This window comes from Phyllostomus discolor, chromosome 5 (genome assembly GCF_004126475.2).
Source record: "Phyllostomus discolor isolate MPI-MPIP mPhyDis1 chromosome 5, mPhyDis1.pri.v3, whole genome shotgun sequence".
NCBI lineage: Eukaryota > Metazoa > Chordata > Mammalia > Chiroptera > Phyllostomidae > Phyllostomus > Phyllostomus discolor.
In genome coordinates this window covers 127,596,334-127,655,291 of record NC_040907.2, presented here as the reverse complement: position 1 = coordinate 127,655,291, position 58,958 = coordinate 127,596,334, and the positions used below count along the sequence as shown (strand labels likewise).

The 58,958-nt window shown below is 36.4% G+C and overlaps 1 protein-coding gene and 2 non-coding genes across 3 annotated transcripts; 2 read left to right on the top strand and 1 right to left on the bottom strand.

Annotated features, from left to right (window-relative positions):
* The first annotated feature begins 8,059 nt into the window (after window positions 1-8,059).
* Window positions 8,060-57,186, top strand: CCAR1 (cell division cycle and apoptosis regulator 1). The gene is given in 41 exon segments (XM_036027512.1): window positions 8,060-8,260; window positions 9,300-9,422; window positions 20,268-20,440; window positions 21,099-21,143; window positions 24,306-24,338; window positions 26,217-26,410; window positions 28,042-28,156; window positions 28,252-28,444; window positions 31,736-31,865; window positions 32,987-33,008; window positions 33,010-33,149; window positions 35,697-35,926; window positions 36,508-36,531; window positions 36,534-36,619; window positions 37,047-37,078; window positions 37,162-37,193; window positions 37,196-37,216; window positions 37,219-37,324; window positions 38,047-38,144; window positions 38,147-38,222; window positions 38,629-38,781; window positions 39,076-39,092; window positions 39,095-39,150; window positions 40,995-41,180; window positions 45,596-45,787; window positions 49,115-49,368; window positions 49,732-49,766; window positions 49,769-49,796; window positions 49,798-49,838; window positions 53,497-53,516; window positions 53,518-53,579; window positions 53,914-53,974; window positions 53,977-54,063; window positions 54,681-54,788; window positions 54,790-54,802; window positions 54,895-54,927; window positions 54,930-54,999; window positions 55,001-55,086; window positions 55,515-55,602; window positions 55,604-55,707; window positions 56,832-57,186. Coding segments are annotated over 40 exon segments (3,579 nt in total). The 5' UTR covers window positions 8,060-8,260; window positions 9,300-9,349; the 3' UTR covers window positions 56,894-57,186.
* Window positions 36,968-37,032, top strand: LOC114498344. Its single transcript, XR_003684768.1, has one exon. It is a non-coding gene; the product is annotated as a small nucleolar RNA SNORD98 (small nucleolar RNA).
* LOC114498271 lies at window positions 42,011-42,115 on the bottom strand. Its single transcript, XR_003684709.1, has one exon. It is a non-coding gene; the product is annotated as a U6 spliceosomal RNA (small nuclear RNA).
* Window positions 57,187-58,958: the final 1,772 nt, after the last annotated feature.

Genomic DNA, 58,958 nt, shown 5'->3' with positions numbered 1-58,958 from the left:
TACCAGCCTACTGGCTCTGTGGGAAACAGGGGAGGGAACCTCAGAAGGGGAACAATGGCCTCTGCTAGAACTTTTTCCTCCGCTAGAACAATGGCCTCTGCCAGAAGCCAGGCAGTCTGGCACAAAAGCTGCCCTCCACCAACAGCACTCATCCTGATACCTGACATTTCTTTTTTCCCTGTATGTTCTTGCTTCCTTTCAAGCTGCTGCCCCAGCACTGGAGCTCAGAGGAAGTGAGTCCAGGTATGTCGATGTACAAGTCCTTTAAAAAGAATGAGTGACACTTGAGCAACCCTCTGTCTCACTTACCCACAATCCTTGCCGGCTTTTACAATGGGAACCCTGGGTTGGGAGCCTGGTGTAGGGCTGGGACCCCTTACTCCTCAGGGTGGACATCCACAGCCCTTCTGATTTGTATCCACCACATGTGACTGTGGGACCATCCTGTTCAGCATCTCTGCCCCTCCTAGCAGCCTCAATGTGACTTCTTCATCTTTTTATATTATTTTTTAAAGTTTATTGAGTTGAGAGAGAGACAGAGACAGATTTGTTGTTCCATATATATATATGCATTCATTGGTTGACACTTGTGTGTGCCCTGACCAAACCTACAAACTTCATGGGGACAATGCTGTAACCAACTGAACTGCCTGACTAGGGCAACGTGGCTTCTTTAAATCCCTAGTTGTAGGATTTCCATTCAGCTAGATTTCAGCTGGACCTGACTGATAGTTGTTTTGTAGTTTAGTTGTAATTTGGATGTGGTTGTGGGAGGGTTCAAATATCACATTTACCTACACCACCATCTTTCCCAGGAGTCCTAGAGACAACTTATTGATTGCATATGTTAATAGAAGAAAGCACAGTCATATGACATATGGCCAAGAAGACTTTTTATTTACTAAAGTTGGTTATACAAAGATTCCCTGGCTAGCTGACAAAATCCCAACTCCCATAGTCACATAGTCACAATTAACAGTTTCAACAGAGCCTGCACTTCCGGTCAAGGTGGAGGTGTAGGTGGACATAGTTCGCCACATCACACAACCACAGAAAGAATTAGAACCACATATCAAGACAAATAACTCCCCAAACCATCAGAAAATTGAGCTGTATGGAAGTCCAACAACCAAGGATTTAAAGAAACCACATTCGTGCAGACAGGTTGGATGTGCAGAGACGTGGAGATCGGCAGACAGGCATGGGGATGTGGTGTGACTGGAAGAGGCAACAGCAACAGAAAGGGCATTCTCACATTCACATGTGGAGGATAAAAACAAGGGGGGATACCTTGGGAACAAGCACTCCCAGCCTCAAGCCAAACTGCACAGTCTAGGTTTCTAGCGCAAGGAAGACAAATCCCCATAAATTCTGGCTGTAAAATCCAGTGGTTCAGGGTGGCACAAGAAACTGCAGGATTTTCAGGAGACTCTGCTTAAAGGGCCTCCTTGGACTTAGAACAAGTACAGACCCATCACTTCTGGGATTCAGCACCAGGGCATCAGCTAGAAAGGCACCAGTTACATATGGGGAGTAGGTGAAGCAACTGAAAACAGGGCAAGTGTGGGAGAAACCTCCAGAAGCCAGGCAGCTGCATTGCCCCCTCTCTGAGCTATGCCCCGACACAGACCCAGAAAACAGTAAAGTGGGTTGCCCTGCCCTGGCGATTCCCTAAGATTCTACTCCACACAAATTACAAGTGCAATTTTGTACGGTAGGCCATGCTACTAAAACAAGGAGTCAAAGCAGCTCTACCTAATGCACAGAAACAAACACAGGGAGGCTGTCAAACTGAGGAGACAAAGAAACATGGCCCAGATGAAAAAACAGAACTAAGCCCTAGAAAAAGGACTCAATGAAATGGAGATAAGCAACTTATCAGAGGCAGAGTTCAAAACACTGGTTATTAGGGCCCCCAAAAAACTCATTTAATACAGCAACGATATAGAAAAGACCCAGGGAGGCTACACTAAGTGAAATAAAGAAAAATCTACAGGGGCCCTGGCTGGTATGGCTCAGTATATTGAGGGCTGGCCTGCTAACCAAAGGGTCACTGGTTCAATTCCCAATCTAGGGCACATGCCTGGCTTGTGGGCCAGGTCCCCAGTAGGGGGCATGGGAGAGGCAACCACACATCAATGTTTCTCTCCCTTGCTTCCACCCTCCCTTCCCCTCTCTAAAAGTAAATAAATAAAATCTTTAAAAAAAAAATCTATAGGGAACCAACAATGGAGAGGATGAAGCCGGGATTCAAATCAACAATTTGGAACATAAGGAAGAAATAAATAATCAACTAGAACAGAAAGAAGAAATAAGAATTTTTTTAAAAATGAGGATTGTATAAGAAGACTCTGGGACATCTGCAAAACGTGCCAACATCTGAATCATAGGGATGCTAGAAGGAAAAGAGGAAAAGCAAGAAACTGAAAACTTATTTGAAAAAATTAAAGAAAATCTCCCTAATTTGGTGAAGAAAATAGACATACAAGTCCAGGAAGCACAGCGAGTCCCAAACAAGATGGTTGCAAAAAAGCCTACTCCAAGATACATCATCATTGAAATGCCAAAGGTTAAAGATAGAGAGAGAATCATAAAAGCAACTAGAGAAAACCAGAGTTACCTACAAAGTAGTACCCTAAAATTATCAGCTGACTTCTCAAAAGAAACTCTGCAGGCAAGAAGGGACTGGCAAGAAGTACTCAAAGTGATGAAAAGGAAGAACCTACAACCTAGATTACTCTATCCAGCAAAGGTATCATTTAGAATGGAAAGACAGATAAAGTAATTCTCACACAAGGTAAAACCAAAGGAGTTCATCATTACCAAGCCATTATTACACGAAATGTTAAAGGGACTTATTTAAGAAAAAGAAGATTAGCCCTGGCTGGCGTAGCTCAGTGGATTGAACTCGGGCTGCGAACTAAAGTGTCGCAGGTTCGATTCCCAGTCAGGGCACATGCCTGGGTTGCAGGCCACAGCCCCCAGCAATGGCACATTGATGTCTCTCTCTCTCTCTTTCTCCCCCTCCCTTCCCTCTCTAAAAATAAATAAATAAAATCTTAAAAAAAAGAGAAAAAGATTAAAACTATGAACTTTAAAAAGCAACAAATTCACAACTATCAACAATTGAATCTAAAACTAAACAAACTAAGCAAGCCCTGGCTGGTATAGCTCAGTGGACTGAGCACAGGCTGGGAACCAAAGTGTCCCAGGTTCGATTCCCAGCCAGGATACATGTCTGGGTTGCAGGCCATAACCCCCAGCAACCACACATTGATGTTTCTCTCTCTCTCTATCTATCTCCCTCCCTTCCCTCTCTAAAAATAAATAAAATATAAAAAAAAAACAAACTAAGCAAACAATCAAATCAGGAACAGAATCATAGCTGTGGAGATCATTTGGAGGGTGTCAGCTGGGAGGGGGAAGGGCGAGAAGAGGGAAAAGGTGCAGGGATTGGTAGGTACAAAACAGACAGGGAGATGTTAAGAATACCATAGGAAATGAAAACAGCAAAGGAGTTATAAGCACAACCTATGGACATGAACTAAGCCGGGGGGGGGGGGGAGATTGTTGGCGTGAACAGGGGTACCAGATGGAGGGAGGCAAAAGGGGAAAAATTGGGACAACTGTAATTGCATAATCAATAAAATATATTTTAGAAAAACAAAGCCTACAACATTGTTCGTCTAATCCATTCAGTCTGTGTGTACCTTTGACCGTACTTGTTCTCAAATGCTGACTGCCTTTTCTTTTCAGAGAAGTAGAAACCACAGACTGAAAATCCTCTCCTTTTCCCATCTGTACCTCATAAATCTACCTCAACCTGTACCCATCTTCTGCTTCCCATTAGTACAATGAAAAAAATGTCCTTCCTGCAATCAAAGGCAAATCCCCCCATGTGTACTCTCTGGTTTCTGTACCATCTCTTCTCCTCAGGAGCTTCATATCTTCAGGAAAAACTTATTCCTCTTTCTCTTTTAACTTCAGTCTCAACACTAGATCCTCCCCATCAGTATTTTAAGGAAGTCTGAACTCTGGTATCATAAAACAAACAAGAAACTGCCCTTCAATCCACATCCCTCCCTTAGGGCTACCGTTTCTCTCTCCTTCTAGTCACAGTCATGAAAATGGTTATTTAAATAAGCTCCTTCCATTTTCTTACATTGGGGCCACATCTAAGTACTCATAATTTATGAGGTTCCCAAGTATGTATGGAAATATTAAAATCTGAATAGAGCTATAACAAGTAAAATTTTGTATTTGTAATAAAAATACTATTAAGTAAGAAAAAATAAAAGTCTGTTACAAGGTAGCTAGCTTCCCTGTTTAATTTCATCAAATATTTAAACAAACTTTTTTGCCCTGGCTGGCATAGCTCAGTGGATTGAGCTTGGGCCGCAAACCAAAGCATCGCAGGTTCGATTCCCAGTCAGGGCACATGCCCAGGTTGCAGGCCATGGCCCCAGCAACCGCACATTGATGTTTTTCTCTATCTGTTTCTCCTTCCCCTCTCTAAAAATAAATACATAAAATCTTTAAAAAAAATTAACACCAATTCTTTTCAAACACTTATTGTTTTTAAAGATTTTATTTATTTTTATTTTTAGACAGAGGGGAAGGGAAAGAGAAAGAAAGGGAAAGAAATATCAATGTGTGGTTGCCTCTCATACTGGGGCCCTGCAACCCAGGCATGTGCCCTGACTGGGAATTGAACCAGACTTCCTTTGGTTCGCAGGTCCGAGTTCAATCCACTGAGCCACACCAAACAGCCAGGGTCAAACAGTTTTAAAAGGGGTGGAAGGAAAACTTCCTAACTTACTCTATGAGCCTGGCATTTACCAGATACCAAAGCTGGTCATAAACATCACAAGAAAATATGGACCATATATATATATACAAATACAAAAATTCTAAACAAAATACTATCAAACCAAACTCAGCTGCATATTAAAAAGATTATATTCCATAACTAAGTAGGATGTATCCCAGGAATGCAAGGATGAATAAACATGCAAAGCTCAAGCAATGTAATATACAATTTTAATACATATAAAGGAAAAATGCATATGATAATCTCAATTGATGAGGAAAAATCATTTGACAATAATCAAACCCTTAATGGTGAAAACAGTCAATAAACTAGGAATGGCAGAGAACCTTCTTAATCTGATAAGGGCATCTCTGAAAAACCCACAACTAAAGTCAGACTAATGGTGAAAAACTGAAGTTTTCCTTTTAAATTCAGGAACAAGACAAGCATATCTCATCTCACCACTTCTCGGCATTGGTTTAGCCCTGGCTGGTGTGGGTCAGTGGACTGAGTGCCAACCTGCAAACCAAAGGGTTGCTGCTTCAATTCCCAGTCAGGGCACATGTCTGCATTGCCCACCAGGTCCCCAGCTGGGGGCACATGGGAGGCAAACACAAATTGATGTTTCTCTCCCTCTGTTTCTCCCTCTCTTCCCCTCTCTCTAAAAAATAAGGAAATAGCCCTGGCTGGCGTAGCTCAGTGGATTGAGCATGGGCTACGAACCAAAGCATCGCAGGTTCGATTCCCTGTCAGGGCACATGCCTGAGTTGCAGGTCATGGCCCCCAGCAACCACACATTGATCTCTCTCTCTCTCTCTCTCTCCCTCCCTCCCCTCTCTAAAAAATAAATAAATAAAATCTCTTAAAAAATTGTAAAAAAAATCTAAAAAAAGAAAAGCAAATAAAATCTTAACACACACGCACACACACACACACGCACAACACCACATTGGATTAGAAGTTCTAGCCAGGGCTATTAGGCAGGAAAAAAAAAGTAAAAGTGTTCCAAGTTGAAAGAAGAAGGAAATCTATGTCAATGAACAGATGACATGTGAGATAATATTAAATAATGAAAATTTTAAAAAATACACAGATGCACACAGGCACCCAAACTATTAGAGCTAATAAACTAACTCAACAAGGTTGTAAAACGATCAACAGACTAATATCAATCCTATTCCTTTACATTAGTAATAAATAATCTAAAAATGGTATTATGAAAACAATTCCATTTATAATACCATCCAAAAAATAAGTAGTTGGAATTTTATGTACAAAAATTGAACTCTGAAATTTATAAAACATGTTGAAAGAAATAAAAGAAGACTTAAATAAATGTAAAAACATCAACATTCATGGAATCGATACTTAATATTGTAAAGATGGTAATACTCCACAAATTGATCTACAGATTCAAAGAACTCCCCATTTGAAAATTCAACTGCCATTTTTGCAGAACTGGACAACCTGATCCAAAAATTCGCATGGAATTGCAGGAAACCCTGAAAAAAACCAAAGCAATCTTGAAAAAGTACAACAAACTTGGAAGACTCTCACTTCTCAAGACTTTCTACAACGCTATAGAAATTATAAAGAGTTTGCTACTGGCATAAGGACGGCCAGAGATCAATGGAATAGAATTTAGAGGCCGGAAATAAACCTATTTATGTATGAGCAATTGATTTTTGACAAAGATGCTGAGACCATTAATGGGGAAAGAATATACTTTTCAACAAATGGTTCTGGGAGAACTGGATATCCACATGCAAAAGGATGAACTGGACTCAACTCACATCATGTACAAAAATTAATTTAAACTGGATTAATTATTCAAAGTAAAGCAAAACTATAATTTTTAGAAGAAAACATAGGGATAAATCTTTATGACCTTGGATTTGGCAGTAGGTTTAATTCCTAGTTAGGGCACATGCTTAAGTTGTGGGCCAGTACCCTGGTTAGGGATGTGGGAGAAGCTAACCAGTCAATATTTCTCTCACATTGATGTTTCTCTTCTTCTCTTTCTCTCTCCCTTCCCTTCTCTCTAAAAATAAATAATATGAACTGTTTAAAAAAAGAGGAATATCAGTAGATTTTGTGAATGAAAATACACTGTTGTGAAAGGGAAAAACAACCCATAAAATGAAAGAAAATATATGCAAATCATATCTCTGATACAAGGAACTAATACGCAGAAGCAAACTTTCACCACTCAAAAATAGACAAACCCAATCTAAAATCAGGCAAAGGTATGATTGTACAATGCTGTAAATGTAGCTAATGCCACCGAAATGCACATTTTTAAAATGGTTTAAATGATACACTTTATGTTATATAAATTTTAGCATAAAAATTTGCCAAAAAAGTGGGATAGGGGAAATCAAAGGGCTTGGATAGACATCTCACCAAGGAAGATACTAAAGTGATCCAAAAGCTTCTTAACATTATTAGAATTTATGAAACTGCTAATCAAAACCATTTCATACCCACTAAAATAACTATAATTTTTTAAAAATGACAATAATAAGAATTGAGGAAGATGTGGTACATTGTTCAGGGGAATGTAAACTGGTGTGACTTCAGAGGATTAAAAACTGGGCTCTATTGAAAGATACCTCACCTGGTGATCTGATCATAAATTCTTATCTGGGCAGGGTTATGATGAGTAGTCATGGCTGAGGCTTGTAACTCCTTTAGTGATAAATTTTAAGCCAGCTCCGCCAATTGTTCTCGTGCACCTTTGAAAAACCAGATGTAAAACCCCTAGAAGGCGGTATTAACCCTCAAGAGAGCACATAATCTTAAATATCCCATAGTCCAATCCCCACTTTGCTTTCTCACACCACCATATATATATTCCCTCCTTAATTTCAAATACTATATAAAATGTTTAAAAGTGAATTACATGTTAAATTTTTAAAAAGAGGGAGCCCACAGCATACATCCATTCTATCAAGCACTAGCACTAGAAAAAAAGGGGAGGGAGGCACAAAATGGCGGCGGGCTTATGAGATCACGTGCCCGAAGGTTTTTTTGTTGTTTTTTTTTTTTCCTTCTGGTCCGTTGGAAAGCCTTTCCCACAAAGCTTGCGCATAGATACAGACTCGCATCATTGTTAGGGCGAAGTCAACGTAACCCTTCGTAGGCACGTACTAGCTCCAGCCGTATTGAACGCCACTTGGGAGCGCGCACGTACAACGTAAACCCGCATGCGCCGCTCCTCGGAGAGGTGGGTAGCTAGGGAGAGGCGGAGAGGAAGAGGGGGAAGTTGGCGCATGCGCTTCAGGCTGATGGGTTTGAAATGGCTTCGGTGTTAGCCGGGACCCAATTCAGGTGAAGGTCTAGTTCTCTCCGTTCAAGCGGCGGCGGAGGTGGCGGAGCTGAAGTCCAATTGATCCGCGGAAGGCCTGGGAACGACCCTTTCGGTAGCACGGCGCCTGCTGGCTGACGACGGTGGGATCCTCGTGGGACTGAGACGGGAGGGACACGGTCCCTTTTGTGCGGGTCGGAGCAGGCCCCGCGCGCCCGGCCCCTCCCCCACCCCGCGCTGTTCCCCGCAGTCCCGATGGTGTGCCTCCAACGCCCCTCAGCTTCACTTTGGCTAGCTCAGGGGGACTTTCGACGGCCGTCCCTAGTTCCCGAGCCAGTGCGGTTTTGGCCCCTTGGTCTTTGGGTCGTTGGGGCCACTCGGAGTGCCGTGGGTTGGGGGAGAGACGGAGGCTGTCTGGTCCGGCCCAGGGTTTCGGAGGATTAGGGTTCTCAGTATTCCTCTGTTGGCCCTTCGCCCAGGCTCGTGGGACGGAGGATTCCGTCTCCCCTGGTCTGAGACCCGTGAGGAGCTGGGGCTGGAGGAAGATGGATGGCAGAGCTCCGGCCCCTTCGAGTCGCGGGGGATGGAGGGAGTACGCCGGCTGAGATCTTCGCCTTTTCTGACTTCTATTTTGGAGGGGAGAGATCTTCGCGATGCCTCCTTAAAGGGCATCCGTTATTTCAACTGTCTTTCCCCTAGAAGGAGAGAAGAGAAAAAAGGGACCCCCTCCCCGTTTCTGCTCTGTTTGAGAAAGTATGGAGACGTTAACGAAATACTCTTAAATACTTTACTCGGTTTCTTCCAGTTTCCGTAATTGGTTTGACCATTTTGAATCCCCAAGTCATTGCCAAAAGAAACATGCAGGCTATATTTCCTTTGAACATAAAACTGTACACTTACGTTAAGAATTGGGTAGATAACAACAGATGGTCTTCTGTTTAAATGCGACAGTTTGTAGTCGCAGAAAGAATTGCCTTTTTTGTAAGTATACCCCTAATGTTTATTGAAGTTGGATACTTTTGATGAGCTACCTAGTGTAAAAATTTTTGCTGCCTGTCGTACATTCATATACCCTTTTTAATTTATACTTAGGTCTATGAATATGTCCTTGACAAATTAAACATTTCATTTGTGATATTTCTAGTTTGGTTGGACTTTAAAATCTGGATCCTTCCTTAATAGGTCACTGCTATAGAAGACAAACACGTGAAGGTCTTCCCCCAGCTTCTAGCATGGCTCAGTTTGGAGGACAGAAGAATCCACCATGGGCTACTCAGTTTACAGCCACTGCAGTATCTCAACCAGGTCAGACTACTGAACACATGCACTGTGGGGGCGGGGCGTTGCGGAAGCAGCGGCATGAGATTGAGAATTGTGAATTAGGCTATGCATAATACTGTGTAAAATGTTCCCAAATTCTGTATCTTTTAGTTTTGTTTGGCAGGCCCCTTTAAACATTCATGAGTCAACTAGCAAAAAAACAACAAAACTGTTTTTATACATCAATTTGGAAGTTTTATAGTTTTTCAAACTTTAAATTGATTGACTTTTAATTGATTTAATTATGTTAGAGGTTAGCAGTCATTCACTCATTAATTAGAGTTTACCAAAATCATTTGAGGTGTTAAGGTGTCAGTATTCAAAAGTTACACAGTTTACCCTTGGACAAGGGGAATGTTGGGGGTATAGAATCCTCCCACCCCCAGTGGAAAATCCCTATACTACTTTTGACTCCTCCCAAACTTAAAACTTTACTAATAGCCAGCTGTTGACTGGAAGCCATACTGATAACACAAACAGTTGACACATTTTGTATGTTACATGTATTACATATAGTATTCCTACATTAAAGTAAGCTAGAGAAAAGAAAATGTTGAAAGCAAAAGAAGAGGAAATACACTTAGAGTACTGTACGTATTTATTGGGAAAAAATACATGTATAAGACTGCAGTTCAAACTTGTGTTTAAGGCTCAACTGTATTTAAAAATAAATCTCAAAAATTTATACTTTATGAAAGATTATGCATGACTGTGGTTTTCAGTTTGAAATTAAAGTGGAAAACAACTCTAAAGAATTTACCAAGCAAAAGAAAAAGATACAAAAGGAGCAAGTGAATATTTACATTTTCAAAAGTCAACAAAATTGTCAGAAGATGTTTCACAATAAGGTTTTTCCCATTGCTCTTAGGAAGTTTTTTTGTTTTTTTTGTTTTTGTTTTTGTTTTACTATTTCTTGACTTAAGGTTTGAATCTTAAATAAGATTGTATATAATGGAAATTTGAGTTATTTTGAATACCCAGATAAGTGACAGCTTATTGTTAATTTGAATGTTTTTATTTATGAACTATCTGGTTCTAGTTCTTTGCTGCATTTTACTTAAAAGACTTATTTTGTAATTTGAGGTCAACTGCAGAGACAGTGATGTTCTTACTTGGGTGTTCTAAAATTTGATGGATATGATTAATTATGTAGGTGACCTTTTTCTGGATAATTTAAGGTTTTGTTTTAGTTCTTGGGGGGTGGTAAATGATCAGAAGTTACTTCTGCATGCAACTGAAAATAATATGAAATATAGTTACAGATTACATTTCAGATTCAAGTGTTTCTCCTTTATGTTAAAGATTTTATTTTATTCTTTTAGAGAGGGGTAGAGAAACATCAGTGAGTGGTGCATCTCATGCACCCTCTATGGGGATCTGGCTTGTTTACCCAGGCATGTGCCCTGACTGGGAATTGAACCAGTGACATTTTGCTATGCAGCCTGTGGTCAATCTAACGAGTTATACCAGCCAGGGCTACTGTCTATAATTCTTAATATTTGTATTGTAATTACTTAAATATTACACTCTTTTGTATTTATTTTAAGACTAAGCAAAGGAGACACCAAAGGTTTATAAAACTTGTCAAAGTCAGTAGTAAATGTAGATCTCTCTTTTTATATTTGGCAATAGAGGGTCCAAATTTAAATAATGGTATTTGTGTAAACAGGGCTTATGTTTGTGCTGTAGGAAATTATTTATGGGTTTTCATGGAACTGTCATTAATCAGTTTTTCAAATTCTAAAATTTGATTGATGGATTATTACTTCAGTAATTGTTAGCATCTATGCTCAGCTTTTCTGTAAAACTCCAGGAATAGTTTCTAAATGGCACTCTCTAGTAACTTTGTTTTTATTAAAATATTTTATTTCTAGGTGCTGCATTTTGGGCTGATTGTTATATTTATATACATATATACACACACATATTTTAGAGAAACATGGATTTGTTGTTTCACTTATTTATGTGTTCATTGATTGATTCTTGCATGCACCCTTACTGAGGATTGAACCTGAACGTTGGCATGTCAGGACAATGCTCTAACGAACTAAGCTTCCCAGCCAGGGTTGGGTTAATGCTTTCTTGCCTTCATAAAGCTTTGTGACTAATCACATTTTACTTTATTCGATCTGATTCTCAGAGCCAAGCAAATTTATGCTTAAGTTAAATTTTTTCAGTTTTGAGGCAATTAAAATGTCTTATTTCCACTTTATCTCAGAGAACTTAAGTATAAACATTTGAGAAAAAATTTTAATAAATGACATAAAAATGACTTAATTAAGGTAATAGGTTAGGTGCTAGTTCTACTGTACTAAACAACATATACCTATTGAAATATGCCAGATATGTAAGTATCAGAGACCACTGTTACAAATCAAATATGCAACAGAAAAATGTTAACTGAATAATTCAAATCCAGTGAAATATTTTAATATTTGTTGCCTATATTCCTGACTCATTTTTTCTTCAGAGTAAAATCTAAAAATTATCATGATTTCCTTTCTTACATATCACTTAACATGGTTTTGTTCAATTACTGACTTTTCTATTCAGTTTTCTACTAAGATTATTTTGCATTTTTGCTAAAAACTCTCAGATAACAGTGATTTGAAAATTTCAGTGCATTCAGACAATTGATGTATTTAAAGTAATATTAAAAATGTTAGTAAAAGTACATATACTAGCAGTTTATTGCTGAGACCTATTGTAAAATTGAGAATTGGTATTTGAATTGTTCTTGATTAATTTTAATACTGAGCCTATTCAGTTAAAGAGTCAGTAATTCCTGGGTGTCGTGATCTGTTGCCTTTAATTTTCTTTTAACTGCCATATTTAATCATATCAAAGCTTGACCCTTTCCCCTTTGAAAAATACCTTCAGTATACTCCTCCATTTTACATTTAGGCCCTCTGCACTTCACATTTGGGTATCTGCATCAGTAGCAGCTTTCTTTTGCTTATATGCCAAAGTCTCATTTAAGGCCCTTCCATACCTTTCCCAAATCATTGTATCTTATTAATCTATAGTGCTTGGCACAGATCCTTCACTTAAGTCAGGAAGCTCTTTTCCCATCTCTTACTTGGTGGTGATTCTCCATAAATCACAGAATTTTCCAAAACTGGAGGGGCCTGAGCGATAGATCTTTCTAAACTTTCTTTAACAGAAGAAGGAAGGTGAAGAAGTTTTGTTTAGGTCTTACCAGTCACAGGAGAATCAATGTTAGGATCTCAGAATGTGATTCATTTTATCGCCTGTTGTCTAAATTCAACTGCAGAAATATCTTCAAGGATTTTTGAATACACGTCAAACTCCTTGGGATGGTATTCAAGGACTTCTGACTTTCTAGGGCTAATTTGACACTGAAATACTTGTTCTTAGTATTTATCCTATGTTTCCATCTTCTAGCCGAAGTGTTTTATGGTGCAGATTCACTAACAGTCATATTTGGGATGAGAACTTGTAGGTTTGAAAGTTTTAAGTTTTTCTGTTGTATAAAGAGACATGGAAAGAGCTAGCCGAGGATCACTGAATTTAGAATAGCCCTTAGATAAAGTGTATTGATTCGGGATCGTGTGTGTGTGTGTGTGTGTGTGTACATGTGTACATGCGCTGTTTAAAAAGATTATTTATTTCTTTCTAGAGAGGGAGAAAGAGGGAGAGAAACATCAATGTCTGGTTGCCTCTCATGTGCCCCCACGGGGGATCTGGCCTACAACCCGGGCATGTGCCATGACTGGGAATTAAACCTGTAACCCTTTGGTTTGCAGGCTGGCACTGAGTCCACTGAGCCACACCAGCTAGGGCAGGATATCTTGAGTATATTTGACTCAGAACATTTTCATGTGTATATGCATAATTGGAACAATATTATTACAGTGTGGGGATGGCTCAGTGGGTTTGGTGTTGGCCTGCAAAGGTTAAGGTTGCCAATTTGGTTCCTGGTCAGGGCACATGCCTGGGTTGCAGGTGGGGACCCATTTGGGGGCATGCGAGAGGCAACCAGTCAATGTTTCTCTCCCTCCCTCCCTGCCTCCCTCTTTCTAAAAATAAATAAAATCCTTTTAAGAAAATAAGTAATATCAGCCCTGGCTGGTGTAGCTCAGTGGATTGAGCATGGGCTGCAAACCAGGCGTCGCAGGTTTGATTCCCAGTCAGGGCACATGCCTAGGTTGCAGGCCACGGCCCCCAGCAACCGCACATTGATGTTTCTCTCTCTCCTCTCTCTCTCTCTCTCTCTCTCTCTCTCTCCCTTCCCTCTCTAAAAATAAATAAATAAAATCTTTAAAAAAAAAAGAAAAGAAAATAAGTAATATATCAATGTGTGTTTGGTATTAAAGTGTGGGGATGGATTCAGACCTATTTTCTCACCTGTTTCTTTTGACCGTTTGTAAGTTGACTGCATTGTGGCTATAGAGAAAAATGGATAGTTCAGGAGTTAGTTTATGTGGTGCTTTTAATTTAACACAGGTGACTCAAGATATTACCAGTGTAGTGATTCAATTATGACTACATTTTTTCTATCTCTTCCTTCTGACCTGATGGTCATCTTTTTTAAAACCTAATCTTTTGCCCTTACCGGTGTGGCTTAGTGGACTGAGTGAGTCTTGTTCTGCAAACCAGAAAGTTACCAATTTGATTCCCAGTCAGGGAACATACCTGGGTGGCGTGTAAGAGGCAACCAATTGGTGTTTCTTTTCCTCTCTTTTCCCCTCTTTTCCCTTCTGTCTAAAAATAAATAAAACCTTTAAAAAAAAGTCTCTTGAATCAGCAGCTCAGATTCTTAAATCGGAAGATTCATGGTCTTTTCAAAGAAATAATAGCTGATGTACCATGTGTACTTCACTTACATTAGTTATCAATTGATAGATTTGGATGTTTCCAGCTCAGTTGGTAGATAAGGATTGCTATTGATATGGGTATTTAACCCATTATTAGTGCTGTGTAATAGCTGATTGTCTAAAACATTTTTCTAAGAGTGAGAGAAAACATGCCCATAAAGTCTGTAAAGGCTCATTGTGAATACAGATTTTTTCTTCTTTCTCTGAGTATGTCTTTAACTTTGCTCTCATTCCATGAGAGCTGCATTAACATACCAAACTGCAAGCCAGTTAGTGCCCCATCTCTGTATCTTGAGTTGAGTGTGCAACTCGTGTGTATGCAATTGTGGCTTCTCTTGCATTCTAATGTTTCATGATGTGGGACATGATTTCTATATATTATAGCTGAAAATGTATCAGAAATAACATTGAAAGTGTGAGTATTAACACTGGGTAATACAAGAATCCTTGAAAGAGATGGGGTCGAAAAGTAGATAAATACCAGATGCAATTAAGGATGGAGGAAATCATGACGTTGGGTATCTTCAGCTGCCTGGAAGGGTTGACCAACAGTTATTTGAATAGTAGCTAGAAGAGACTATGGCCAGAAGCACTAGTCATCATTTTGGTGCATCTTCAAGAGAGGAGAAGAGCTACTGCCTGTTAGTATAGTAATCTTTATAGAGGCTTTAAGAACACCATACAACTGATTTAGTTAGGGTTTTTTTTTTCCCACTTAGAACAACTTTCTGTCATGATAGATATAGTCTGTGTCTTCATTGTTTAATATGTAGCCACATGTGGCTGTTGAGCACTTGAAATGTAGTTAGTATGACTGAGGAACTGAATTTCTAATTTAATTTAATTTTCACAAATTGAAATAGAAATAGCCACACAAGGCGGCTGGCTGGTGTATTGAACAGTGCAGTTATAGGATATTTCAACACTTGGAATATGTTATATTTAAAATACTATTTTGTGCCTTTCTTTTTTTTTTTAAATATTCCATGACTATTTTATAAGTGGAAGTTTATACCTTTTGTCCCTTTTAATTCTTAATCCCTTAATTTCTTACTCTTAAAAGGTATAGAGTATTTCCAGTCATTGGGTACATGGTGGGCTTGAAATAGAACCTTGAAAGCCATGCAGTGGATTGACCATTGAGTTGTCTGATTGTAAGAGTTACCTGTGCATGAGGACATCAGAGGTTTTGTATTTGAGCCCATTTGGGTGGCTCTGATGATTAGAGTGGCCTGCTGATAAGCCAAAGGTTGTGGGCTTGATCCCCATCAGGAGGCACATAAGAGCTACCAATGAATGCATGAATGGGTGGAGCAACAAATCAGTGTTTCTCTCTCTCTCTCCTTTCCTCTCTTTCTCTAAACTCAATATATTAAAAAAGAAGATTTTGGCTTTGGCTGACATGACTCAGTTGGTTGCAGCATCCCTGTGTAACCAAAAGGTTGCTGGTTTGATTCCCGGTAAGGGCACATGTCCAGGTCACGGGCTTGATCTCCCATTGGGGACATATGCAGAAGGTGGCTGATTGGTATTTCTCTCTCACATCAGTGTTTCATTTTCTCCCTTCCCTTCTCTCTTGAAGGAGAATAAAATAAACTTTAAAAAGGTTTTGTATTTGTGTGAAATCTAATCTTTAAAGCTCACTTCTTAGGAAGAATATTGAATAGAATATGACATTTAGAAGACTTGTTCACTTGATTCAAAACCTGGGTTAAAAATATTTTAGTAAATCTACAAATTATAAAGAGAATCCTCCATATCTTCATGTTTTTCTCTCTGATTAACATAAGATTGCTTTTAGGACATATATTGATACATGTACATTTCAAAGGATAAAGCATTGCTCAACAGTCCTTTAAATAATTCCACTAAAGGTAAAAAAATGAAGTTTCTCAGGTCAGTTTGGAATTTTCAGCTGTATTTGTTATCTCAAAAGTTGACTTATTTTAGTAAAGATAAAGCCCTGAGGTATAAAGGTAAGAAGGAATTTAAAATTTAACAGTAAGTTTCATAAGACCAAAGGACAACAGACAAGGGGCAGGTTCCTTTTTTAATATTTTATTATTTTATTTTTTAAGGATTTTATTTAATTTTACAGAGATAGGGGAAGGGAGGGAGAAAGAGAGGGAGAGAAACATCACTGTGTGGTTGCCTCTTGTGCACCCTCTACTGGGGACCTGGTCTGCAACCCAGGCCTGTGCCCTGACTAAGAATCAAACCAGTTACCCTTTGGTTCCCACCCTGGTGCTTAATCCCTTGAGCCATACCAGCCAGGGCTATTTACTTATTTTAGAGAGAGGGGAAGGGAGGGAGAAAGAGAGGGACAGAAACATAGATATGCAAGAGAAACAGATCGGTTACCTCTCACATACCCACAACCCAGTCATGTGTCCCAACCAAGAACCAAACTGGTGACCTCTTGATTTATAAGGCCATGCCCAACCCACTGAGCCACACCAGTCAGGGTCTGATTTTACATTTTAGAAAATAATATAACATTTGTTCTTGAAGATTTAACAAAACTTAGCCCTTAAATTTATGGATTTACCTGGTAGCCTGTGGCCACGTAGAGCTTGTTTCATGGGTTCGTCTGTGAAAGTGTTGATACATTGTGATAAGCATATGTTGGATGAGTCAGGAGACCTTCAGCAATCATATTTGAATTAGATAAATGAACAGACTGTGCCAATATGGATCATTGGAAAAGATCTACGGCTGACAAGTGTTCGGCTACTTATATAGAAAGATTAAATCAGATGTTAATAACTTTGTACTTTACAAGTTACAGAATTATGTTGCAGAATTTTATAACTACAAGAAGAGTGAAAAGTGCTATATACAAATATGCAAGGTTAGCTGTTCAGATATTCACAGAAAGGAGCATTAATAAATATTAATGAAATACATACTTTATTGAGATTAAAATCTCAAATGTCAGTAAATTTCAAAAGAGCTATATTACAGATGTATAAAAGCCATAACATGCTCAGTGATTTCACACAATTTGAAATTAGTGTCAGACGAATACTAGAATGTTAATTTCCTTCCCATAAATTTCTCCTGGCACTAGAATTCTTCATTACCAATTAATGTGTTTTGTAGTTTCTAATTCATCACTGACTGGCAGCAGTCGAAAAGAGAAGTGCTTGGTATCTACTATCCCACTTGTGCTTAATGTTGGGCTGTTGTATGCCGCCAGACTCCAGAACACCTAGAAAAGCAGTAGGAAAAAAATAGACTCTCTGAGAAATTGGCTCTGATTCCTTCTACTGTGGCAGTTACCAATACTTTCCAAAGTTCTTGAAATTGTTACCAGGGGAGTGAAACATCAGAGCTAAGGTCAAAGCTCAGGTGGGTAAAGGAGGTGCTTAGAACTTAAAATACTAATAATTTTTTCTAGTCTTTCCATGTTTGGTGATTACATGAGAATTTTGCTTCTGTTATGCTAACAGTGGTTCTTAACCTTTGTTGAAAGTTCTGGAATTTCTGGTCTGAAATTTTGCATATAATTTCAGAAGATTAGCAGGACCCACTAGTTAGAATCTGTGCCCCAGATTTCAGTCCTTTTTTTTCTATTCTCGTTGCAGTTAACCTCATTTTGAACGTACATTGGTGTTAAGATATTTCCCACTTCTATTTACATTCATTTAGTTAGTCCTGTTTTTCCTTTCTGCTTATCTGTGGCGTCTAACTTACCTTAAAAACAACAGAGAAAACATTAATGTGGTAGGGATTTTGTACTATATAGGATATTTAGGAGGGTTTTTCCCCCACCTTAGGTTCTCTCTCTCTTTTTTTCCCTCCTTTTCAAATTGTGTATAGTGTTTTTGCAGGGAGTAATTAGTAATTTACAGTAATCCCAAACATGATTTCTGGGATTTGTTTTTGTTTTTACCTTATTTTGTTGTTGGTTTGTTTATTTTTAAGTAAAATTAATTTGTACTCTTAACTGATTGGTGATGAATTTCACATTTCTAAAAATTTTTCTGGGGTATTTCAGACTAAGATGCTTTGTTTAGTTTATTATTCTCTTTTCTGAAAGCATAATACTGTTCTTTCTCTAGGGTAATTAACAGCTATAGAGGAGCTTCCCCCCCCCCCCCCAAATTATCTTAGATAACAGCAAGATGTATTGGAAAAGGGAGTGTTTTGTGAGCAAATACTGCTTTTACAGTAACCTCTTTGAGATTCATAATTCTTTGGGGCACATTAATGGTTTTGGAAAATCCTGAAGTTAAAGTATGTGCTTATTTAATTCATTTTTTCCTAGACTTTGGACCCCTTCTTTCAAACTTTAATGTCCTGGGGAGCTAGTCATTATTCCAGTTTATACAATTTGAAGTTTATCCACTTTATACATTTTGAAGTGCAATTCTAGACTGCAGGTTTTATTCTATTGCTCTTTTGCATTTAATGGAATTGCGTAAAAGCAAGTAAAATCTTTCTTGTGTTTTCTTAAGTTTTTAGCCCCATGTAAGCATATGAGGGTGTGCCCCTTGTAGTACAGATATCCTCTGCTAGGTGAGTGGTCTAGAAACCCGTCTGTATCAGTGTACCAGCTGGCGTTGTTGTGAGACACTGTAATTGGCATCAGTGAGGGGTTTGTTTGTTTGTTTCTTTGTTTTAAACTCAAGGCTTTTGCCCATTTCTCAATGGGCGATTTACAAGCTGTACCTGCTCATACAGAGCTGAGCATTCAGCACTTTTTGACCAAAAAAATGGCATGATCCTCTCACTCTGCCCCACTCTCCCTATTCACTTGATCTCGCCTGAGCAACTTTCTTTTTGTTTCCCTGGTTGAAAAAAGTCCTCAAAGGGAAACAGTTTGCCAATGTGGAATAGGTGGAACAAAAAAACAACAACAACAACAACAACAACAAACAGCAGAAGCACTAAAAGGCATCAAAACAGATGAGTTCAAAAACTGTTTTGAGCATTGGAAAGTCTTGATTTATTGGTTCAAATGGAGAGTACTTGGTGACTAAAGTTTAAACATAAGAATAAATACACAATTTTTAATAAATGCTAGGCTTTTTGGGTCTCCCCCATACATTAAACATTAAGTACTTAAACCTGTTATTCAGAGACCTCTCCATTTTTTTCATTATGCAAATCATTGTAAGTTATTATGGGATTAATTTTATCTCTCATTTCTCAGTATAGTACACTAAAATAAACTTTTTGTACATTTAAAGTGTTGCTTTTGTCTGCTTCCTGGTTTTACATTTTTTAAAATTTAATTTAATTTTATTTTTAGAGAGAGAGGAAAGAAGGAAGAGAGAAACATGTGGTTGCCTCTCGGGTGACCCCCCCCCCCTCCCCACCCCACCGGGGACTTGGCCTGCAATCCAGGCATGTGCCCCGAATGGGAATTGAACTGGTGACACTTTGGTTTTCTGGCCAGCATTCAATCCACTGAGCCACACTAGCGGGGCCTAGTTTTACATTTTTTAATGCAGAGTATAAGTACGGGAAGAGTTTGTCCAATAGGAAGGTTTAAGGGTAGGTAACTTTCAGCAACACTCCCTTAATATGTGATTCTTACCTGCATGAAAATAAAACAGTAATTTTATAGTAAAATAATTTATTGTTTGCTCTTCCTAAAAATACTACCCTCTGCCCCCAACCAAGCTGTATGGTTGTGTGGGGTTTTTTTTGTTTGTTTTTGCTTTTGTTTTTGTTTTTTTCCAAAAAATAACTTATTCACAGTAATTTAGCCTTGTGGTTTAAGTGAAATTGAATAGGTTCATTCTATAGTTTAGTTTTGTGGATTAATGTTTTCTTATATCTATCATGACATGAACATTTAATACAAAGCCATTGGGATCTGGGGTAGGACATTAATAAATTCAGTGAGCATTACTGAACATTTTCTCTGGGTTTTTACTAAATCATGGCAGACCATAATGTATAACTAAGCTCTTGTGAAATATTTCTGGAAGGGATCCAAATAATCTTGATTTCTCCCCCCCGCCCTTCAATCTCATTTTAGCTGCATTGGGTGTTCAGCAGCCATCACTCCTCGGAGCATCTCCTACCATTTATACACAGCAAACTGCATTGGCGGCAGCAGGCCTTACCACGCAAACCCCAGCAAACTATCAATTAACTCAAACTGCAGCATTGCAACAACAAGCCGCAGCTGCAGCAGCTGCATTGCAACAGGTGAATCTTTAATAGGTTTTGCTATGTGACATAAAAAACTGTCAGGTCTGTGTAGCAAGGATTGGCACCTTCACTTTTTAAAGAATGAATGATTGAGGGATTTTTTCTTTTGTTTTGTTTTTGTTTTGTTTAAAAGATTTTATTTATTTATTCTGAGATAGAGGGAAAGGGAAGGAGAAAGAGAGGGAGAGAAATACCAGTGTGTGGTTGCCTCCTGCACACTCCCTACTGGGGACCTGGCCTGCAACCCAGGCATGTGCCCCAGTTGGGAATCAAACTGGTGACCCTTTGGTTCCCAGCCTGCGCTCAATCCACTGAGCCGCACCAACCAGGGCTAGTTGTGGGTTTTTAATATGCTTGTTTTTTTCTGGAGAAAAAAAAATATTACGTATGCCCAGGATATAAAGAGGAAGGTAGTTTCATAGTCAAACTCTTACATTGGGCAGTTCTTATACTTTAATTATTTGAACAAAATTCAGTTCTTGATGGATCCGAGTTATAATCACGATTTTGTTTATTTTAGATTTCATTGAGTTGTTCCATAAAATTTCTTCTTAGCATAATTCTGGTTATAATTTGTATGTTTGTATTTATATTGTTTTTTGAGAATATATAAAACTAATGTATATATTTTTCTTTGAAAAAATTTTTTTCCCAGCAATATTCACAACCTCAGCAGGCCTTGTATAGTGTGCAGCAACAGGTTAGTTTATGTCTTCCGTGTTAAAATCTGGTTTTTAAAATCATTATGTTTCAAATTTAATCATATATAATTTATTTTCCTATTAACTACTTCGGCGTGTCATTTGAATTTCAGGGGGTTTGGGGAATTGAGGTAGGTAGAAAAGGAATGTCTTCAAGGAAAAGGAAGAGAGGAGACAGGTTCTGAAAATCCACATCTTCAATTAGCAGCCAGTGTTTGCCATGTGTTTCTAAGGAAACATGCAGTGGACAGTCTCTGTTTCTGAGTCTTTGGCTGAATTCTTGTCTGGAACCTGTAGTCCTACTGTGCTGTACTGGACTACATGTGGAAGTGAAAAGCTTTATTGATTTTTCTTTCAGCCTTTATTTTTTAAACAATACAACCCTCCCCCTTTTTTCTTAATGTTATTATATATTGAAGCCCAATATACAAAATACTAAAATAGAATTGTTAAAAATAAGAGGAACCTACCCTTATAGTTTCCACCCTATTCCCAATTTGGAAATCCTGTCTTAAGACTAAAAGTAAGTTTCTTTGGTCCCTTTTCCCTAGGCTCATACTCTTATCATGTGCCTCAAGGTCTTATATCTGTGATTGATAGGAAGAGAAAAGAAAAACTGAACCTTAGGAGGAGTTTGTCAAGGAAAAGCATTTTGCTTGCAGAAATCTGGATAGGTTCTATCCTTAGCACCCATTCTAGGCTCTTCCAAGGTTAAGAGGTAGTTTCATTCCTTCTCAGTGCATTTAAGAAGCTTCAGGAAAGTAAAGCAGCCAGAAAAGGAAAAAGGGAGACAAGTAAAGGGGGACCAACACTTGGATCTGAAGACACCACAGAGAAATAGGCTTCTCCACCTGGAAGTTCTCATCCCTAGATCCATGCCACAGTTTTATCCTTGACTTAAGTACCTTGGGGTTTCAGAAGCACTGTATTTTCCCTGAAGATTACAACATCTCACCAATCATTGCTTTAAACTTTTAAAAATTGACAAGACATTGATGTTAAAGTTGGCTATCTTGTTTTTAGAATACCCATAGACTTATTTTAGTGCTGTTACGAAATAACATTATTAAAGATTATGTGTTAGGTGGAACCATATGAAAACGTAAATACTCAAAATGATAGTGCCTTTAAAAAGACGTTACTTATTCTTTTCTCTTTTTTTTGAAGATTTTATTTATTTATATTTGGAAAGAGGGGAAGGGAGGGAGAAAGAGGGAAACACCAATGTGTGGTTGCCTCTTGTGTGCCCCCAACTGGGGACCTGGCCTGCAACCCAGGCATGTACCCTGAACAGGAATTGAACTGGCAAACCTTTGGTTTGCAGGCTGACGCTCAAAATCCACAGAGGCACACCAGGGCCCCCCCCCCCCCCCCACTTTTTCTTTCCTTTTCTTTTCTTTTTTTTTTTTTAAGATTTTATTTATTTATTTTTAGAGCGGGAAGGGAGGGAGAAAGAGAGAGAAAGAGAAACATCAATGTGCGGTTGCTGGGGGTCATGGCCTGCAACTCAGGCATGTACCCTGACTGGGAATCAAACCTGCGACTCTTTGGTTCGCAGCCTGCACTCAGTCCACTGAGCTATGCCAGCCAAGGCTTTTCTTTTTCCCCCATAAAAAAGAAAACTTTTATTCTATCCAGATGAATGATTTAAAAACAAATTTTATTGACTTAGAAGCCTGTAGTGAGATCTCTGGACCTCTAACAAAATCAGCAAAGTTACTGTTTTACTCTGATGCTTTCTGGAAAGCTCTTGCAGTCAGGTGAAATGCTTCATCTTCAATACCAAACTGTGTTTTAGAGACTCGTGGAAAGGATTATGACAGTCATCGGAGTACACACTTTGAATCACATTGCTTACATAACTTCAAGATTATACCACTGGACTGAGTAAAGATTTCTAGAACTAATAGAGAAGCTGGTGGGTTAATAAAAGCAACCCAAGATCAAACAAAACAAGAATTAATTATGTGAGACTGAATGAATTGATGAAAAACAAAATTATTATAGCCTTTCTGTTTAGAATCTCTCCAATCTTTTAAAATTCTTTTTTATACAGATAAGGACATTTTTTTCTGTTGAACTATCTTTACAACGGTTTAATAGATTATGAGTAGATTATGTCTTTGTAAATAAAAATGAAATGTTATCTTTTCTCCCTGTCTGATCCCAAAAGAATTAAAAAGCTGTCCCTACCATCCACCACCACCACTGCCATCGCTACCAATATAAAAAAAATTAAAAAGCTGTTATTGAGTATTCTTTAAAAAAACACACACACAAAATTTTCTTAATGAAGAAAAGCAGTATCATCATTTTTTATTTACAGAAAAATGATAATTTTATTTATTTATTTTAATCCTCACCCCAGCATATGTATATTGATTTTAGAGAGAGAGGAAGGAAGTGAGAGAAAGGGAGAAACATCGATCCATTGCCTCCCATACATGCCCAGACCAGGGATTGGACCCTCAACAACCGTTTGGTACATGGGACGATGCTCTAACCAACTGAGCCACCTGGTCAGGGCAGTAATTTGATAGATTTAACCTCTAGAATTTCATATAGGTTCTTTTAGCCCAGCTTAAGTCAAGTTTCTATTCCAGAGTTTTAAAAGTTCCTGTTTTATACCAATTGCTTTTACTTTCTGGTAATGTTACACTTAGTTCTTGCTGGAAAAATTATATGTCAGAGTGTGTGGTCTTTATTATCATCTGCTTGCATTGGCAAATCACATTATCAGGAGTGCTCATTTTAGGGGCATACATATGAATTGGATAGCCAGTAATGTTTTTGGTACAAGTAGCATATTGATGATACTGAATCATTTTTGTGCCATGGTAATTAATGTGTGGCAGAACCAGAAGTCTTCCCCATTAGGAATTTGACTTGGGTTTTTTTGTGGTTGTTATTTGTATAAAATAACAAAAAAGATCAATTTCTTCATTGTTATTGAAACAGTTGATTATGTATCAGGTCTAGAGTTGTTAGAAATAGCTGTAGAAAACCTTATACTTAATGACCTATTACTTTTTCCATGTTTCTTAATTAGAAGTACCCATCTAATAGGAATTTTGTCTTACATGAAGAAAGCATATATGAAACAATTCTCATTGATTCTTTTCTCTTTTTTTCCTGTTTTTGTTTGTTTTTTCTATTTTCAGTTACAGCAACCTCAGCAGACCCTTTTAACACAGGTTAGTTTGTTTCTTTTGGATGTCTGAATGAAGAGCAGACCAAAGTTTTTCTTTCAGGGTTTAAAGATGAATGTTTTTTTGATTCACATATTAGTCTAGCAGTATGTTAAATAAAAATGGAAAGCATGTTTTTGTTTTATACAGTTTTTGATTGCACATTTACCTGTGTCTAGTTTGAATAAATATGAGGTCTTATTTTAAACTTAATCCTGATTTTGGCCTTCCATTTTCTTTGGACTAATATTTAGGAAAATTTTTTGTACATGTTATATATCTTTTGAAGGTTGATTTTAGGTGAAGTAACTGTGTTACATTGTCAGCTTAATTTTTAGCAACATTAAGTTTTTGAACTTTTGAATGTAGTGCTATTTTACTTTAGGCTCTCTGGGCCACTCAGTCTCTGTTGCTTTTTTTTTTTTTTTTTTCTTTTTTTCTTTCTTTTTTACAATCCCTAAAGAAGGTAAAAACTATCCTTGGGTTATATGCTGTACCCAAGGATCTCTAATAAATATAAGCAGGGTCTCTAATATGTATTGCTCCCGTAGTTAGGGAACGGAGTAGCTGAGGAACAAGAATAGGAGAGAAGGTTTTTACTGGATAACTTTGCATACCTTTTTAGTCTTGAATCTGTTGTTTTTTGTTTTTTTTTAATGTACCCTTCAAATGAGAAATCTACCTCACTTGCCATTTCCTATTGACTAAAATCAGCTAACATCTATGTCATATTTTCAATCTCTAATAGAATTTCCAAATTGAGTAGAAAAGCTGTAAAAGTTTGTCTTTTCTTCAGATAGTATTTTCCAAAGTGTGGTCCATAAACCTTTAGTGTGTTAAGATGTTAAATTGCAGGAGAAAATGGTTTCATGATAATAGTTTCAGAAATACTGAGTTCCTTTATTATGTGTATATAGGACTTTCCTTTTATTTTTTTTAGTTGTAGAGCTTGGAGACTTGCTTTATTGAGCAGGTATAAAACAAATTCCATGGTTTGACTTGAGGAAGCAGATGATTGTTCCTTTCCATTATTTTGATTTTATTTCTATTTATATACAGAAGTTTTAATCAGTAAGATGTTATCCATGCTTGATTATGCCAGAAAAGAACACTGAGAGTTCATTTTTTTCAGGTTGAGATATAATTGACATATAATGTTGTTTTAGTTTAAAGGTACAACATAATGATTTGATAAATGTATGTATTGTAAAATGATTATTACCACAATAGGTTTAGTTAAATATGTCACCTCACAGTTATGATTTTTTTCTCCTGGTAAGAACTTGAGATCTCTCTTACCAACTTTCAAATATATAATATAGTATTATTAACTATAATCATCATGCTGTACATTGTATCCTCAGAAGTTACTTATCTTGTAACTGGAAGTTTATCTTTTTTGATCACCTTCACACATATTTCCCCCACCCTCCCACATTCCTCTGGCAGCCACCATTTGATTCTGTTTCTTTGAGTTCTTTGTTTTTTTTTTGATTCCACGTAGGTGAGTTCATGCAGATTGGTCTTTATCTGTGTGGTTTATTTCACTTACATAGGACTTGCCTGAGTCTTTGTTATGCCACTGTGGATTTTTAATTTCTAAGAGTGAGCTGAAATATGAAGTGTTTTTTAATGTACTATAATATCTTTTTCCTGGAACAACCTGTGAAACATTGATCTGAGGGAACTTGATGAAATAAATAAAAAATAGCATAATTTTTTGGACTTGATTCTCATCTGAAGGTATACATATTTATATGTATTTTCTAACTTCAAATAAATTTTAGAATTTTCAGTTTTAAATTTAAAATATAAAGTAATTATTTTATATTTCTAGACTGTTTCAAATCGTTACCTTAATTTGATGTTGATTTTGTTTTATAGCCAGCTGTTGCACTGCCTACAAGTCTTAGCCTATCTACTCCTCAGCCTGCAGCACAGATAACTGTATCATATCCAACACCAAGGTCCAGTCAACAACAAACTCAACCTCAGAAACAGCGTGTTTTCACAGGGGTGGTCACAAAACTACATGATACATTTGGATTTGTGGATGAAGATGTATTCTTTCAGCTTAGGTAAATTTCATTAGGTGTTGGCAGATGCCTTGTTGTATTTAACATTAAGTATATTGATAAGGCATCTGCTTAATTGTGTCACAGGATTGTGGTTTAGTTATAATCTTCTGGTTTTTTTTTTTTGTTGTTGTTGTTGTTTTAAATATTTTATTTATTTATTTTTAGAGAGGGAAGGGAGAGAGAGAGAGAGAGAGAGAGAGAGAAACATCATTGTGTGGTTGCTGGGGGCCGTGGCCTGCAACCCAGGCATGTGCCCTGACTGGGAATCGAACCTGTGACACTTTGGTTCGCAGCCCGCACTCAATCCACTGAGCTATGCCAGCCAGGGCAATCTTCTGTTTTAATCATTCAGCTTGTTACGTTTGCATCTGTGACCTTTTTTGATGGAGTATGTGACTGAAGATACCATTTGATTATTGAACAAAGTTAGATGAATTCTTTCTTTTCTTTAAGCACATACAACATTTTATCTATCTATCTATTTCTAGAGAGAAGGAAAGAGAGGGAGAGAAACATCAATGTGTGGTTGCCTCTCATATGTCCCCCACTGGGGACCTGGCTTGCAACCCAGGCATGTGCCCTAATTGGGAATTGAACCGGCCACCCTTTGGTTCGAAGTCTGCGCTCAGTCCATTGAGCTACACCAACCAGGGCTGAATTCTTTATAAATGTTTTACAAGAGTGAATTACCATTTCTGATTTTTCATGGGCAGACATACAGTGAGATTAGAGATTGAAATAGTCGTGTGTTTTTTTTTTTTTTTTTTTTTTTTTTCTTTTTAGAAAAGATTTTTTTATTTTTTAGAGAAAGGGGGAGGGAGGGAGAAAGAGGGAGAGAAACATCAATGTATGAGAGAAACATTGGTTAGCTGCCTCCTGCATGCACCCCAGCCTGGCATCTGCCAGCAGCCCAGGCATGTACCCTGACCAGAATCGAACTGGCGATCTTTCACCCTGCAGGACAGCACTCGGCCAACTGAAACAATGCTGATCAGGGCAGTCATATGCCTTTTAAACTTCTGTTAGACTATATATGCTAAAAACATTTTAAAATAAAAAATACTAATAGGATTGAATGGTAAACTAACATACTGAAAATAGTATTTTTTTAAGTGTTGTGGAGAATGCAGAAAATGTGAATTTCCTTAGATATTTCAAATCTATTTCTAATGACCTTCCTGAGAAGTACTTTATTTAGAAGGTTAGGTTTAATTACTGTACGTTTTTTCTGAAAACGGGTCTCCTATTTTCCCTTTTATGTGCATTTCTCTTATCTTTCCAAAGTCCAAAGCAAATCTTACTCTTCAGTTACAAAATTAAAAAGTGTTGTAGAGGGAGGGACACAATATTAGGAGAAATTGGGATGGAAAATTGTTTCTTCCACTTTAAACCTTGTGTTTAGAGAAGTGGAAACATCAGTTTTTAAATACAATTTAGTTTTGGAGGATTATCTACTTTTTATAAGAGGGTTTTAAGCTTCCAAATCAGGTAGATTTTATTTTATATTTTTTATTCAATTTATCAGGGTTAGATATAGTTTACTTTAAAATACTATACACACACACACACACACATGTTTTGGGGGGGAATCTCTTTTAAGTATGTTTATATTTAACTTACTTTTTTTCCAGTGCTGTCAAAGGGAAAACCCCACAAGTGGGTGACAGAGTATTGGTTGAAGCTACATATAATCCTAATATGCCTTTTAAATGGAATGCACAGAGAATTCAAACACTACCAAATCAGGTATGTGGAGTTTGATATTACTGAAACATGATAACTGAGTCAACTCACAAAGATTTTTCTTCCTTTTTTAACATTTTATTTATTTTATTTTTAAGAATCAGTCCCAAACCCAACCTTTACTGAAGACTCCTCCTGCTGTACTTCAGCCAATTGCACCACAGACGACATTTGGTGTTCAGGCTCAGCCCCAGCCTCAGTCACTGCTGCAGGCACAGATTTCAGCAGCTTCTATTACTCCACTACTGCAGACTCAGCCACAGCCTTTATTACAGCAGCCACAACAGAAAGGTATTACATGTAATGTATCTTTGCATTTTAGGTTTCAAACTAATACATAACTGTTTCATTGTTAAAATAATGAGAGTATTATTAAAATAATGAGCATATAATAAAAGGCAGGGACTTCCGCAGTACTTGAAAGGAAGGTTAAGTATTTTGTGTATACTACTTCCATTTTTATAGCTATTTGGAAATATTTTTATTTTATTGCTCTTATTCAAAGACATGGTCTTTGTTAATTTAAACTCAAAACTATTAATCCCCTGTCCCCCTATTGGTATCTTTTATCTGTAATGGGAGAAAAGACTTCTTTCTTGTAAATGTAACGTTTTATATACATGCAGAGATAGTACTTTAAGTTCCTCATTGAACCATAGTGCCTCAAGTAAATGAGCTGTGTTTAAATTTTCCTTTACAAATCCATTATTTGAAAGCCTGGACATTTTCTTACCAAAACAATGTTAAAAATGATAGCCTTGGCTTAATAGAAGCCTGCTTAATTGATATTTTTTAAAATGTAATTGCAGCACTTTCTCGTTTATTATAAATTTTGCCATAGTTAGAGCAAAGTGATAAAAACAGATAACAGTATAACAAGTTATGAGTGAATGCCTATATAATCACTAGGGTAAAAAATATAACATTGCTAGTTAACTCTTTTGTAATAGTTTTATCATCTAAACATATATCCTCATAATGCAGTTTAGTTTTGTTTTTGAATTCTACATAATCTGTGATTCCATTTATATAATCATTTGTGTAAGAATTCTTTTGTTCAACACTGTTTTCAAGTTTTTCATACCACTTATTCTGTGTGTCTTGTTTCTTCATTTTCCTTCTTGTATATTATTCCATTGTAAAATATTGTACAATTTATCAGTTTACCAAAGGGTAAACAGTTGGATTGTTTCTAGTTTTTAGTTTCTGGCAATGCTGCTATGAATGTTCAAATATATATGTCAGGGGCAATGTGCACAGATTTCCCTAGGGCATGTATCTTCTGGTGGAATTGTAGGGTCTCAGGGATTATGTATATTAAACTCTCTAGGTAATACCAGCCTCTTTCCATACTACTTAGTTCTTCTATGTATCTTATCTTTAATTCTGTGATTTCTCATTAATTTTTTCTCATCATTCCTTTCTAAGAGGATTTGTTTTCAGTTGTTAATAGGGGCTTGAATACCATTTTTTTTCCCCTCTGTCACTCTTTCAAGCAGAGATTGGCTTCTATGGGAGAGCTCAAGGAAGCAGTGTTTCTGGTGATGATGAGTCCCATAAGTTTGGTAAATGATTGGCAGGAGCAATAAGAGTATGGTGGAAAAAAAGAAGAGAAAGAAGGGATCAGTGTAGTGTGAAGGTTTACCTGGCAGAAGGGTGGGGGAATCCTGGTTGGCAACTAGGATTCCTTCAGCAATACCAGCCTATTAATCTTTAGTTGATATGGTATTACTTAACATAAGAAGTATTAATAAGTTTGCTTTTTCCTGTCCCAAATTATTTATGAAAATTTTAAAGTATAGAAAAATGTTGATCAGTATCATTATCACTTATATACTTTACAGCCTTGAACAATTAATATTTTACCAGTGTGTTTTGTCTGAGTATATTTTCCTTAAAAAAAAACATACATTTTTCGGACCATAAGATGCATCTAGGTTTTAGAAGAGGAAAATAGGAAAAAGAAATTGAAGCAAAAAATGTGGTAAAATATTTAGTAGCATAACATAATATTTCACCAATGTACATGTAAACAGAACTGAACAGCAGCATTAACAACCATTATCCCTCCCAAATTGGGGGGGCGCGTCTTATAGTCCAAAAAATACAGTGCATGCTATTTAATAAACGTTGGACATAATTACCAGACATTATGACATATTACTCCCATATACTTAAACAATGTTTCCTAAAAGAGAGTTTTCTTATGTTACCACAATCTATTGTCACATCTAAGAAAAAGCATTTAAATATCCTTTTTATATTCAGATCTCCCCCCTTGTTTAAGGTTGTTTTTTGTTACCTAACAGAAAGCCAAGTTTCATGCATTGTAGTTGGTTATGTTTCTTTAGTCTTTTTTATTCTAGCATAGCTTCCTACTTTCTTTTCTATTACCTTGGCTTTTTGAAGAAATTGGACTAGTCAGCTTGTAGATTCTTTTATTAAGATTTTATTTATTTATTTATTTATTTATTGTTAGAGGGGAAGGGAAGGAGACAGAGAGGGAAAAAAACTTAAGTGTGTGGTTGTCTGCCTCTCTCACATCCCTTACTGGGGACCTGGCCCACAACCCAGGCATGTGCCCAGCCTGGGAATTGAACCGGTCACCCTTTGGTTTGCAGTCTGGCTCTCAGTCCACTGAGCTACACCAGCCAGGGCAGCTTGTAGATTCTTTTGGAACGTTCTATTCTGGATTTGTCTTGATTCCTTGTGATGTTTTTACCTTGTTTCTCTATCTGCCACATATACTATAAACTCTACGTTAAGTCTAAAGGCTTTTATATATAGGTGATGTCTTGTAATTCATATTGCACCATGCTAGGAGGCACGTGTTGTCAGGTACTTCACTATTTTTGATGCTAAATTTGATTACCTGGTCAAAGTGGTAACCATAAATCTATTATAAAAGGATTTTTTTTACTCTGTGTAGATAATCTCTGGATGATACTTTGACATCTTGTAAGTATCTTGCTGTATAGAAGCCTTTGGTTTAATGTCAATAGATCAGGGGTTGGCAAACTACAGCCCTTAGATTTGGTACATGGTCTGGTTTAATATGGTCCCTGAACTAAAAATAGTTTTTGCATTTTTATTTATATATTTTACCCCCGGGCAAGCAAATTGCATTGTTTTATTGTTAATGTTGAGCTTCCCCCAGTTGCTATATATGTTGATCATATTGAACAAGGTCATATAGGTGACCTTGCCATGTTATAAAATGAACACTCCTCTGTGTGAGGTGTGCTTTACACAGTGGAAAGAGCACAGGCTACAAAGTTTCATGGCCTGCCTTTCACCTCATTCCCAAAATGTTGTATGTCTTTAGAGAGTACTTCCTCACCTAAGTAGTTTCCTAATCTGTAGCACAAGGGATTATATTTTGTTTGTTTGTGTTTTTATCTTGTTATATGGTTTTTGCATTTTTAAGGGTTATAAAAACATATGCAGATATACCAAATGATCTCTACTCTTCATGGGCCACAGATCCTAAAATGCTAGGCTCCTATCTATAAAATATAACCAGGTAATGATTTGGAAATTTGTTTAAATAAGTTAAAATGTTTTCTTCTGTATCTTTTAAAGCTGGTTTATTGCAGCCTCCTGTTCGTATAGTTTCACAGCCACAACCAGCACGAAGATTAGATCCACCATCCAGATTTTCAGGAAGGAATGACAGAGGGGATCAAGTGCCTAACAGAAAAGATGACCGGAGGTATGTTTTTCAAAATATATTTCGATGGTGGTGATGGTTGCACAGTGTGATGTTCTTAATGCCGCTTAAAAATTATTAAAATGCTAAGTTTATGTTATGTTTATTTTACCACAATTTAAATTTTTAAAAGTTACTTACTGATTTAAAGGAGAGAAGCAGAGAGAGAGAGAAACATCAGTTTGTAGTTCCATTTATTTATGCATTTATTGGTTGACTCAATACCATATGATCTCACCTTTAACAGGAACCTAAACAACAAAACAAACAAACAAGCAAAGTAAAACCAAAGACACACCAGAGAGGAGAGGGGAGGGAATTTCAGGGGGAAAAGGGAAGGATTTATAGGAGCAACTATAAAGGACACATGGACAAAAACTAGGGGGGCTGGAAATGGGAGGGAGGTGGGAAGAACTTGAGGAATGGGCTAGGGTGGGAGTAAAAGACAGAAAACTGCACTTGAACAATTAAAATAATTTAAAAAGTTATTTAGTCCTTGCTGTTGTAACTCAGTGGATTGACTGTGGCTATGAACTGAAGGGTTGTGTATTTGATTCCCAATCAAGGCACATGACTGGGTTACGGGCCAGGTCCCCACTGGAGGCCGCGTGTGAGAGGGCAACCAAAAGCAACATTGATGTTTCTCTCCCTTTTTCTCCTCCATTCCCCCTCTCTAAAATAAATAAATAGATTTTTAAAAATAAGATTTTATTTATGTTTTAGAGAAGGGGAAGAGAGTAAGTGAGAGAAATAATCATTGCAGGATTGCCTTTCACACACCCCCTACTGGGGTCCTGGCCTGCAATCCAGGCGTGTGCCCTGACTCAGAATCCAACCCAGCGACGCTGTGGTTCTCAGGCCGGTACTCAATCCACTGAGCCACACCAGCCAGGGATTGGTTGACTCTTGTATGTACCCTGACTAGAGATCAACCCCGTAAACCTTGGCATGTGGGGAAAATACTCTCCAGCTGAGCATCCCAGCCAGGCTCCATTTTATCACAGTGGTTAAAAATTATTTTAATTAGTATACCGTCAGGTCTTCCTTTTATTACCTATTGTTTCATGAAAGAACTTATGGATAATGCCAGAAAAAATAGTGATTTTAGAAAAATTTGCTTTAAGTCGTGAAAGGGAAAGAGAACGTACGTAGATCCAGAGAAAGATCTCCTCAGAGAAAACGTTCCCGAGAGAGATCTCCTCGAAGAGAGAGAGAACGATCACCTCGGAGAGTTCGCCGTGTTGTTCCACGTACACAGTTCAGTTTTCCAAGTTTTTCTTTAGATTGGTAAGTATCCACACCATTGCTTATTAATATTATAGGTTTGTAATTTTGAATAGTTTGGTAGGATGTGTTATATACGGAGATATTTTTTCTTCCAAGTTTTATTTCTTACATTTAGTGTTCTTAGTTTATATAATAGCAAAGGTGCAATTTGAGTAGCAGGTCTAGCAGATTGGTTTATTTTCATGCACTCATTAAAGATATCAGATGCCTATTGAAAAAGGCAGTGCCTCTGAGATGAAGTCATTCCTTAAAGTGAGAATCATTTAAGATCCAGATTTATTGATAACTTTGTAGTAGTTCATGCATCGTTCATTGTGTGGTGGCATAATAATAATAGAGCAGTAATAACTATTTCAAGGATTAAATATTTAAGTATAGTATAATGGAAATATACACACATTTGTATTTGTATACATTAATACATTTTTTCAGTCTTTGGAATCAGAAGTAATGGGCAAATTACCAAGAATTTTTTGGGGCTTTGCCTGCAAAAATGGAAACAAAAAAATTTATAACTAGCAGAAATTATTGTGAGATTGAGTTCATCTATTTGAAGCAACAGTGTGCGTGGCATATTGTAGATACTCCAGTAATAGCTGCAAAGTTGTAATTCATAGAAAGGGCAAATGGGTAATTGACTTAATGGAAAAGTGAGCATTAATAAAGGGCTCCTGGGATTAGCAATTGTGTATTTGAAAAATTAACAGAAAAAAACAAATTGACAGTAAAGTAAAAAATAAATTATTAAAAGCAGCTTTTAAAGCTGTTTCACATAGGACACATAAAACTATGCACTTCAGTGTCCTGAGAAGGTATTGCTGTATTTCAACAAACAGTGATTAGATAATGTTTCATAATATTGGACTATCAAAAGTTAAAATTTTTGTGTATTCTGCTCTAGATTGAGTAAACCAGTGTATTTTATTTATGCTATCTCAATGGCAAAAAATCTTGCTCGATAACTTTTGCTGAATTCTTAGGTAATTGGTGTTCATTTACTCATGGTTGTGGTCAAGTCAGCGACTACTCTTAATTTATGCTAGTTTTTTTACCCTGTTTACTTGTATAACTTAAAAATAATCTAGTCTGTATATTTAAGAAAAACTTTTTGGAATCCAAGACCACTTAATACCTTTAAAGGCATTAAGAAGTGCAGCTCTGCTTTAAACTCATCTGGGAAGAGTCGATGCATGGGATGTAAATTGACAAGCTGTCTATCATCGTTTCAAGTTAGACCTATCATAGTTTTTACTTCACTTTGAAATAAATTCCGAAGAACATCAGATGAACTCATTACAAATAAATTCCCAAGAACACCAATGAGCCCATTACAAATAAAAAAACTTCATACCTTTTCTTTTAGTTCATGGAAATCAAGGTTTTCATATAGTAATATGATTTATAAGAGACTATGCTAAGACATTTATTTGTATTTCTTATTTCTTATTTTATAAAGATTTTACTTATGGGGTAAGATACAACTTCAGAAATTCTAGTGATGGGAAGCTAGGAAGCTATTATGCTTCGTTTGTACCACTTCTTTAACAGCAAAAACAAAACTGATGTACCTGTTTTTCCCATTTTCATTATTTTGACAGCAAAATTTTATTTAAACAAAGTATAATATGTCAATAATCATTAATGACAAACAAGTTTGTCATTCTATACTTATTATTTTTAGGCTCAAATAAAAGGATGCCCTATAAATATATTAGTTCACGTTTAGTACCCTTGTTTTAGTTGTCTTTTAAAAAGATAATGTAGTTACCTTTTTCATGTTAAAATTGCATTTTCTACTTTTCATTATGCTGTTTAACAGAAATCTCTTGGCTTTTACCAGATTGATTGATTTACTTTTGAGTTTCCTTTAAAAGCTCTGCCTTCTTAGGAAAAGGAAATGATCTTTTTTAAAAAAAATCATTATGCCAGATTTAATGCAAGAAACTTAACCTCTCTTTACATAATAAAACAATCAGGTATGGATCTTAATCATTAACATAGAGTATTGTTAGTGTGGATAATCCAAAAAACATTTAGATTTGCTTACGTGTGAATTTTAATTTTGTATGCACATATTCTGACCTATAGAATAAAAGTTGTATTTTTTCTATATTGTATAAAGCTGATTGAGGAACATTCATGCTAATTTGGTACCACTCTCCTATCCTTTCTTTATATTCATTCTGTGTGAATATAATTTTCTTAAAAGTGTGCAGTTTCAACTGAGGCAGAACTGCTTTTGTTCACATCTTCTCTGGAGCTGGGGTTGAAGTATTTCAAAGGGTCTCTCTAATGAATTTTAAGCTACACACAACAAAGTAAAGAAATGAGGTAACATTTAGATCTGTTATTCAAACGTTGTAAGTACAGCAATTTTAAAATGAGATTTTCATATGCCTTTCTGCACATCCATAGCTCATTATTTATTGACCATTTGCTGCTGGCTTTTAGCCATAACTGTTACATGTTTAGCTTCAGAATTGAGTAAATATTTGCATAATCTTTGGTGTTAAGGCTATTTATTCACTACTTATGTCTGTTTTTCAGTCCTAGTTGTGACATGATGGAACTAAGGCGCCGTTATCAGAATTTATATATACCTAGTGACTTTTTTGATGCTCAGTTTACATGGGTGGATGCTTTCCCTTTGTCAAGACCATTTCAGCTGGGAAATTACTGCAATTTCTATGTAATGCACAGAGAAGTAGAGTCCTTAGAAAAAAATATGGCCATTCTCGATCCTCCAGATGCTGACCACTTATACAGTGCAAAGGTTTGTATTCTGTGATACACAGCTAAAGTTTCTGAGCAGTTGGTCATATTAAGACTGTATGTGGAGTTAATCTTCAGAGAGTGGTTTAAGATTTGAATACCTATGTTTTCTTCTTGACCTGAAATCTGTTTTGGTTATTTAAGTAATTTAATGTAACTTCTCTTTGCCTTAACTGTAAAGTTATGTTTGTTTGTTGTTTGTTTGTTTGTGTTTAAGACTTTGGAACCTCATAAAAATATGAAGATGATAGCTGATTATAATGAGCTTTTTGGAATGTTCTATCACTTTGGGAAGGCCCAGATAAACATAATTGTGGTGAATATACTATATGTTAGTCTGCAGGGCAATATTTAGTATACTGCTATGGTCAATAGTCTTCTGCTATTTTAAAACCTCCAAAAACATCCTTTGGAAAGTTAAAGCCATGTAATTATAAGGTATCTGATACCATTTCTGCTGTAGCATTTTACTTTCCATTTCATAAAAAATTTCTGGTATATAATATATAAGGATAATTAGTAGTTGCTTTCTCATTTTTTTTATGTTAAGACCTTTTGACAGGATTGAATTATTTGACTGTAATAGTAATGCTGATGGCTAGCCCTAGTATGGAGATTTGTATCATAAGTCATGTGCTCTAGCTGAAGACCCACAAGAACTCGTCGATGGATTTCAGCATCCTGCTAGACTTGTTAAGGTAAAATGAAGCATTAACTTTAGGTGCATGTTGCTTGCTTGGTTCTAAGTGTGTGTGTGGTGTGAATAAAACTAAAAATTGTGCCTTTTAAATCTTGTTAATTAGTTTTAATAATTATGAGGGCATTCAGAATTGAATGATGTAGGTGTTTTCTCCACTATAGATTATGACTATAACTTACTCATGTCACTATGTTCCACTGTCATTTTGATGTTGTTGTCTTGTAGTATAGAAAAATTCCAGGTGATAATGGATTTTAGCTGTATCTTTGGAATGCTTTAAGTGTGGAGTTATATAGCTTATTTTCTTTAAAAGAATCCTTTATCTGAAGAAATATTTTAGAAGGATGCGTTATGATGTGTAAATCCTATTCCATTGCTGAAATGCAGTGTGGAACACGATGAACTGAACGCTTCCTTGACGACAGTTACCAGCAGGTAGTAAAAATGATATGGAAAGGTTTGTACCTTTCCTTTCCAAGTATTTTATGTGTAATTTGATGAGTTGTGTAATATATGTAAATGATTGTTTGTTTGAATTAGTTTTAGTGGGCATGAAGGCAAGGATGAAGCCATGGCATTGGAGGCCACTGGTCTCCTTGTTGGATGGACCAGACCCAGAAAAAGACCCCTCTGTGTTGATTAGACTGCTATTCGTTGTTGAAAGGCTTCTGACAGGCATTGATCTAAGTGTATGCACACAATGGTAAGTACCAATTCATTCTTGATTAGGAATGTTTCCTAATAGTTATCTAGATAACCTTGTCTATCAGCCTTCACCCCCACCCCTTATTTTAGCAACCTTGATCATGCAGGTAATCTCAAAGGAAAAATCCACATTGTAGCAAAAGTTTATTTGGTGCCAAAATGTTGGGGAGGGAGGGACTAAAAACTAATAAAATAAACTGAAATTTTGAAATGTTTGTTATGTATTTGGAAGGTTGGATGTATGTTGAAAATATTTTTCATTCATGCATAGCTGAAGAAGATCGTCAAGAGAGAACTTCATTTCATTGTAATTCTTTTGTTATAAAATGATGTAGTTGCTGATTATTTTTGTTCAGCCATATTTTCTCTTGAGGCTTATTTGTCCTGTATATTTCAGCATATTTCTTGTGACTTAATTGAGAATTTTTTTTTAGCACACGAAATCTGAATAGCTATCCAGCTCCTTCAGGTATTCTCTAAACTATGGGTAGCTCTGTGATCAAACTTGAAAATGCCTTGGGGAACATATTCTTCTTTTAACTATAAATATTGTACAAATTTACCAAAAGAGGAACTATGGCTTCTATAATTTTTTTTTTCTTTAGACCAACCTCAAGTTCTTGCAGCAAAATTTCTTTACTTGATGTGCTACAAGTGAACTAGGGTCTTTAAAATGTATTTTAGAATTTTTTTTCCAACATGCTTCTTCCCTTGCAACAGGTACCGTTTTGCAGAGATTCGCTACCATCGCCCTGAGGAGACCCACAAGGGGCGTACAGTTCCAGCTCATGTGGAGACAGTGGTTTTATTTTTCCCGGATGTTGGCATTGCCTTCCCACCCGCTCAGAGTGGGAAACCCTCTCCGAGGATACAGCAGCAGCTGGTCGAGAGCTTTAGGGTGAACGCAAGGAGGCTGATGGAGAACAGGCACTGAACGCTAATCCCTTTTCTATTTTCGCTTCTCACAGGCACAGAACACAGCACAAATGCACACCACACACTACATAACAAACACACACGGAGGAACATACTGGTAACAGCGACTGGTAATCCAGCTTTCAGCAGTATATGTGTATATTCTTTTCTCTAAGAAAAAAAAAAGAATCTGTTTATCATGCTGACTTTAAGAATGCTGAGACAAAGGAAAATAAGTTGTGCTTAAATTGCACAGATTTTTTTTTTTATCATAGGTCTAGTTGCTGGAATCTGGGACCGGTGTTGAACAAGATTCAGTATTAAGCCATTTTAAACATTTTGCCATTTTCTAAAATTTAAAAAAATTTTTTCTTTCACGGTCATCAGTTCTAGTCATGGATATTTGAAATTGGACAACCACAAGTCTGAGAGATTTGAAATTTCAGGCTGTGTGGCCATCGTCTTTGGTGTACATTTGAAAGGTCTGACTAAATCAGTCTTAACTTTGGGTGGCTTGAAAATTGGGGCAGATCACACACTGTGTGGTTTATGGAGACCGGCAGTGTTGTGCATCCCTGATATTCTTTGTGTTGTAATTATCACCCTTTTGTGTTTCACAGATCTGGCTTTGATTGGCTGATGAGTGTCTTTGTGGTCAATTAAAGTGGTAGAATGTATGTACGTGGACCTTGCCTAATAAACTTTAGGAGAAGATAATCTGAAACATTTGTGACCTTGCAACAGATCAGCAACAGACTTTTAAAAATTAAAATACCCTTTATTTTAGGTTTCAGAATAGTAATTAGGTTCTTAACTTTGTGTATCAGGATGAAGAGAGAAAGATGATGGTGAGCTAAAGAAATTTCTACTCCTACCCATTGGTCTAAACTTGATCCAAAGACAATGAAGGTAACTTTGAAAGAGGTAGTATTAGTTTGACATCTCTAAACAGTAATAGAGAGAATAGGGACACTGTGTTGTTTGTTTTTCAGATAAAGCCATTAAAAATGAAGTCACAGATTTTATTATTCTATATTATATTATATGTGTGTATAATAAAATTAAGTAAAAGGAAGACTTCATAAATCAGTTCAGCCAATGTCTATTAAATTGTAATATATAAGGGGCTATGGTGTGAGCAGTATGTTTCTAGTTTGGGAACAAACTAGAAAGATAGGGGGAAAATCCAGTTTTTAAAATTTAATAGTAAAAAATGCATAGGCAGGGTGGGGTAAAACTAGGTTTACAGTTGTTCATATGGAATAATATGATAATACAATAATTAACCCTGGCCGGGTAGGTCAGTTTGATTAAAGCGTTGTTCTATATGCAAGGCAGAAGTGAACCATGAATGTATAGATGGGTGAAGCAGCAAGTCAGTGTTTCTCTCTCCTGTCCTCTCTCTCTTTCTAAAATCTGTTTTTAAAAGGGAGCTTCTGGTCAAGATGGAAGCATAGGTAGATATACTTCACCTTGTTGCACAACCATAAGGGCACAACTAACTTAAAAATGAAAAACACTCAGACTACCAGAAAATCACCCAGAACTGTACAAAAGTCTGACAACCAAAGATTTAAAGAAGCTATATTCATCCAGAGGGGTAGGAGTGGTAGAAAGGACGCTGTGTGGCGGTGGCAAGAGGAACGGGCAGTTCCATGTTCATGTGTGGTGGGTAAAAATCAGAGATACCTTGTGAGCAAGCAATACCAGCCCCAGGCCAAACTGCTCAGCCCAGGGTTCCAGTGCTGGGGGAAAATAAAGCCTTGTAACTTCTGGCTGTAAACCCAGTGGGGGTTGGGACAGCAGAAGAAACTGCCAGTTTCTCAGGAGAGCCTGGAACATACACAAACCAACCCATTCTGTGAACCACAACCAAGACAGCAGCTGGAGGGATGCCAGTCATATATGGGGTGTGGATTAAGTGACTAGAAAAACAGGTCCAATGCAAGAAAGCCCCCCAGAAGTCAGCCAGAAGCCGCATTGGCCCTCGAAGACCCCCTCTGTACAACAGGGAGCCGCAAAGCTGCAAAGCAGTTTGCCCTTCCCTGGCAAGTCCCCAAGGATCCACCCTATACATCATAACAGGTGTGCTAAGACAGGAAATCAAAGAGGCTCTATCTATCTAGTACAACAGACACAGGGAGGCTGCCAAATGAGGAGACAAAGGAAATATGGCCCAAGTGGAAGGAATTGAACAGAACCCAGGACTTTTTGTCAAATTAATGGCTTTGCTATTATGTTTCTTATTTTAAAACATATTTATTTTGATTATAAATGTAATGCATGCTTATTTTGGAAATTGGTACATATGTGAAAAATAGAAAAACATTATTTGAGCCTGTCACTCAACACAATCACTCATAAACTTTTGATGTGTTTTCTTCCATTCTTTTTTCTGGAGGTAAGCTTTGTGATTGGTTGGTTGCATCTAATCATGTATAAAAAGTTGCCGTCTCATCCTTTTCAATTAATATTAATGTTTCCCATGTGATTATTTTTAACCATCTAGTTGATGTATTGTTTTTTGTTAGGTGTTACTCTTTTATTGAATATTTAGATTTACTTTTTTGGAGAGGAGACTGTTTAAAAGGAATGTATAAAGATTTTGTTTGTTTTCCTGTGTTTAGGTTCTTTCCTGAGGGTAAATTCCAGAAATTAGAGTTATTGGTTAGAGAGCATTAACCATTTTAAGCTATTCTCTATTTCAGTATCCCATTTTCTTTCTTTGTGTTTTTGTGATCTGTATAATTTAGGTAAATGATCTCCGAAAAGAATTAGAAAGTCGAACCCTTAGCTCCAAAGGGTTAAAGTCCCAGCTGATAGCCCGATTGACCAAACAGCTTAAAGTAGAAGAGCAAAAAGAAGAGCAAAAGGAATTAGAGAAATCTGAAAAAGAAGATGAAGAGGAGGATGATAGGAAATCTGAAGATGATAAAGAGGTATATATTAAATTATTTAAGTATACTCCTTACCTTACTCTACTTTGGCCTGACTCCGTACCTGTGTTGTTTCTCTGTGTGGATGCCCTCCTGGCTTTTTTTTGGGTTTTATTGCCTGGTAATTGGGGAGCTCATCTGCCCTGGGTTGTGATAGCTGTCCCTTCCTGCCAGCCTCCATGCCTTGTATAGACAATCTGCTTTGCTTGAAGGAATTGCTTTAGAACTGAACTGTTGGGGACAGGAAGAGTTGATTTGAAAATGGTGATGCTATAATTCTTATTATTTTATTTTAGAATATTCCCCTTATCTGTTTGGTTACCCAGTGGTACAGTTTTTAAATTCATATATATCATTTCTCAGTATCCCTGGAGGATTGGTTCCGAGACCCCATAGATACCAAAATCCACGAATGCTCGAGTCCCTTGTATAAATGGCTTAGTACTTATGTATAACCTGTATTGCAAATCGGCTACAGCAGAGTATACCTGCACATCAACTTCATTTGAGTGACTTCATTTCTAGTGCTTGGTGTATGAAAATTTCAGTTGCTTTTTAGAAACCTGGGACTTGTTTTCTCTGATTTTCTTTTTAATTTATTGATTGAGGGGCGTGGGCGGTGGAGAGAAACATCAGTTTGTTGTTCCATTTACTTATGCATTTATGGTTGCTGCTTGTATGTACCCTGACCAGAGAGCAAACTCGCAACCTTCGGAATATCAGGATTAGGCTCTAACCTACTGAGCTACCTGGCCTGGGCTCCTTGAATATTTTTGATTCACAGTCAGTTGAATCCCGAGATGAGAAACCTGTGGATACAAAGGGTCTACTGTAGAAGGCCAGAGTCAGGGTTTGATTTTTTTTTCTTCTTTGTGCAGGGACCATGCTAATCTCTGTTATCATTCTAATTTTAGTGTATGTGCTGCTGAATGAAGCAAGCAACATTGATCTGGTTTTCAAGATAATAAATAAGGTTCCCTGGCATCTCAATGGTTACATGTTTTGTTTTTCTAATAACCTTTATTTTGAAGGATTTCATGTCTTCATTTCTTATTCTTAGTAGTGAAGCTCAAATTGTCACCCTTTTCATCATGTTGGGGTTGGGGGCAAAAGGGGGGACATTTGCAGTAGTTTTAAAATATTTTTATATTTCCTATATTCCTCCTTTCTCCTTACTGTTTTTGTTTTTTGGAGGTTTTTAAAGATTTTATTTATTTATTTTTAGAGAAGGGAAAGGAGGGAGAAAGAGAGGAGAGAAACATCATATGTGGTTGCCTCTCACATGCCCCCCTATTGGGGACCTGGCCCTGCAACCCAGGCATGTTGCTCTGACTGGGAATCTAATGGGCGACATTTTGGTTCACAGGCCGTCGCTCAATCCACTGAGCCACACCAGCCAGAGCTTCCTTATTGTTTTTATGTTGTACTATAACTACATTGTCCAAGTAGTAGCATTGCATACTATACTGTCTTTTAATTCTCTGGTCTCGGTCATACAAGCTAAATGTCTGATGCTCACCACTAGTCCTTTTGTCGTGTCTGTGAAGCTCATCTCCAGTAGATTGCTCAGAGCTCATGGTAGCCGTATTTAAGTTTCTGTATGTTGACAACAGCTTGACCCAAACCCTTTATGCTTGAAAATCAATTTTGCAAATATAAAATCTTTCGCTCACATTTATTTTTCTTGACTATCTTAAAATATGTTACAATCTTTCCTGAGCAAGTTTTGCTGTCCAAAAGTGATATAATGCAATTTCCTTTCTGATACAGTCACTTGCTATTTTGCCTAGATGTACAAATTTGCCATTTTATTAGAAATGTTTTAATATTGGTCATTCTGGATTAAACAACTTCAGGTGCATTGTGTGCTCTTTCAATATGTAATTTCTATTTCTTCCGGAAGTTTTCTCTTTAACAAACTTTTTTGTGGTAAAATATACATGAATCAAAATTACTGTTTATACCATAATAATAATAACTCTCAACCCCTCCCCCCCAACTGCTGTTAACCTCTATCCTGATACTTCTGTCTCTGAATTTGCATGTATGAGATACCTCATATAAGTAGAATTGACAGTAGATATCCTTTGTGACTGGGTTCTCTCACTTAGTGTAATGTTACCAGGGTATCAGCCATGTTGTAGCATGTATCCAGAACTTCGTTTCTTTTAAGGATGAATATTCCATTGTAAGTTATGCCACATTTTGTTTATTCATCTGCTGATGGACATTGGGTTGTTTTCACCTCTTGGCTATTGTGAATAATACCACTATGAAAAAGCAAGTTCCCTTTTCTGTTCTTTTAATATTTCTTGAGTTTATTTGCTTTTGTATTCCTTCTAGTTTTAGTTTTAAATTTCTGAAACTCTTGAATGCTATCACCTTGTTTTTCACTTTCTAAGTTCTTATGTTCTTTTCTTGTTTCTTAATGTCTTTTAGCACACTTTAACATAATAAGTTAATGCCTTTATCTGTTTTGTGAGCATGTCTTGCTAGCTGACTTTCACTGCCTGTAGGGATATAATTGTTCTCCTTTTTCTCTTTTTTAAAAATAGGGACTTTGTATGGAATTTGACCTCAGTACTTTCCTATTGCTCACATCTATGCTGAATTTAGTGTGCTTAAAATTTTATCAGAAGGGTATTGCTTCAGATAGCTTGTATAACTTCACAGAGCTCTATGTTCTGTTGTTTTCTTGTTCTGTCAAAAAATAATGAAATGCCAAAAAAATATGGTGGCTTTCTGAGATTTCTCTGTTACCCTCCATCACTTTTATCTGGACCTCCTTTTTCCATGTCTCCGTGTCCCTGTTCTGCCCTCATTATTGTTCTAATCCAGAAGTTTCTCCTCATTTGTGGGACCCTGTGCTGGAAGGATGCCCTGGTAAATCAGCTTTGGCAAATTCATAGGGCTAGAGTGTTCAGACCATCTCAGATTTTAAGATGGACTCCCTGTTATCACTGTTGTTGGAAGTAGAATCTTGCCTGGTTTCAGCTGCTGTCCTTAATTGACCTGATGCACTTGACAGTGAATGGCCACTGACTATTTCTTTCCTATTGACCGTTTTGTGGTTTTCCTGTTCTTAGACCCATGGGAGAACTCCATTACTTCCTCTGCTTTCCCACACACAGACACCAGTACTACGTAGATCTTTCAGTTCTTACGGCTTTTTCCCCACCCACTTCTACATTGTGGTGTATGGAGATACTTTGTTACCTTGGTTTCCCATCAGTGTGCATGGATTTTGGTTTGGGTATCTAGATTATTCTCTCTCTTTTTAATGTGGAGATTCAGGAAGATCCAGAAACTCTACTAACACCAGTATTTTTCCCAATTCCCCTGATTTATATAACGTTAATATAGGTATTCTCCCTAACCTCCCTTTCTTATTCTAGGAAATCCAAAGAGAATTAGAATAAACCTATCTCTTTAATAATTTGAAACCTTTTTCTTCCCTTTTCAGCCCTTATTTTTGGTAAAGGAGATCAGGAAATTTTTTTCTTTTACATTGGTATACATTCGATTCCAGTTGATTTGTTAAACAACATTGGGGTTAGGGGTGCCAGCACCTGCTCAGATCAAAAATCTGCATTGCAGCCCTAGCTGGTGTGGCTCAGTGGATTTGAGCGCCAGCCTGTGAACCAAAGTGGTCATGGGGTCATTTCCCAGTCAGGGCACATGCCTGGGTTACAGACTAGGCCCCCAGTAGGGGGCACACAAGAGGCAACCACTTTGTGATGTTTCTCTCCTCCTCTCCCCTTCATTCTCCTCTGTCTAAAAATAAATAAAACCTTTAAAAAAATCTGTGTGCAACTTTTTTTTTAAGCACCTTCTACTAAATGAAAACATTTAACAGGGTTTGGGTTTGTTTTTTGTTTTGTTTTTTTTTTTTTAGATTTTATTCATTTATTTTTAGACAGAGGGGGAGGGAGGGAGGGAGGGAGGGCGAGCAGTATCAGTGTATGGTTGCCCCTTGCACACCCCCTACTGGGGACCTAGTCCGTAACCCAGGCATGTGCCCTGATTGGGAATTGAACTGATGACCCTTTGGTTCCCAATCTGGTGCTCAGTGGACTGAGCCAAACCAGCCAGGGTGTATACAACTTTTCTGACTCTCCAAAAACTTATTACCCTCACTATCGGTGGGGGATTGCTTAGTTCCAGGAACCACTTTGGACATTAAAATCCATGGGTACTCAAGTCTCCTACTAAATAAAATGGCTTCAATCAATGCATACAGTTGACCTCCCCACATCTGCAGACTCCTAGCCCCACAGATCAAAAACATTACAGGTATTTATTGAAAAAATTCACATATGGGTGGAGCTGCATAGTTCAAACCATGTTGTTCAAAGGTCAACTGTATGTACATATTGTGCATGGAAGTTTAACTTTCACTTAAAATTTCAAATATGTAGGAAGAAGAAAGAAAACGTCAAGAGGAAATGGAACGTCAGCGTCGTGAAAGAAGATATATTTTGCCTGATGAACCAGCCATTATTGTACATCCAAATTGGGCTGCAAAAAGTGGCAAGTTTGATTGTAGCATTATGTCTTTGAGTGTACTTTTGGACTACAGATTAGAAGATAATAAAGAGCATTCATTTGAGGTACTGCTTAAATTTAAGTTGCGATCCAAACAAGGGCCATGTAATTTGGGTAATTCGAGGGCCTTTTTTACTGCTTTTGTTTTTGTTTATTTTTTCCGTGCAGTTTATTATTTGGCGGGGGGGGAAACATGATTTTTCTACAGACTCACTTTTGCAGATTGCATTCCTATAGTATGGTTTAAATGCTCCTCTGGACTCTGTATTTCCTGTTAATTGATAGCTGGATCATAGTCTTAGGTTCAGGTTTAGTTTTTCCTTCCTAAGACTGATTCATAGGTAGTGGTGTATTCTTTCATCAGGATATCGGGAGATATGTGATATGTAAGTCCAATTGCCTGTCTTGGAAATGAGGTAATGCTTTATTATTTACTATAGAATTAAAATACCAATTAATGGGATTGAAAATTTAATTTGTGTTAAGATAAAATAATTGATGTTGATCTTTCAACATGAATCTTTTTACCATTATTTTAGAGTTGCTTTACAACATACAGCTTAAAGTGATCTTTAAAAACAATTGAAGATGTTTATCCCTAAATAAATGATTGCTTGATTTTTTAATAAAACAATGTATAAAGTATCCCAAAATATTAATTTTATAATAGCTGGTATAAAATTATAATCGTGTTCAATTTTAGTATCTTACCAGCATCTCACATTGTTTTAGTTTATAAGTTATATTGGAAAATCAGTCATACTTATTTGACTCAAGGTCAAATAACTTCAAATAACTTTAACTTCACCAAATAGTAAGTTAAAAATGAAGTAAAGTGCTTAGACTAGAAATATGTATACATATACGGGGGGGCCAAAAAAAGGAATTTGTTTATAAAACATTATGTATTCTTAACATGTTTAAACTTCATTCACTATCAAAGTACTCTGTTTGATGCAATACATGTATCAGGACGTTTTCTCCACTGCTCAAAACAATTTTTAAACTCATCGATTTTGATGCCTTTTAAGGCTTCTGCCATTTTTTGTTTTACCTCTTCCGCACTGGCAAAATGTTTCCCTTTGAGGACTTTTTTTCATCCAAGGCAACAAAAAAAAGTTGTCTGGAGTTAGATACAGTGAATAGGGAGGATGGGGGCACTGGCATCATAGTGTTTTTGGTTAAAAGCTGCTGAACACTCAGCATGGTTTGAGCAGATGCACTTGTAAATCACCCATCATGAAATGGGCAGATATGTGGAAAGAGTCTTCAAAAACAATTCACTGAAGCTGAATGCAGCCTCTCATAACACCACCAGCTGGAACACTGATTCTGATGTGTTCTGATAATTCTGATTTTTTTTTTTTGGTCCCCTCTTGTAGAGGATTATGGAGGCAGTTAAAAAACACAAAATGCATGCACATTGGTCTTGATATAAAATGTTACAGATTTTTAAATGTTTATTATTTTGATACATTAATGATTCCAATAAGCCAGTATCCTTAAACATTACCTACTATATGCTTTTATTTTTATCACTGGTTGCCATAAATTTAACTCACAGTAGTGCCTTACCATGTTGTAGTCACTCAAGAAATAAGGAAAAAAAGTCTTTGGTATTACCTACTGCTTTTAAACTATATAGCTAACCAATGCTGTAAGAGGGTCTCAAATTAATGCTACTCTGATGGAAACAAAGCAATTTGTGAAACAGCTCTGTGTTAACAGAATGATCCTTTTATTTTTTTTCTCCCCATCTAACATATCCCCCTGGTTAGTTTCCTATTAACCAATCATTAGAATGCAGAAGTCAATTTGTTACATAAATTTTGAAGAATATATCATTAAAACTAAAAATCTTAGGCTGGCTTAATATTAATGCTAGATGTATGTATTCCTTTAAATGCATGTAGGTGAAAAGCTATGAAAAATTAATTCTGCTCTTTTAGTTACTATTCTAGGTTTCTGTTCTAATCTAACACATTTTAATGTTTTTAAATTGTAGGTAATAGAAAACTCTAAGGAACATATATGCCTCTTGCTATTTATTTTACTTATCTATTAATATTTATTTATTTATTTATTTATTTATTGAGAGGGGGGAGGAGGAAGAGAGGGAAAGAAACATCAGTACATAAGCGATACATTGATTGGTTGCCTCTCGCATGCCCCCAGCTGGGGACCTGTCCTGCAACCCAGGCATGTGCCCTGACAAGGAATTGAACCAATAACCTTCTACTGAGCCACATCAGCAAAGGCATCTCTTGCTATTTACTTACCCAAAGGGGAATTTTGTTTAGTTTACACTAATGGTTAAGAGAAAGTGGAATTTCAACATCTTTAATAGTCATTTTACTGATAAATAGAGGTCTTTAGTTAAAATGTGTAACCAACAGCATGAATTAAAGGAAATAGATTATAACATCAGTTATTTGAATACATTGTATTATCCTTTATGATCAGGAAAATAGTCTGATTAATGTGTTTTACCAAATATACTGCACAGACTGACAAAGTTTACGTATTTAACATTTGAAATGAAATGTGTTGAAAACAGCCTTAGAAATATTTACATAGGAAGTTTAGTGTATACTGTTAAGTTTCATGAGTATGTTAAGGCCATTACACATAGAAACTCAAATAGTAGTAATACATGGTTCCTACTCAGTTTTGGGGGGGGCAAATCGTCTTGTTTCCTGATTGGGTTTTGTTTTTTGTTTTTGTTTTTGTTTTTTAATTATATTTCATTGATTATGCTATTACAGTCATCCTAATTTTTCCCCTTTTGCCATCCAGCACACCCACTCCCTCAGGCAGTCCCCCACCATTGTTCATGTCCGTGGGTCATAGTATGACTACTCCACTTCCTATACTGTATTTGACATCCCCATGGCTATTCTGTAACTACCTTTTGTACTTCTTACTCCTAATCCCCTGACCTGTTCAGAATTCTGAACTGGTTTCCCCTGCCTGGTATGCTGTTCTAGTACCTATATATGGCATTCCCCTACCAATTTCAAGTCAGTTTTCAAAATGTTGCCTGATCAGAGATGCCTTCTCTGGTTACAGCCTTCTTAGTCCCTGTTTTCATCCTACTTGTTTTCTTATAATTTGATGTCGATTTGATTATTCCATACTTTTCTTCACTACACTGTTAGTTCATGTAAGTTGGGATTTTTATCTGCTTTCTTCACACTATACCCCCAATACCTAGAACAGTCACTGGTATGCAGTAGGCATTTTATAAAAACTTGTTGAGCCAATGAATAAAGTGCATTTGTGATGAAGATTAATTGTATAAGGTAGTAAGAATTCTTGTATTGAAAGTTATTTGATAAGTTACTTCTGGGTCTTTTTCAATATTTCTATTAAAGTCGTATGTCTTTTTATAGGTTTCATTGTTTGCAGAACTTTTCAATGAAATGCTTCAAAGAGATTTTGGTGTCAGAATATACAAATCATTATTATCTCTTCCTGAGAAAGAGGACAAAAAAGAAAAGGAAAAGAAAAGCAAAAAAGATGAGAGAAAAGATAAAAAAGAAGAAAGAGATGATGAAGTTGATGAGCCAAAGCCCAAACTGAGAAAATCAGGCGATGACAAAGATAAAAAAGAAGATAGAGATGAAAGGAAGGTCTGTAATCAGAAGTCTTCAATTAGTCTAAATTTTAGAATGTAACAAATGATGATGAATTCTATCAGAAGAGTGAAATGTAAAGTCAAATAAAAGGTTGTCGTATATTAGAAATTTTAAGTCTTTGAATTAAGCCCATTTAAACATCTGTATCTAGTTTTATAGTACCTTATTCTTTTTGTTTAGTTTAAGCCTCAGCCTGATGGTTTGATTTACATATATTGTGAATGGCACTTTATCCTTAAAACGTGGATTGTTACAAGAAAGTTATAAATGTGATTCTATTCAAGTTAATTAGTGGCTTAAAAATTTGGGGGGAGGGCTAATTCAATATTTGGTGAGAAGTCTTACTGATTTTAAGGTATTTTAAATTACAGAAAGAAGATAAAGAAAGATGATTCTAAAGATGATGATGAACTGAAGAAGATAATAATCAAGATGAATAGACCAATGGAAGCAGAAGCAGCTGAGGATGAAGATGATGGTATGATTCAAGTTTATTTACTTACATTTTTTATTGGTGACTTTATCATTGAACTCTGATTTTAATCCTTTTTATTTTTTTATATAGAAACACTTTTTATTAAAAATTGATTTATATTAAGTAATTTTATTTTTAGATGAGAAAATCAAGACTTTTTTTTTTAAGATTTTGTTTATTTATTTTTAGACAGAGGGGAAGGGAGGGAAAAAGAGAGGGAGAAAAACATCAGTGTGTGGTTGCCTCTCATGTGCCCCCTACTGGGGACCTGGCCTGCAGCCCAGGCCTGTGCCCTGATGAAAATCAAACCGGTGATCCTTTGGTTCACAGGCACAAGCTCAATCCACTAAGCTACACCATCCAGGGCAAGACGTGTGTTTTTGATTATCATATGTTCCAGATGTAATTAATGCTTCAACTTGAGGAAACAAATTTCGCTGAACATGGTGCTTAAACTGTGTCATAAACACAGTTTAAAACTGTGTTTTAACATAAACACATTCTTGTTTCATAGAATATATTAGTTTTTTATATTCACCTAAGGACATACATGCTTATTGATTTGGGGAGGGAAGGAGTCGGGGAGAGATATACATTGTTATGAGAGAGAAACACTGGTGGGTTGCCTCTTGATTGCGGCTGGACTGAGGACTGAACCCACAACCCAGGCATATGCCCTGACCGAGAATTGAACCTGGGACCTCTGGGTTTACATGATAGTGCTCCAACCAACTACCTGGCCAGGACACTTTTCAATTTTTGGCAGGGAGGGGAACAGTTGGTTAATAACAGTTTGACATTGCCAATACATACCACAAAACTCACCCATCTTAACTATACAACTTAATGATTTTTAATAACTACAGAATTATGAAACCATCACCACTATCCAGCTTTATATTTGCCTATCTCCTTTTATAAATAAAAACTTTATTGAGATAAAATTTATATACCATACAATACACCCACTTAAAAATGTACAACTTAGTGGTTTTTAATATTCACATATACAACCATCACCATTATCAATTTTTACAACCTTCATTATACCTCAAAAAGAAACCCCATATTCATTAATAGTCACTCCCATTTCTCCACAATCTCTTTAGCCCTGGGTTTTCTATCTCTTTAATTCTAGATGTTAAACAGAATCATAGAATATGTGATTTTATTATTATTTTTATAACTGGCTTCTTTTAATATAATGTTATCAAGGGTCATGCATGTTTTAACATGTATGTTCTCTTTAATATAAAGTTTTCTCTGTATTGTTACTGTTTGAATACATCTTACCTAAAGCAGTCTTTCTCACAGTGTCCCATGATATTAACAGGCATTGAGCTTAATAAAGCATGTTGGAGCCAAATAAATTTGGGGCTTGGGTTAAAAAAAATTACGCATGTTACACCACATATTTTCTTACCTGTTGCTGTACTTCATGCATGTTCAGAAAGGGAATATAGTATGAAATATTTATGAATATTTTTTCCTCTTTAATACTTTATTCATTTTTAGACAGAGGGGAGAGGAGGGAAAGAAACATCAGTATGTGGTTGCCCCTCATGTGCCCCCACCAGGGACCTGGCCCACAACCCAGGCATGTGCCCTGACTGGGAATTGAACCTGCAACCCTTTGGTTCACAGGCTGGTGCTCAATCCACTGAGCCACACCAGCCAGGGCTATTTATGAATATCTTTGTAGCACCGTAAGGACTATTTAACCTCTAGTGTTTACTGTATCTTCTAATGTATTTTATCAACAAACTTGTTCTCTGCTCTTTTTGGTGCAAACCTTCTCTTGAAAATTTTTCAACAGATCATTAAATAACTGCTAAAGGCTACTTAGTTTTTAAATATGGTTCATGAAAGAATGATGTATTAGTTTACTAGGTCTGCTGTATAAAGTACCTCATACTGGGTGGGTTAAACAATAGAAATTTATTGTCTCAGCTTCTGTTGGCCTAAAAAAGTCTGAGATCAAGGAATCAATGGGTTGGTTCCTTTCTGAGGACTATGAAGAAGAATCTGTTCCAGGAAGCTCTCCTTGGCTTGTAGGGGCCATCTTCTGGGTCCAGAGTTCTCCTTTCTGTAAAGATACTGGTCATGCCTGGCTGGTGTAGCTCAGTGGATTGAGCACAGGCTGCGAACCAAAGCATTGCAGGTTCGATTCCCAGTCAGGGCACATGCCTGGGTTGCAGGCCACGGCCCCCAGCAACCGCACATTGATGTTTCTCTCTCTCTTTCTCCCTCCCTTCCCTCTTATTTAAGATAAATAAATAAAGTCTTTAAAGAAAAAAGATACTGGTCATATGTCCTCAGATGAGGACAAAAAAAAAAAGCACCAGTCATTGGATTAGAGTTCATCCTAATGACCTTTTATTACCTTGATTGCTTCTGTATAGACCCCTTCTTATGAGGTAATAGTCAGAGGTATTAGGGGTTAGGACTTCAACATAGGAATTTTAGGGGCTACATTTCAACCCTTAGCAGATTATTTCTTTAATATTAGTTCTCTAACAATATGGAAAGGTGCTTGACATGAGGGTGATGGCTGAAGTCTTCGAGAACTGCACAACCTAGAGATAGGGAGAGAAAGTTTACTTTTTCCCAGTAGCTTCTTGTATATTTTGAATTTGCACAAATTGCATTATAATTTTTTAATTAATAACAAAAGATAGTATTCTCATCCAGAAATAAGATTACTGTCATAACTTGACTGGTGTGGCTCAGTTGGTTGGGTGCTATCCCTCAAAGCAGGGGGTTGCCAGTTGGATCCCAGTTTTTGGGCACATGTGGAGATAGCCAGTAGATGTTTCTCATGTCAGTGTTTCCCTCTCTCCTTTCCTTCCCCCTCTCTAAAAATAAATAAATAAAATCTTTAGTAAAACAAAAGTTATGGTCGTGACTTGAACTGTTCAAGTATAGTTTTTGGTATTTGAATTTCATCAAGACTATTTACTAGAGTACAGATTTCACGTCATATTTCCACAGTTAGAAATTCACCTTTTTTTTTTTTTTTTAAAGAAAAATTCATTCAAGTTTTTTACCTTTTATCATGGGGATCATATGTTAGTACAATCTGGAATATCTGGATGTTAACACGATTAGGCCTTCATTTTCTTAAGAACATCTCAATGTTTTTATGTACTTGATTTTGCAATAATTTATCTGTAGTCAGTTTACTGTGTTGAACTGTTAGCACTTTTAGAAAATATACTTGTCTTGTTTAAATTTGTGTAATAGTTTTCAATTTTATGTATTAAATTCACGTTTTGAACTGTGTCATCCAAATATTTATAGAATTAAGTTTTTCTATTTAGTTCAATAAAATCGGGGTTTTTTATTCCCATTAGTCTCTTTATAAAATTCTTTTTATTCTTTATAATTGTTTCTTACAAAAGCCAAATTATTTTTATCATGTATTCATTGCTAATGTCTTTTATAAATTGAATTTAATGGGGGGTGGCATTGGTAATAAAATTATAGGCTTCAGGGGTACAGCTCTATAATACATTATCTGTATATTATTATTGTGTGTTCACTACCCCCTTTTGCTAATGTGTTTTGAAACTGATCAGTAATAGAAAAGTACTTTTTGGTTTCTGTTGGAGTTGAAAATCGGTTATTAATGAGTTGTTGTGCTGCTGCCTATATTTTATAGATCGGGATGAAGAAGAAATAAAACAAACGAGATGACAAAAGAGATATCAGCAGGTACTGCAAGGAGAGGCCCTCTAAAGATAAGGTATTTATTGTTCACTGTATTCTTTATAATGTGATCATTCCATTTCTTACATAATCCAGACTTCTTATTAAGCATAACATAGTCATCAAGTTCATTGGTCCTTGTGTACCTGTATGTTACCACTCAGAGCAAAATTCTGATATTTTAATATTTGTGATTATGTCGATAATAAGTGTGTCTTATTCCTTTCTCTCCCACACACATAAACCAGATCAACTTATTTGAACTAAGATGAGGTAAAGGTCTTTTCCAGTTTTTGCTATTATATGGACACAGTGTCAATTTCTCACTTTTCAGGGTAAAATATATACTATATCTTTTACATTTTGTTTCGGAAAAAGAAAAGACTCAGATGATCACAATTAACAGGGATCTGTTAATGGCATTCGTTTTACTTTTGATCAAAGCCATTGTGGTTACCTTCTTGAAAAGGATTTGGAAGAAATACTTTATACTCTTGGACTACATCTTTCTCGGGCTCAGGTAATCTTGTGCATATTTAAAATGAAAAGCATTTTTAAGTACTTTCTTAATCTCTTGACTTTTTGAATATGAAAGCAATATAGTATATGTGTACTAAATGTAATAGGAATATAGTCAAACACTTCCGAAATGTGTAAAGTAAAAAAGTTGAATGTCCCTTCTCTTTCTCTAGTTCCCATTCAGTATGAATGAAATCATTTGGTACATATTGATAGACAACTTATTCATTTAACAGTCTATCATTGGTATTCTACCCTGAAAACAGAGACCCACTTCATTATTTTTCTGACTAACTTGTATTACATGGTATATATTGTGTCATAATTGCCTTAACTAGTCCCAGTTGCTGGCTGGTTTTCCATTTTTTAGAATTGTGAACCTTGCTGTAATAAACATCTTTGTACATCTACTTTGTGTTAGTGTTTGTATCAGTGTTAGATTTTTTAAACAAGACACTTCAAAGGTTAAGTGCTCTCAAGTTGAGTGGGAGTGCATACCTGTGAATACAGATGCCACTGATGTTTATTACATGTGAAAATTAGAATATAGTTTTTGTTCTAACGGAGTCAAAAACTTATTTTCATTTTTAAAATTTGTTTAACTTGCTCGTATAACAGGTAAAGAAGCTTCTTAATAAAGTAGTACTCCGTGAATCCTGCTTTTACCCGGAAATTAACAGATACCTCAAAGATGAAGAAAACCATGAGGAGTCTGAAGCACTACAAAGAAGATATGCTAGGTTTGAGTACATTATTTTTAAGAAGGTATCATTATATATTGTGTTATCAATGAAAGAAAAATAAAACATGGTGTGTTTTATATATATCATAGGAAACAGGTTGTTACTTCCAACACCAACAGTAAAACAGAATCCAAGGATGTGGAAGAAAACGTTGGCCTTATTGTGTACAATGGTGCGATGGTAGATGTAGAAGCCTTTGCAAAAATTGGAAAAAAGTGAAAAAGTAAGAGCTGAAGTAGAGCAGAAGCTACAGTTACTAGAAGAAAAAACTGGTAAGGAAGAGAATTGGATGATATGTCAGGACTTTTAACACCCTTTTGGAATACATACCTGTTTATATTTACACATACCTGTACATATGTCCATAGTCATACCATGTATTTTAGTCTAGAGCACATATGTAACTTCACTTTTTGACCATTTCTATTATAGATTAGAAACCGCTTAGCTTTATAAGAGTTAATCTTAGATCTTCACGTGTATTCTCAGGTTGTTTTTTTTCTGTTGTATCCTCTTAATCCTCTTAGTTTTTACCAGTTTCTGCTACTCTGTCTAATCTGTACAATCATCTAAAAATGGAACGTGGATTTAGAAGTAATATGTAGATAAAACTTAATTGAGTATTGCAGTGTGCTTTGTAACTTTTGAAATTGACATTGTGGCCATTTTAAGGAATTATATATGCTTTTTTTTTTTAACAGATGAAGATGAAAAACCATATTAAATTTGGAGAATTCCAACAAAAGTCTCTCTGGTGAACTCAGAGAAGTTAAAAAGGACCTTAGTCAGTTACAGAAAACTTAAAGATGTCAGAAAACTGAATTTGCAATTTGAAAACCAACTGAATAAGACAAGCAGAAACTTATCCACAGTAATGGATGAAATCCACACTGTTCGCAAAAGGTCAGCAGTTTTGTAAATTTCATAATTTTCTTTCAACATTTCATAATTTATTTTAGTTTTTAAATCTATTTCTGGCAATTTAATGTTTTTAAGCTCTTAGTGGTTTTTAGGAGCAAACAATTACAATATTCTCCCTCTTCATCAGACTGTTCCAAAGCAATTCCAAAAATACTCGTATTTTATAGAACTTAATTGGGCCCTGGCTAATGTAGCTCAGCGGATGGAGCAAGAGCTATGAACCAAGGGTCACCAGTTCAATTCCCAGTCAGGTACATGCCTGGGTTGCAGGTCAGGTCCCCAGTGGGGGCCACCTTAGAGGCAACCACACATTGATGTTTCTGTCCCTCTCTTTCTCCCTCCTTCTTTTCTCCCTCCTTTCCCCTCTCTCTGAAAATAAATAAAACCTTTAAAAAAAAAGAACTTAATTAGGATATCAGCATAGTTTATGTGTACAGACTCTTTTTTTTTTTAAAGAACAGTTTTGTTTTATTTTTTTTTTAATCCTTACCCAAGGATATTTTATATATTGATTTTAGAGAGAGAGCAAGAGAGAAACATCAGTGTGAAAGGTAAACCCTCAATTGTTTGCCTCCTGTCCCACACACAGTCCCATATGCACTGTGACAGGATCAAACGTGCAGCCTTTTGATGATGGAACGACGCTCCAACTGACTGAGCCCACCTAGCCTGGGCACCATTCACTCCTTTTTGAAACCCATTTACTGTTGCACAGGGTAAGAAACTCTTTGGCACTCTCAAAATCAGTTTATTAGTATTGTTGTTACTAAAAGAGTATCTAGTAACTCAGTGCCATTGTAAACTAATCTCCGTAATTGAGAGATCTTCTACAATCTTAACTTTCAGAACAAGAAGAAGAAAAATATACAGTACAAGGATTTCGCTAGTCTTATTCCTGAGGACCTCTAATTTCTCAGGGTTCAGATGGCTTTCTCAGATATTAGAAACCATTCTGCTTAGAATTCAAAGATGTCTTTCATAGTTGCCCTCAGGGTCATTTTCCATGGATAGGAAAATAGAGTATCTCTGTTTACTAATGTTCATTTTTTTATAGTTACATTTAAGAGCACTTAATAAATATACTTTCCCTTGTCCTGTATTTTATAGGATAATGTGAAGAGTGACGATAAAGATCAGAAATCCAAGGAGAATGGTGCAAGTGTATGATGATACATGTAGTGATGAGGAATGCTGTTAAATAATGTAATATAAAAAATCATGATACAAGATGTTTGAAAGTGATGCATGTTTGATTTTAGTAGTATAAATGTCTGTTAGTTCAAATGATGTATAAAGTTTTATGAATGTGAGAGTCTCTGCTTTTGAAAATTGCTTGTAATTCCTGGCATTCAAATTATTAAACACTCCTTGAGTGAAATAATTTTGCATTGCAAAATGTTTTAGGATGAACTTTGTTATAGTTTTAACCCCAATAAAGTTCATCTATTTAATTGACAGTAGTATTTAATTACAAAATGTCTTTTATTAAAACACCTAGAAAATTGTAGTAATTTTATTTATTATTAGGGATTAAACTTTTTTTTTAGTATTTTAAGATTTCAGTGTAAATCGTAAAATAGCATGCTGCTTAAGTTTTGCAAGTGTTATGAATGTCATAAAAATATTCACTTAAAATTCAATTCATCCAAAGGACAGTCATCAAAAACTAAGAAGGCACTGACAGTTTCCATTGATATTATATATGTGAGGCTTTCAATAGAACTAATAGTTCTGATGTTAACGTTACTGCTTTCAGTGAATTGCTCTATTTTCTAAGAATAACATCTATATTACTTACAATTTTGAGGGGATTTTTGCAGTATATATCAAGTGTACAGTTTAGTACCAAGCCAGTAGATGTCAGTGTGATGCCTTAAGTTAAGCCTTGTTCAATTAAAAATAATATTTTTATTAGTCTGTGTACTTCCTTCAGAATTCTATTGGACACATAAAAGTTGATTAGCTGCTGAGTGCCAGGGGCAGGAAATGCTATATACTGTTAAATAGTGGTTCTCAACAGGTGGTGAATTTATCCCCAGAGGACACTTAATAGTGTCTTAAGACATTCCTATTTGTCACAACTGAGTGAGTGCTATTGGCATGTAGTTGGTTGAGGTCAAGGATGTTGCTAAACATCCTACATTGCATAGAAGAGCCCTCCTACAACAAAGATTTATATCTAACCCCAGGTCAGTAGTACCCAGGTTGAGAAACTCTGATTTAAAGTAGTATTGGGTTAAGTGGTATGTCTTTGAGTTACTGTTTTCTGGTCTTAATGGTTTTATGAACATCTCTGAGGTAAGATTACAGATTGATTCATAATTTACAATTATTTTCTCCATCTTTAAAGGAAGATGAAACATTGTGGGGTTTTTTGTTTGAGAGAGAGAGAGAGGAGAAGAGAAAGAAAGATAGGGAGAGAAACATCAATGTGTGGTTGCCTCTCATGTGTCCCCAAGTGGGGACCTGGCCCGCAACCCAGGCATGTGCCCTGCCTGAGGATTGAACCGGCAGCCCTTTGGTTTGCAGGCTGCTGCTCAATCCACTGAGCTACACCAGCCAGGGCTGGAAATAAACTTTTTACCAAAAATGTTGCAGATAAACTAACTAAAAAAACAGCAAAGAGTATAGTTCTTAGAGTGTTTTTTATTGCAATAAATGAGAAAAATAATTATAAAGTCCACCTGTCTGACTCATTTTTCCCAGAGATTAAACTTAAATCAAAACAATACTGGGAGACTGGAGCAGAACATAAATCTTTTCATTATATTATTTCTTGGAGGTAAATTTCTAAGCTAGGAAAAAATAGCAAGTTACATATAGAAAATTTAGTGTTAGAGAAAATGAGGAAAAAGAGAACTTGTTTTTGCCTTTTTTAATTATTTTGAATATTCAGAAGTAAAAATGCAGCCTATTCTCTAACTGTAATTTATTCTCTCATTTAACATTAACCAAGTCAAAAAACTTAATCATACAACAAAGTAGTCTGTAAGATTTAATTTTATTGTGCCATCATTTTTATGTTCTTAGTGCCTGCTTTTGCATTTCTAATACTTGGTTCACAGTCACTGTGGGACAATTGAAATTTAAGAATTTAGTACTTGTGAATTTTGCTTAAGTCCTGGAAAGTTACTCTTAAGAATCATGACAACACAAAAAATACTTTTTAAAGAGAATTGCAGTGACACTTAGACTTTTTGTTTATGTATACTTTCCCCTCCTCAAAATGTTC